Consider the following 72,089-nt stretch of genomic DNA (forward strand, 5'->3'; position numbering starts at 1 on the left):
CAGGGTCCATTCTTGCTGCAGGGTCACAAGGTCAGAGTGGCAGCAGACTTCTCTAGGACCACAGATGAGAAGCAAAAGGCGTTCCTGGCTCTCCAACCTCAACTCCGTAAACTGGACATTAAATTTGGCCTATTCGAGCCAGCTCGTATGTGGATAACACACAACGGCAAATCGAGGGACTTCTTGGAACCTATGGACCTTAGCCTGTTCTTGGATGACCTCACTCAGAGTCCTATGGACTGCACTCCAGTGTCCTTAGGTTTGGACCCCTCTCCCGGGGCTGACACTTCCTTGGCCTCCACTGCCTTCTCCCAACCTCAAGCTGTTTTGCAAAAAAGAGGAAGGGTATACAACCGCCTGCCTAAATTACAGGGTCCATGCCCTGCAAGCAGTGATTGCACATACCCATGACCAGGGCAGAGACAAATCCCACTCTCCTCTGAAGCCATCAACTACCAACCACACCCGAGGCTATTACGTCACCTCCATAGACCAGTTAGAAGCAGAACATCACAGAGGGACCCTCCGCATCGGACAGCTAAGTGCTTTGACTGCAGACCTTCCCTGTTTCTCTTTTATTGTTGTGGGAGGGCGGGTGGGGGCATACACATGCTGACACATCGGTGTCTCATTGTTACGGTTATGTTTTAGTGTTACTACTGGGATCCACTACATTTATGCACAGGATTGCCCATAAGCTGGCCACAGGGGACATATAATGCGTGAGGTTAACTTGATCTGGTATGATCCCCTGACCAGAGATAGACACCTGTGTCCAATTCACTTGAATCACTGGATTTTTACTGCCTCCAGACACTCCCAGTCCCAGTTCATCCAGGTTATTTGAATTCCCTAACACATGGTTGAAGCTAAGAGCTTGGCCATATATCTTCCCTATCTATTAGACCTCACTATCCATAGCAATGATTGCTCCACACCGTTCTTCTCATCCCCCCTCCACCTCACCATTTGGAGACTTGACTCCAACTGTTACATCTTCTCAGTGGTTTATAGACGGCCCATATGAATGAATCACATACCTCTTCTTGCCCCCCCCACTCCTCCACGCTCGCTTGGCGTGTGGACCATGCCGGCACTGACCCTCAGTTTAACAGCAGTACTGAAGGTGAGCACCTTCCTTTTCTTTCACAGACACTGCTCTGTGCTTCCCTTTTTCTCCCTTACATACCTACAGGGGCACGAGGTTTGGGTCCCTCTTCTCTCAGCTATGGCTGCAGCTTTGTCCCCTCTCTTTTCCTATATATTGCTTTCTTCTCTATCTTTCATTGTTAGTACCTGTTCTCCCATTTCCTCTTTTTTCTTTGCCCTCTACTTCCTATCGATTTGACCCTCTTCTACTCTTCGGCCGGGGACCCCATAAACTCTCCTTTCCCCTCCCTTGATTGCCCCTTATCACAGTATTCATATTCGGAGTCCCACATTACCCCCTTTAGTCCCTCCAGTTAGAATATTTCCCATTAAGAGATCTTGAATCGTCTCACAGCTGAATCACTGCTATTTCTTAATGGGTTCCACAGCACCACTGAAGATTCTTTCCTGGAACGTTCATGGTATGACACACTACATTAACCGAAAAAAAGTTCATCCTATCTCAGATCCAAAAGCCCAGATATTGCTCTATTGCAGGAAACCCACTTATCCTCATCAGAATCGGAAAAGCCGCGTAGGGGATTAGGTGGGCCGGGTGCTCTTCAGTGGAGCGCCACCAGTGAGAGATGGCATGCAGGGCACAGGATGAAGATGCAGAGTGGCGATGCTCATTTGCTGATCCTTGCAGATTAGGCTCCATAAGACATGGTGTGAATCCGATGGACGCTATGTCCTTGCCAAGTTAGTACTGGGCTCCTCCACAATATGCTTGAGATCTATTTACGCCCCTACGGGCTCCAAACGTTCCTTTCTCCTCTCTCTTAACAGACTAGTGACAGAGATCGGTGTCTCTCAATATCTTTTGGGTGGGGACTGGAACCTAGCACCGGATGCTATCTTAGACAGATCGAATGGCAGCGATGCGGGCAACAATGCAGACAGATCCCTTTTGGGGGACATCCTTTCAGACCATGGCCTGCTGGATCACTGGCGTCTCTCAAACTCCACCGACTGAGATTACACTTTTGTTTCCCCAGTTCATGGGACCCAATCCAGACTGGACTACTTTCGAATCATGCATCGGCTCTTACAAGCTATCAGAGAGTCTGAGATACTTCCAGCAGCCTTGTCAGATCATTACCCGGTTTCGCTGTCTCTAAGGCTTGGGCAAGTTTCCCCGGCAGTAAACCATGGTGCCTTAACACCTCCCGTTACTGCACCCCGAAAGGTAAAGAGCAGCTCAGATGCCATGTCACAGAGTACCTCTAAATAACAAAGGCTTGGTATCCTCACCTGAGTTCCTTTGGGCTGCGGCTAAGGCAGCGATTAGGGGGCAACTAATGAGAGATGGTGTCCTTGCCAATGCCCAAAGGCGTGAACAGCAGAAAGCCCTGGAAGATTGTATCCTACAAAGTATACATGACTATACCTGGGCCCCCTCCACACCCCTCCGTCGCCGTCTGGAACATGCTAAAATGGAACTTAACTCCCTTTACAAATCGCGTGCAGAATATGCCCTACAGAGACTAAAGGGTCGCCATTATGCAAATAGAGAGAAAGCAGGCCGCCTATTGGCTGCCCAGCTCCGCCAACATTAGGTGAAGTTGGCCATCATGGCCCTCTACAATACCCAAGGTTCACTTATTACACATCCCAAGTAAATTGCTACTGAGTTTGGTCACTACTACCGGACCCTCTATGCTCCGGAGGTGGCGGTAGATCAGGTTAAGCTGTCTGCATTTCTGGAAAAGGCGAACTTGCCACACCCATCGGAGGAAGGTAGGGCTCTACTAGAAGGAGACATCAGCAGAGGCGAGATCCGACAGGCTATTTCTAACCTGCCATATAATAAGGCACCCGGAGAAGATGGATATCTGACGGAATTCTATAAATGGGCGGGAGAAGATCTGGTGGAAAGCTTATATGAGGCCTTCCGCGGGGCCACCCAAACTGGCTCCCTTCAACCACTATCCAATAGAGCCTCTATAATAGTACTGCCCAAACCAGGTAAGGACCCCCTTATGTGTGGCAGTTGCCGTCCTATATCCCTCCTCAACGTTGATGTTAAAATCCTGGCAGGGATACTCGCGGTGTGTCTACCTTCTCTGGTCCACCACACACATGTTGGATTTGTGCCAGGCCATTCTTCCAGAAACCACCTCCGTACACTGCTCCATGCTATATGGGCGATGCGGGACTCACATGAGGAAGCTCTTGCCCTCTCTCTGGATGCCGAGAAGGCCTTCGACCGCATAGAGTGGTGGTACCTATTTGAAACACTAATGCACTTTGCCTCGGAACCAGCTTTATTAATATGGTATGCCTACAATATGATTCTCTGACCGCACAGTTCAACTGCAGTGAGTTATTCTCTAACACATTCCCGGTGCGTAGGGGAACCCGTCAGGGTTGCCCCCTGTCACCGTTGTTGTTTCTTTTGGCTGTGGAACACCTGGCAGCCACGTAACGTCGCTCCAATACCATCTCAGGGATAACTGTCCCTGGCGGGGGTTCTATCTATCTGTATGCCGATGATATTCTACTTACCCCCACTGACTTAACCAACTCCTTACTGGCTCTTTGAGCCATTCTCTCTGAGTTTGAGCTCCTGTCAGGATATAAAATTAACTGGGGTAAGAGAGAGGCATTACAGTTGTCTCCTGTAACAGTGAGCACATCAGTCCGAGATCTCTCTGTAAAATGGAAAAGGTCGTGCCTTAAATATCTTGGCATATATATCAATAGGGGACTGGAGAACATGATCACAGATAGTCTAGACCCGCTTTTAACCAGTATGAAACGTGACTTTGATAAATGGATGCACCTAGGCCTATCCATGTGGGGCAGAGCTCAGGCGGTGCGGGTAGTAACCCTACCACACTTCCTATATGTCCTGGGTATGATACTACTGCAGATTCCTCTGTCTACACTCTGGGAGGTAGACCATCGTATTCGGGCCCTTGTGTGGGGATCAATGCATCCGAGGCTACCCAAAGCAGCATTGCTCGCAAGACGTGAGTACGGGGGACTGGGGCTTCCTTCCATGGAACACTACACGCTTGCGTTACACCTCTCACAATTAGTCCATATGCTGCCGAAAGCGCAGGACCCACCCACCTGGGTGGAGAGGGAAAGGGCTATCTCTCGTCCCTCATTGGGATTACAGATACTTTATAATGCAAACTCTGCTCCCTTGCTTTCCAACAACCCCTTGATCAGAGCCAGGCACAATTCTTGGCATCAAGCTCATCGCCTACTCAAAAGTGACTCCCAGATCCATGACAGAGCACCCCTGTGGGGCAATGGTGGATTGCTCACTGGAGAGAAAACCCTCTCCTGGGAGGAGTGGCGCTCAAAGGACCTTCACCGACTGGACCAACTTATGAATAGGGGCACAATAAAATCCTTCACAGAATTAAGGGAGGAATTTGATCTCCCAAAGCATCATCTGTAGCGCTTCGTTCAGCTTAAACATTGGCTGGGGGGATGATTGGGAAAGCCCCCCTGGAACCTACCTCAGTCTCCAATACTTCACTACTTGGAGACTTCAGATCCCGAGATGTAATCTCCGGGCTCCATTCCCAGCTAAAGGGTCCCCTTGTCTCCCTACCACTCTTACTCTCCACCAAGGCAAAATGGCAGGCACTCCTCCAGATTGAATACAAATTAGAGGACTGGGCTGACATGATTGTGGCCAGAGATCGGGGGGCCAGAGAAGCTCACCTAAAATGTAGTCTCTTTAAGACAATGCATGAATGGTACGGGACCCCTCAGAAGTTGCGCTTGGGGGGGGCTGTTATCCTGCACCTCCTGCTGGAGATGTCCTCATGACCGCTGAGATCTGCCTCACATCCTACATGACTGCCCAGCTATACACGCTTTTTGACAGAAAGGAGGGCATACCCTCAGGGAGATGATACCACTACCGACCTCCCTCACTTCTTCCCTATTATTATTACATGATACCAGTGAGATAAGTGGCCTAACACGACCACAACAACATCTACTACATACTGCGCTCTCTACGGCCAAGGTTTGTATTCTCAGACACTGGCGTACAGCTGCTGTCCCTCTGCATGGGAAATGGATTGCTGCTATGTACCAGGCGGCCACGCATGAGAAGCTCATTGACAGTCTCCAAGACAAGCTAGATGTCTTCCTTCACGCGTAGGCCCCTTTCTTATCAGCGCCGGAGGATTAGCGGACGAGATAAATGCTAGGGGTCACTGTGGCACACGCTGGGAACCTACACATTCATGTACTGGGCTATCACCATATCTTTTCATTTGGTACTGGAGATACCCTATCTTGCGCTCCCGTTTGAGCTAAGCAGTGGTTGGCAGTGGATAGGATGTGCTCATCTACTAATCATCCCCAGGGCCCACATAGTCTCCAGTACCTATAACCCCCCCTTAGACTCAGTTACTTTTGCACGCCTACTCCCCCCAGAACACACCAGGCCCCTCCCTCTCACCCCCATCCACTGTATTCCCATCCCATCCCCCCTCCCCGTGGGCCGATGTTACTGTCACTGGCACTGTTCTTGTTATTGTTATTGTTTATATTATTATTCATATGATCTCTCCCTATCCTCTTCTCTACACCCTTTCCACAACTCCTTATCTATCTTTCACCTCCTCCCCTCTTTTTCTTTTCTCATGAATGTTGTGTCTTTGTTATTGTATTCTCCTCTCTGTTACTGGGTCTCCTGCCTTCTAGCTCATAACTAACCCTCGATCAGTAGCGCGTCATATCAGATGTTCAATATTCCTAGGGCTTCAAGTCTAGCTCAAACCCCTCTCACCCATTTCTCAACATGATTTAAATCGGCTCAAAATCTTAGTATGGTAAGACATCCTTGACAACTCAGCAACCCCCAGTGTGCTCTTGAAGGGACGTTCAGTGAAATTATCTCATTGCCTATCTTCCCCTTCCATATCCCTTAAGCATGCATGTGTATCCTCTTCCCCAGACCTATGCACCCAGTTTTCCTTCGTTTTACTTCAATCTCTCTCTTTTGTTAACTGTCCCTGCTTTACAGACCCTGTGACCTACACGAATCACTCATCTCCATCCATGGATCTCCCCATTAGTAACCTCCCCCACATTGTTTCCCTAGCCCCCCCCAACCCACAGCGGCAGTTGCTACAGTGGGAGGAAGTGGGAGAAAACTAATAGATGGGGGGTTGCCCAAAATTTGGACTATCTGTGAATAGTCACAGGGACACGATTGGAGCCAAGAATGTACCCTTGTACAACTATAAGGCTGCTTGTGTTGAACTACTAGTTACACTGTACTATGGAGATATGATTTTGGTATTGAAGCCATGTTTGACGTTTGTTTGTCCCTGGTCATATCTTATATTCACACACCTATAGACTCTTCTGTTTCTGTAACTGCTGGGTCTTTGTAAGAGACACTTGTCTGGTGCATGTTGACTGTGATTTGAGAAAAATGTTAATACTCTTGTTCTCGATTGTTGATTCTACAATCTTTAATAAAGAAATACAACACACACAAAAAATCAAATTAAAGTAAAAAGAAATACTGGTGCATACTCAAGCAAGCAAACAGCACCTTTGTACAATAGTTTTGAACTTATTGGTGATATCACAAAAACAAAGCCATTAAATCCAAAGGTATATCCAGGAGACCAAGAGAGTGATCCTTCCACCTTGAAACCCAAGTGAAAAGTGACTAGGAGATTGACAGAACACTGGGGGGGAGCCTGGTGGACAGGAAAAGGAAGTTAGAGTGCCTGGGGCACTTACTTTCTGTTTGAAAAGAGGCTCCTCACAGTAAAAAGCACCTTGAAGGGTATATTGGAGCAGAAAATCCTCTCAAAAACCTCTTTCTGGCTAGATTTAGATGCATCTCTAGTAGAAAATCTACTCAAGGTTTATTTGCCAACACAACTGGTTTGAATGCCGTTGCGGCCAGAAGCAACATGAGCCGGCACAGGGATTAGTCATATGCCCTTGTGTTGATCCGATATATTTCTGGATGGACACACATGTTCTGCACAAAGGGAAAATGGTTTCTCCATTTCAAATATAGTGGATGAGGGGCACCATGGGATTATTTGCAGTAGGGAACATGTGAACTACTGCAAAAGTGGATAATGTTACCTCTAGAAATCTTTACCTTATTTGTTAGGTAGGGGCCAGTGCCACACCCCATCCACAAGCTAGTGCAAGGTATAAATGTGTCACTGCAAGACAACTTCTTCAAAACATTACTGGACTTGTGGAAAAACAAAAGAAGGACTGCACTTGATGCTTGAGACCTGTGAGAGGGCCAAACTGCTTGATGTACTCTCACTTGTACCCAGGACAAAGAAGTAGACTCCACAGATCTTTTAGCTGACCTGTGTAAGCTACAAGGCCACAACAAGCTACAAGATGCCCTGTCTTGAAGACCCCAAATGCCCATTTCCAACTGTGCCTACCCTGGACCTGTTGGTTGCCTCTCCTGAAATGTGTCTTGACTCACAAATGCTGTTCCTGAAGGCCTGGGTCCGTTGGCGGTGTCTTCTTGACTTCTCCTAACATCCCTGAAAACCTGGTATTTAGAAACATTTTGGCCCATATTTATACTTTTTTAGCGCCGCATTTGAGTCGTTTTCTGACGCAATTGAAAACGACGCAAATGCGGTGCTAAAAAAGTATAAATATGGGCCTTTGTATTTGAAGACCTCCGCAGACAAACCTGCCAAGCTGATCGGCCCAAGGAATGTTGTAACTGGGCTAAAGACACATTTGTCCTTCATTCAGAACTTGTACACAGTGGAACGTCACAGAGAAATAAATTGTTTCTCTGAAACCCGCTATGGATACAACCTGCAGCCTTTCAGCAATGGGGTATTCAGAGCATCAAACAAGAGACTAATGGCCAGATGTACTGGTGATTTTGTTGATGCAAAGTGATTGATTCTCAAAATTTTACCATTTGGGATTCCAAAATGGCCTTTTACTGTGTTCAAAATTCAAATTGTGATTCGGTAAGATGTTACCAATTCACATTTTTGGTTTATGACTATATACAAAATCATTACCTGGAATTGGTGTGTTTGGGACGTCCTGTCATTCGCAAAGGGCTTCTTTCAAGTTTTGAAACCCAAATCTGGTCACAAAAAACATTATAATTTATGGACTACTAAAAGTAGGTACTAACCATTTGCAAATCGGTAGGAGTCCACAAGGGACTTCTTCACACTTTGTGAGGGTTGACAAAACATTTTCTAGGAGTAGGTAGTGGTTCAGTGAACCACTGCCTTAATATACAGAAAACGGTCTGCATTAATAAAAAAAGATTGTTTTTTTTAATGTGAATCACAGAAATGGTGGTCTGCTGATCCCAGCAGCCCACTATCCCTGTGATGGCAGTGAATCATAGAGGGTCCCAATTTGTGACCTATCACATTAATATTTATGAAGTAGGTAAAATTACAATCCACTACTATTCATTATTTTGCAAACACTTCTATTAGTACATAGGTCTGTCAGCTAAATGTCACACTGGTTTAAAAAATACTGGTCTCTAGTTGTAACCAGTATTTTGTGACCAGTGCTTACTACGTCTAGCCTTAAGTCTTGATGTAAAAATCTCGACTTGGAAAGAGGATTTCCCTGGGTACAAACTGCTTGGAGCTTTTCCCGCCAAAACCAACAGCTTAACTGGGATCTCATCCAATGCCTATTCAAGCTCCTGGATCCCTCATTGTGTAACTTAGCTCAAAATCTCTGGATAGTGTACAGGCGCATGCATCAGCTATAGCCTTCACATTTTAGAGACCTTACAGGTTCAGAGCATTGATGGTTTTCACAACTCTGCTATTCCTTTATAGGTCTGCCATACCAAGACCTTTTTGTTTTATAACAAAATGCGTATATATATATTCACACTTACAGTGGATTTCAGTCATCCATCTTCGATCATTGGTCTGCTGTACTGTCATTCACATTTTGCTTCCTCCCACCATAACATATTGCAAAGGGAAAAAGGTGAGCCTGCTTGTGAGTGATGGCATGTGGCCTTCTTCTTTCGCCCAAGCTGCTCATTTGCATAATAAGTAGTCCCCTTCAGTTTCCGGAATGCCTTGTGTGATGTATAGTGTTACATTATATATGAGCCAGCTTATACGCAGCTACATTTTGACATGCCAAGCTTTGTGAAGGTCAGTCCACTGGGAAAAAAGGTAAGGGCAAGGATGAGAAAATTAGTTATTTCCCATTTTGGCTTTGATAGGGAATAATGCTCTCATCTACACCCCATGCTCCAGGAGCAAATCTTTTTTGTAGAGGGCGGCATCAGATCACGAGGACTGAAGGATCATTGTCTAAAACTATTGTTGTGTAAATATAGAGAACCAAAACATTGTGTGGGTAAGTAAGTATAGCAAAGTTTAGATTTAATATTCTTAACTTCACACCCACAAACCTTGAAGGTATAAATCCTCAAGGCATTATTATAAAGTATAATTAACTCATACTTACCTACATATGCTTAGCTTTAATGTATTTTGGTAACTGCTTTTTCATCTAAAATATTTCTGATAGTATATCTCTCATCCAGGGTTCTGATGGATTTGCTGCTGATGACCCTGCTGTTTAGTTCCCATCACATTTATTTATACGTCTTGCTGTCATGTTACCAATACTTTAAAGAAGTGCTACAGAAAGAAAGGTCACTGGGTTAGCCCTCTAAGCCATTATCTTTCGTAAGTTTTTTATGATTGGTTGGGATGTTCTTCAAGGCCATGGCATTTTGAAGAGAGTTACTTTGAATTGTTTTCCCATTGTTTAGGGTGCTCTCTTAGTTCTTTTGTCAGACTGCAGAAGTCAGAGTTAGTGTGTGTTTTTTGATGTTTTTACTTGATTGCCATGATACATGTTAATTGGAAATTTATGGTTTTAGGCCCCTCCTTCAGACAGATTTATTTGTCTGTTGAAAGAGCTACTGTGGACACCCCCAATACTAATGGTTACAATTGGCTTTGGGTGAGCTCATTACATATCATTGGCTGGTTTTCTCACAAATTTCATGTGCTTTCTTCTTATTTGATGACTTTCCTTCCCCTACCTTTTTTGTTCCTCCCATAGAACATAGCTTTTTAAAATTTTTTGACTAGAAAGCTTACATACTTCCCCTGCTTACACTTAGAAAACGACTTTCATCTCTCTTGTGTTTAGCAATCTATGGGAGTGCATGTGTTTTCTTGCTTTTTCCCCTTCTCCCATGTGTCCTGCTGCCCCCTTCACTTCCTGACAGGCTGCTGTTCCACCCTCACCCTGTTTATTTCCTCCCCAATGCCTTCTCAGTCCACTAGGTTATTTTTTCAATATTCTCCATATGGAGCTTTTGTGCCCCATTCTGCTCACCAAGGCTGCTTGCCATCGACATTTACTTGACCTCCTCTACCTCCCCACTTCTCCTTTCCTCTCCTCCCCCCGCCTGTCTTGTTTTCATTATTTAATTTTCAGTGTTACTTTTTAGGAGGGTCTCTCATTTCTGAAAATGTCCTTGTGTGAACTAATTGTTTATTCAAAAACAATTGAGACCTTCATGATAGGCAAGTGCCATCTTAGAAAATGGCACCCTAATTATGGCCTCAATGGAGGGGTGTTGCAATGCATGTATTTGCTTTTTAAGTGACATGTGCACTTGTATACGTCATCACACTAGGGCAGACAAAGTGTCATGATGCATATGCACTCGTGTCATGACACATGCATGCTTATAACTCATTACACATTTTTTGCTGTTGCTGTTCAGAATTGTCAGTAACTGTTGCACAAACAAAAATCTCTGAAAAGCCACAAGGTCTACATTGACAAAGTCAAATGGCGAGATCTCTTGGCAATGTCAATGCTTGTTTGTTTAGGAAGTGCGTCCTGTTTGTCTCTATGGTAGGTTAAGGTTGGTCAGTAATCAACCTCGAAAGTTCATTTGTTTTACTTTGTGTAACACCATGGTGTTTTTACAGGTTTGTTTTTTACTCACAATATACAGATGTGCACACACACAGGTTTTCTCAGAGCTGCACAGAAAATACTACAGTTTTGCCAAAAATATCTACTAAGCAATATTTTGCTATTTGTGCCTTTCACATTCACCATTTGCAATGCAACCTTAATCTTCTGACTTTTTTAATAACATGCTTCTTTGAAGGTAATGTTTAAATCAACAAATGCAATCTGTTCAACAATTAGGCCCTACTTTGTTAGGTTGAGCATAGCAGTGCGCAAGCGCTGCTTTTCCCGATGTGTAGTTATCTATTTGGGCTTTCAACCACGCCCACCTCACACCCATCAGGTTCACTTGTTTGTGGCCTTGCCCTTCAAGAATCCTTTGTTATCATTGGCAAATGCTTCACGTTTGTCCCTCCTTCGGGCGGTTTGGTTACCGCCTTGGCCATCGCAATGCTGTAACAAAAGTTAATGGGGCCCCTCCTGCAAAGTACCTGTAGAGGGGCCCCTTCCCCCTGGACCCAGACAGAGGCCTGCCATCCATGCACAGTGTACGTCAAGGGGGCCCCCTGGAGTTCGGTGGCCCACTGTACCGCAGGGGTTGAGGGGTCCTTTGTTATGCCATTGAGCATAGGGTGAGGGGGCGTGGACTGTGAACTTTATAATTTCTGTGTTGTTTCTTCACCTTTAACAAATGTGTGGCACTTCCTGTGGTTTACTGAAACGGCAGTCTTTTCCCATTATTAGAAATGGGGTCTTTGGTTGGCAGTCAGGTTACCCCCTGTCAAAGCAAGGACCCTCACTCTAGTCAGGGTAAAGGAGAATCACTCTCAGCTAACTCCCACTCACCCCCTTGGTAGCTTGGCACAAGCAGGCAGACTTAACTTCAGAGTGCTAGGTGGAAAGTATTTGTACCAACACACACAGCAACTTAATGAAAACACTACAAAATGACACAAAACAGGTTTAGAAAAAAAGAAAATATTTATCTAAACAAAACAAGACCAAAACAAAAAAAATCTACCATGCAAGTCAAGTTATGAATTAAAAATCAAAAAGCGTCTTAGATCCTTTAGCAAACAGTAAAAACACTGTTAGCGTTGAAAAGTACCTGGGTAGTGGCAAAATAACATGCATGGGCGAGTGTACGGCAAAAAAGATAAGCGGTGTGTCTCGATTTTTCACCCACAAGCATGACTGGCCATCCTTTCTCCTTCTTCCGTTGGGTCAGTGTGTTGGTTTTCCTCCCCACAGGGGAGTGATGCATTGATCTGGGCAGCACTCAGGTCCGGGCAGGCATTGCGTTGTTTTTCTGCGCCCAATAAGGTTTGCGTACTGTACGGTATCAGCAAAACCGTGCAATGTGGGTTGCGACGTTAACAGCCTCCGTTAGCGGGTGTTGCGCATCGTTCTTGCATCTCCATGCGTCAATTTTCCAGCCGCGATGCCAGTGGAGTGCCGATTTCTGCTGCGAAGCCAGCGACGCGTCGTTTTTCAGCCGCGTCTCGGAAGATGCCAGCTTCACCTTCCAAGGCCCCAGGAACTGGATAGGGCACCACTTGGCAGGGCAGGAGTCTCATCAGAGAGTCCAGGTGCTGGCAGGAGAAGTCTTTGATGGCCCTGAGACTTCAACAAGAGGAGGCAAGCTCAGGACAAGCCCTTGGAGATTTCTTCATAAGCAGGAAGGCACACAAAGTCCAGTCTTTGTCCTCTTGCACAGGCAGAGGCAGCAACTATAGGATAGCTCCTCAAAGCACAGTCTCAGGCAGGACAGCACGTCTCCTCAGCTCTTCAGCTCTTCTCCAGGCAGAGGTTCCCTTTGATGTCCAGAAGTGATCTAAAGTCTGTGGTTTTGGGTGCCCTTCTTATACCCATTTTGCCTTTGAAGTAGGCTTACTTCAAAGGAAAGTCTCTCTTGTCTGTGAAATCCTGCCTTGCCTCAGCCAGGCCCCAGACACACACCAAGGGGTTAGAGACTGCACTGTGTGAGGGCAGGCACAGCCCTTTCGTGTGTAAGTGACCACTCCTTCCCTCCCTCATAGCACAGATGGTTCATCAGGAAATGCAGGCTACACCCCAGCTCCCTTTGTGTCACTGTCTAGAGAGAGGTGCAAATAGCCCAACTGTCAAACTGACCCAGACAGAGAATCCACAAACAGGCAGAGACACAGAATGGTTTCAGCAAGAAAATGCCCACTTTCAAAAAGTGGCATTTTCAAACACATAGGGGGTCATTACAACATTGGCGTTAAAAGGCGCTTATCCCCGTGCAGAAGACCGCCAATACACCGCCGCGGCTGTGGAATTCCGCCACAGCTATTATGACCCACATCTCTGAATCCGCCGAAATTCAGACACCCACACAAGTCCGCCACACCAAAGGTCAGTGATAAACTGGCGAAAACAAAACCTCCACCATCATGCCAACAGAAACACGCCCATGCAATCATGACCCACGAATCCATGCGGCGGTCTTTCAACTGCGGTATTCCATTGGCGGTACACACCGCCGCGCTCAAAATAAACACACATCTCCAAAACACGCCACATTGGACAATTTGAAATACACACACCTGATACACATACAAACACCACTCCCACACAATCAATACAGTATAAAACACACACCCACATCACCCACAAACCCCTACGACCCAAAATGTTGGCGAAGGCTAGAGAGACAGCACAGCAATAGACAACCCCACCACACAGAGGCACACAACACCATCACCCATACAACATCCACGTTCAAAACACCCACACCACCACACATCACCACACTCATCAACACATGCACCACCCCACACATCACCTACACCACCCCATGTCACGACAAAGACACCCCAGGTTTTCCGAGGAGGAGCTCAGGGTCATGGTGGGGGAAATCCTACGGGTAGAGCCACAGCTATTTGGATCACTGGTGCAGCACACCTCTATAGCAAGGAAGATGGAGCTATGGCGAAGAATCGTCGACAGGGTAAACACAGTGGGACAACACCCAAGAAATCGGGAGGACATCAGGAAGAGGTGGAACGACGTACAGGGGAAGGTGCGTTCAGTGGTCTCCAGGCACATCATCGCGATTCAGCGGACTGGCGGCGGACCCCCACCTCCTCCCCCACAACTAACAACATGGGAGGAGCAGGTCTTGACCATCATGCATCCAGAGGGCCTCGGAGGAGTCGGTGGAGGAATGGACACTGGTAAGTCAAATCTTAACTATCATATCCCCCACCCTACCTGCATGCTATCACACACCCCCACCCTCACCCACTCCCCTATCACTACAACTCCTCACTAATGTACTAATAACACAACCCACCCATCCCAACAACAAGCCCTGCATGACACAACTAAGCATGGACACCCAGCACTAAAGCATGCACACTGCACATACCCATAACATCCCCCCAACCATCAACATACAAGCCCCCACACAGGAATGTTTGCACTGGGGTACACGCACACCCACCCATTGAACACCATGACACACACACATGCAATAATCATGCTCTTATACCCCTGCAGGACCACTACGTAACGTCACCACACAGGAGGGTCCAGACATCTCCACTCCACCCACAGAAGAGGTCCACAGTGACAACAGCAGCCCTAGCCAACTGGATCAAGATGACCAGCCCGGACCATTGTGGGCCTCGGGACAGTCGGTTCCCCTTGCACAAGCACAGCCCAACACTGACCTTCCACCCTCTGGTAACACCAGCACAGCACCCACCCAGCGGGCCCATACCTCCGTACCGGGGACACGTCAATCAGCGGTGTGTCCACCACTACAGGGAACAAAGGCTAACCCACCACCCCAACAACAACAGGGACCTGGGGGCAGTGGTAGTGGGCACACGGTCCAGGGGACGGAGGCACAGGAACACAGGGGAACTGGGAGGGCTGCTGTGCGACAGGGGGCAGACATGCCAAGGGAACCCACCCTCCACGAGGCCCTCTCCTTTATCATGGGAGCCTAACACCACTCCCAGGAGACGATGGCAACAGTCCTGGCCAAGTTTCAGGAGACCCAGCGCCTGCAGGACAAACAGTATTTGGGGTTCAGGGAGGAGCTCAGAACCATGAGCTACGCCCTGGGCACCATCGTAGGGGTGCTGAAGGACATACAAAAGACCATGAGGGACACTATGGCACTCCAAGGGGCCCCTGACACTAGCCTGGATGATGAACTGCCCACCACCTCTGCCGGCGCTAGTTGACAGGACGCCCCGCCACAGGACCACCACCCCAGCACCCCACCCCCTGCAGACGGAGAACCACCCCGCAAGCTGTCCCTGAGATCCAGGAACAGGACAGAGCAAGATGGCAAGACCCCCGCTAGTAAATGAGACCACCCTGATTGTCCTCCCACTGTCCCACTTTGTTACCCTGTCCACATTGGAACTGCCCCAGCTCCACTTCCCATGCCCATATGGGCAGTGCACCTGTGAGACTAATAGACTGGACTCTGCCATTGCTCCACCATCACCCCTCACCATTTTGCCAACCCCTCCAATAATTAGCACTTCAATAAACACCCTTGAACCACAAAACAATCTGGAGTCAGTCTGTGATTTTGAAAATGTGTATTAGCAATGACAGTGACAAAATGCGTTTTCTAATGTAATGCCAACATACCTATGTCACACATCACATGTCCATGAAGGATGCAAGCAGATGACACACGTTGGTAACCACACCTGTGAAACCATAATGGAAATGTACAACTCAGTTAAAAAATACTGCTACTAATTGACAGACAGGATGGAGGTAGAAGTGTGAAAGTGAATGTAATAGTAAAAAAAAATTCTCACCTGTGTGTCACTGGAAATATTGCTGTATGACTGACTCCCTGTTGTCTATGTCTTCTTCCTCAGCTTCCTCCTCATCACTGTCCACAGGCTCCACAGGCTCCACAGCTGCCACAACACCGTCATCTGGACCAACCTCCTGCAGAAAAGGCACCTGGCGTCGCAAAGCCAAATTGTGAAGCATCGAGCAGGCGATGATGATCTGGCACACCTTCCTTGGTGAGTAGAATAGGGAACCACCTGTCATATGGAGGCACCTGAACCTGGCCTTCAGGAGGCCGAAGGTGCGTTCGATCACCCTCCTAGTCCGCCCATGGGCCTCATTGTAGCGTTCCTCTGCCCTGGTCCTGGGATTCCTTACTGGGGTCAGTATCCATGACAGGTTGGGGTAACCAGAGTCCCCTAATAGCCACACCCGGTGCCTCTGGAGTTGACCCATCACATACGGGATGCTGCTGTTCCACAGGATGTAGGCGTAATGCACTGAGCCAGGGAACATACCATTTACTTGGGAGATGTACTGGTCTGCCAAACATACCATCTGTACATTCATGGAATGATAACTCTTCCGGTTCCTGTACACCTGTTCACTCCTGTGGGGGGGACCAAAGCCACATGGGTCCCATCAATAGCACCTATGATGTTGGGGATATGTCCCAGGGCATAGAAGTCACCTTTAACTGTAGCCAAATCCTCCACCTGAGGAAAAACAATGTAGCTCCTTACGTGTTTCAGCAGGGCAGACAACACTCTGGACAACACGTTTGAAAACATAGGCTGGGACATCCCTGATGCCATGGCCACTGTTGTTTGAAAAGACCCACTTGCAAGGAAATGGAGCACTGATAGCACCTGCACTTGAGGGGGGATTCCTGTGGGATGGCAGATTGCTGACATCAGGTCTGGCTCCAACTGGGTACACAGTTCCTGGATTGTGGCACGGTCAAACCTGTAGGTGATGATCAAATGACGCTCCTCCATTGTTAACAGGTCCACCAGCGGTCGGTACACCGGAGGATTCCGCCATCTCCTCAAATGTCCCAGCTGACGGTGCCTAAGAAGGACAACAGCGACCACAGAGTCAACAAATTCCCAGGTATGTACCCACAGCTACACAGAACATGACACCAAATACAAAACTCTTCCTGTATGTGTGTTGAGTGTAGGCCTAGGTATGTGTGACGCAGTAGTAAACAAAGCCATATGGGCCCCTGAAATGGCGGCTGCCTGACCTCTAAAGTGGGAAAATGGGATGTGAGGGTAACTGCGCTGGCGTTGTACACCGTCATGGTAGGCGGTCGTAGACAGCGGCGCAATGCTGCATTGGTTAACATTGGACCTTATGGGTCGCAGGAGCCAATGTTGAAATGCGCCGGCAGTGATGATACACACTGCCGCGGACGTCACCGACGCGGACGTGACCGCTATTTTCTATCTGTTCAATCACTCGATACCTGATCTTCGACAGGAGAGGACCTACACTGCAAGTGCTGCTGTGACCTCGGTCTGGAAGAGACAATGGCACGTGCGTCTGGGGAAAGGGCCCCTGCCTTCACTGCTCAGGAGTTGGAGAAGCTCATGGACGGGGTCCTCCCCAGTACACGCTACTCTACGGTCCTCCAGACCAACAGGTAAGTACACAGGGAGCACGTTGCATGGGCTATGCTGGGTGGAGAGGGCTGGATGTCAGTAGGAAGGGGGCATATTTCAGCGACCATGAAGGACTGTGAATGCATGTGCCACATGGCAAGGGTAGGGATGGGGGCCACTCACTTCGACGGTGCAGTTGGTAATGACTTCTCTTCTTCCCCTGTACAATTCCTGTAGGTCAGCACCAACCAGAAGAAGGACATTTGGCATGCCATCCCCAAGGACGTCCGGACCCTGGGGGTCCACCAGAGACGGGGCACCCACTGCCGGAAAAGATGGGAGGACATTCGCCGCTGGAGCAAGAAGACGGCGGAGGCTCAGTTGGGGATGGCCTCCCAATGTGGGAGGGGTGCCCGTCGCACCATGACCCCCCTGATGTTCCGGATCCTGGCAGTGGACTACCCTGAGTTGGATGGGTGCTTGAGGGCATCACAGCAGACACAAGAAGGTGAGTACAACATCATTCAGCGGCCTTTGCGCGCAGTGGAGAGGTCTGGGTGGGGGAGGAAGGCTGTGGGTTTCCCTAGGCCAGGGCGAGTTACGTAGGCTAGGCCCCTCCGTAAAGCAGGCCATGTGGCACCCCACCTCTCTAGAGTGCCAAGTATAGGTATTAATACCCCTGTGTCATCTATGTGTGCAGATGTCCACCACAGACATGTAGGCCAGATCCCAGGAATTGCATCTGTAGAGGCCAAGAGCACGGCGTAGTGCAGGGGGCTGCTGTGTCTGTATTGTCCGCCAACGGTAGCGGTAAGCCATGCATTCAACCTGTCTTTCTTCTGTCGTCCCCCCCACCCTTTTTGTGCCCTCCCTGTTCTTTTGTGCATCAGCATCATTAGGCAGAGGTACAGAGGCACCGGAGCACGAGGGAGCTGCATCCCACATGGCCATGGAGGGTCACACCACAGACTCTGAATACACCAGTGGGACGGAGGGCGAGGGGAGCTTCACGTCGGTCACCGGATCAGCAAACAGCGACATGGACTCGTCCGCCGATGGGAGCTCCCTTGTGGTGGCGGCACCATCTGTGCCCCCCACTTCTACAGGTACAGCCGCCACCCCCCCTACCAGCACTGCCCTCCCAGCAGCCCCTTAGCCTTCGCCATGTGCCCGCTCACCCAGGAGGGTGGGCATCACCTTCGCCCCAGGCACCTCAGCCCCTGCCCCTGTCACCCCTGCTGCCCTCAGTGAGGAGGCCATTGACCTCCTCAGGTCACTCACTGTTGGGAAGTCTACCATTGTGAATGCCATCCAGGATGTAGAAAGGGAGTTGCAACACGGTAATGCATTCCTGGAGGGCATTCATTCTGGTCAGGCTGCCCTTCATCGAACCCTGCAATCTCTGGCCTCAGCACTGATGGCAGCCATTGTCCCTGTGTCTAGCCTCCCCCCTCCAACTTCCTCCACCCAGACCCAATCCCCTGTACCCCAGCCTATCCCAAGCACACCATCAGACAAGCATGCACACACCTCAACACCCAAAAGTAGCTCAGGCAAACATAAGCACCACACAACCCACAGGCACTCACACAAGCATCACCCACATACAGACACAGCAACATCCACTGCCCCTACTGTGTCCCCCTCCTCGTCGTCTCCCTCCTATCTCCCAGTGTCGTCTACACTCTATCCTACATGCACTACATCTACAGGCACTAGGACTCGCACCAGAACACCCAGCACCACATCCGCTCACCTGCACTCACCACCCCCACTACCATTTACACGTCCCCTGTGTCCACTCCCAGTGTGTCTGTGACGCCCCCTCCCAAAGTACACAAACGCGGGCACTCACACACCTAACATCCATCCACCTCACGACAGCCTCCAGTACCTGCACCCAAATCACCTAAAGTTACACCTCCTACAACCACCTACTCTTCCTCCACTCCCAGACCCCCTTCAGCTACCCATCCCAGTGTTCGTCAGAAATTCTTCCTCAGCAACGTTGACCTCTTTACCACCACCCCCACCCCTCCACTTCATAGGTCCCGTAGTAGCACCTCAGCCAAAATAAGTCCGGTACCAGTGGTGCGTGTCAAAGGTGTTTGGAGTGCACCGGCCACCAGGGCAGCCAGTGTGACACGGAGCCAAAGCACTGCCAGTCCACCCCCTGTAAAGCACCTTAAGTTGAAAAGTGGCCGACGGGAGAGGATGAAGACTCCTGCCGGCAAAACAGCTCACAAGGGTCACGGGGGGAGTGCCGAGTCAGCTGTGACGCCTACCAAGGTGGTGAAGGGGCAGAAGAAGTCTCCAAAGTCTGGTAAGAGCAGCACGGCGGAGAAGGCCGCCATCCTCCCCGTCGGCCGGGACGCCACCGCCAGCACTGTCGTCACTGGTCAGGAGACCACCGCCAGAGTCAGTGCCCTGGAGGGCAGCAGTACTGTCACTGGTCAGTAGACCACCACCAGAGTCAGTGGCCTGGAGGGCAGCAGTATCGTCACTGGTCAGGAGATCACCGCCAGAGTCAGTGACCTGGAGGGCAGCAGTATCGTCACTGGTCAGGAGACCACCACCAGAGTCAGTGACCTGGAGGGCAGCAGTATCATCACTGGTCAGGAGACCACCGCCAGAGGCAGTGCCCTGGAGGGCAGCAGTATCGTCACTGGTCAGGAGACCACTGCCAGAGTCAGTGACCTGGAGGGCACCGGCAGCCTCGCTGGGCACTGAGGGACCGTAATGCCACACACCGTTTAACAGGTCAGAGACAGCAAAGGCAAGCACCGCTGAACAGGGCAAAGACCGCCATGGCGAAGACCGCTGAACAGGGCAAAACACCGCTGAACAGGTCAGAGACAGCAAAGTCAAGCACCGCTGAACAGGGCAAAGACCGCCATGGTGAAGACCGCTGAACAGGGCATAGACCGCCATGGTGAAGGCCGCTGAACAGGGCAAAGCACATCTGAACAGGTCAGAGACAGCAAAGGCAAGCACCGCTGAACAGGGCAAAGACCGTCATGATGAAGACCGCTGAACAGGGCAAAGCACCGCTGAACAGGTCAGAGACAGCAAAGGCAAGCACCGCTGAACAGGGCAAAGACCGCCATGGTGAAGACCGCTGAACAGGGCGAAGACCGTCAAATCAAGTATCGTTAGCCCAGGTGCAACTGGGACAGTGACGGAACTGGGACCGTCACGGGGAGCGTGATGCACTCTGGGCACCAGTCCCCCTCCAGAACCAGTGGTGACCTGCATCCACTTGAGAGACTGTGGCTTTGCACTCCCCAGGATGGTACAGTGGGCAACCCACCCACTGTAGAGACTTGAGAGACTGTGGATTTGCACTCCCCAGGATGGTCCAGTGGGCAAACCACCCACTGTAGAGACTTGAGAGACTGTGGCTTTGCACTCCCCAGGATGGTACAGTGGGCAACCCACCCACTGTAGAGACTTGAGAGACTGTGGCTTTGCACTCCCCAGGATGGTACAGTGGGCAACCCACCCACTGTAGAGACTTGAGAGACTGTGGCTTTGCACTCCCCAGGATGGTCCAGTGGGCAACCCACCCACTGTAGAGACTTGAGAGACTGTGGCTTTGCACTCTCCAGGATACATCAATGGGCATGGAGCCCAGTCGTGGATCTGGTGTGGTGCTGTCATCTGGCTGCGGTGCCCCCACTTCCCTTCCCCCGAGGTGCCTGTTGTATTTCTATCTGATGCCCCTGCAGTGTTCTCTCCGTTTGTGGACAGGTATCTAGTGTGGGCCTCTCCCATGCATTGTGGGCCCAGTGGTCCACGGACATTGATATGTGCATACCTGCAGTACTACTCGTGATGTATGATTTATATGTATCTGTATATATTTGGTTACTCTATTTTAATACATTACAATGTTTGAACTGATTTCCTTTTGTCTTTGCATTTTTCTGGGGGGGGGTTGTGGGTTATTACTGTGCTGTTTGGAAATGCATTGGTCGGGTTAGGGGTGGGGGTGTTGCATGTGTGTCCCCCTGACTTTTGCCTCCCCCCTCCCCTATGTCGTAGGTGCAGTACTCACCGTTGTCTTCGGCGCCTACGTTAATGATGTTCGTAGAAGAGCAGATAGACAAGCGCAGGAAGTATTTGTAGTTCGGGCTCCATGGTGGCCTCCTTCCTCGTGGAGCGTGTTAAGGTGAGCGTTTTCCCATTGCAAAAGCTGTTTCCGCCGTGTTTTTATCCACGGTGAATCCGCCCCGGAAAAGGTGGCGGATTGGCGGGTTGTAATACTGTGGGCGGTACATTGTCTTCCGCCTGTCTGTTGGCGGTGACCACTGCGCTGCTTGTCTGTACCGCCGTGGCGGTCGGAGTGTTAAAGTGGCTGTCTATGTTGGCGGTTTCCGCCACGGTCATAATTCCCTTTTTTTGTCCGCTGGCCTGTTTGCGGTATTACCGCACCTTTAACACCGTCCGCCAGGGTTGTAATGACCCCATAATCTTAAAACCAACTTTACTAAAAGATGTACTTTCAAATTGTGAGCTCAGAGACCTCAAACTCCACATGTCTATCTGTTCCTAAAGGGAATCTACGCTTTAATCATTTTTAAAGGTAGCCCTCATGTTGACCTATGAGAGAGATAGGCCTTGCAACAGTGAAAAATGAATTTTGCTGTATTTCACTGTCAGGACATATAAAACACATTAGTATAAGTCCTACCTTAAACATACAATGCACCCTGCACATGGGGCTACCTATGGCCTACCTTTGGGGTGTCTTACATGTAAGAAGGGATGGTTAAGTCCTGGCAAGTGGATACACTTGCCAAGTCGAATTGGCACTTAGAAATCTGCACACACAAACACTGCAGTGGCAGGTCTGAGCTATGTTTACAGGGCTACTATGGTGGGTGGCACAACCAGTGCTGCAGCCACACTAGTAGCATTTGTTTTACAGGCACTGTACTAGAGACTTACCAGTACATCAAATATGCCAATCATGGAAATCCAATTACACATACATTTTACATAGGAGACCTTGCACTTTAGCACTAGATAGCAGTGGTAAATTGCCCAGAGTAACAAAAACAGTAAAAGCAGAGTCCAGCACATATCAACAACCTGGGAAACAGAGGCAAAAAGTTAGGGGAGACCATGCCAAGGATGAAAAGTCTAACACCCATCTATCTCTCTCTCAAGCACTATCCCGCCTCACTAATATTCCAGTACAACACACATAATTCATTACACACCACATACATCCACTACACTACAAAACAAAACACATAGGTAAAATCATTATAATTTACAATGCAGTGCACCTAAATCAATGCAGCAACACTTTACATTCAGTGTCTTTTTAAGTACTTTCATGGCTAGAACGTTTGTTTTACAGCTGAGAGTACTGTATGTTTTAAGGGTTTTGTTGGTAATATCATTGCTATAGGCATACTAGCCCTGAAAATATATAAATCACTACACCCTCTAGGGGCTTAATATATGATTACACTGCATTACTTTCACATGTTTTTTTAATGGGCTTATGTCCTATAGGGGCTAACAATATGGTTACATGACCATGTTTCTTACACATTACATTTTTGCTGTGGTGTTTTGAGCATTATAGTCTAAAGCCTAAAGTTTATTTCTGATAAAGGTTTGTATGATAATCACATTTGTTTTAATAATCTCTCCTTAATACAGTTATGACCATGGGTCAGGCCAAATAAACATTCTTATTACACTATGACTGTTTGAACACTTTTGATTTGTTTGGGTGACCCTTTTAGTTTTTATTCTCCTCTTTGGCTGTCTTTTTTTGAGGAATTGTGTGAGCCAGCCAGCATCTCTGATGGCGGGGTGGTGAAAGTGGTATTCTACTCGAATTAGCATGGCAGATTTAAATCAGGATGCTAAATAGCAACATTTTCACTTTTTGTTGCAGATACAGGAAGACGGTAAATGTGAGTGCTTTAATTATATGGAGGGCCACTGAAATTATATGGCAGGAAAAGACAAAATTATGAGGCAGGGTTGACCTATTTATGTGGCAAGAAAAGTTCAGTTATGAATTTACAACAAAAATAAATCTAACTCAAGAAAATGCGAGACCTATTGCATTGCAAAAGCTTGTTCTTTTTAGGACAGCTGTGAGCAACGGGAACAGTCATCCCACTATTGCTAAATGCTTCCCTTCAGTGTTAGTCAGATTTTGTAGTTTTGCCAGTGAATTTTAAGAAATGCGAAACGAATTGGCTTTGACAATGCGCCCTTTATTTTGTAGCTGCATTTTAAAAACGAAGGCCCGTATTTATACTCCGTTTGCGCCGAATTTGCATCGTTTTTTTCGACGCTAATTCGGCGCAAAACGAACGCCATATTTATACTTTGGCGTTAGACGCGTCTAGCGCCAAAGTATTGGCAAATAGCGTCATTTTTTTGCGTGAACGCCTTCCTTGCGTTAATGAGATGCAAGGAAGGCGTTCCCGTCTAAAAAAATGACGGCGACGCAAATGCGTCGTATTTATACTCCCGGGCAAAAATCACGCCCGGGAGTTGGCGGGTCAAAAAACCCCGCATTTGCGCCACTATTTAACGCCTGGGTCAGGGTAGGCGTTAAGGGGCCTGTGGGCTCAAAATGAGCCCACAGGTGCCCTCCCCTGCCCCCAGGGACCCCCCCTGCCACCCCTGCCCACCCCAGGAGGACACCCAAGGATGGAGGGACCCACCCCAGGGACATTCAGGTAAGTTCAGGTAAGTATTATTTTTTATATTTTTTTACTTTTTTTTGGGTGGCATAGGGGGGCCTTATTTGTGCCCCCCTACATGCCACTATGCCCAATGACCATGCCCAGGGGACACAAGTCCCCTGGGCATGGCCATTGGGCAAGGGGGCATGACTCCTGTCTTTACTAAGACAGGAGTCATGAAATGGCGTCTGGGCGTCGTAAAAAAATGGCGCAAATCGGGTTGAGGCGATTTTTTTGCCTCAACCTGACTTGCCCCATTTTAAGACGCCCTAACGTCATTTTTTCCCAACGCCGGCGCTGCCTGGTCTACGTGGTTTTTTTCCACGCAAACCAGGCAGCGCCGGTCTGCTTGCGCCGGCTAATGCCATTCAATAAATACGGCGCCCGCATGGCGCTTCAGAATGGCGTTAGACGGCGCTAAATTTTTTGACGCTAAACTGCGTTAGCGCAGTTTAGCGTCAAAAAGTATAAATATGGGCCGAAGAACCTTACACTGAGCAGTTTATTTTGTGGTGTGTGGGATTATCGAAACATGGGCATGTTAGGAGAAAGATTTATTTACAAGTAATTGGGATATGATTGGACAAAACATTGTACATTACACAGATTTCCGATTTCATTGTGTTTAGTCCAGGGTGACTGAATGTTCGGTCAAGTTCCAGAGATGTGATTGGAAACCAGCATGGTCAGCAATTTCGCTACCAAACCACACTCTCTTGCACTAGTATGAAAAGTTCACTTGCAGGAAAATATAATTTAGCTGTTTAGAGACCTACTCTTGCGAACCAATTATATTGTATTACATTTCAAAGAAATGCAAAAGCATTACATTGCGCACAACCCTTTTCTCTTTTCATATATTAATTGATTGACTGAAAAATATATACACAAATCTCTGGTGTGGTCAACTAAAACAAACTACCCTGTTAATGGGAAAACGCATTTACAATAGCCTGCTTTCACCACGTCTGTTTTGTGAGCTAATTTAATGGCCCTACATAGGAGGAATCGTTTGAATTGACCCAATAGGCCTTTTACAAATGACTGCAACCATTGTTCGGTGGCCTCAATTTCCTGGTTCAGCAGTGTGTTTTTGTGCATGGCAGCATCACAGCATCAGTCGAAAAAAAACATCAATAACTAATTTGCAAATGTTTCTAAACACGCACAACACCTTCATTCTACAATGTTGGACTGAAACCTACTCCCACACTGAAAAACGGCTAAATGGTAAAATAAATTGTGTGCACGAAGATAGTTGAATTAGTAATCTTGTTCTAAAAACCCTCCAAATACACTGCCTTGGACGGAATGACAATGTTAGAATTCACATAGGTCATAGAGTCCCATCCTTGTGTCAGGACAAAAACGCTAATCTCCCTTAAACATTGTTTTTAACTTGCAAAGGTCCTTTTCTAGACCCTCAAATACGTTTCTATCATATCACGCACTGCTGCTAGTGCTTGCTCAGCGAGAACGCAGATAGAGTGAAACGGAGCGCTGCACATGCTGAAAAGGGCAACAGTGATTGAACATTTGGAAGCGGGGTCTTTCTCATCTAGCGCCCTTTACGAGTGCCTGGTTCTGTTGATAGCATTGTCAGAGACCGCCAGGGGTAATGTGGTGTCCGTACCGCCAACAGGCTGGCGGTACGGAGGCCCTTATTATGACCGCGGCGGTAGAGCCGCGGTCGCACCGCCGGGGCCGGTGGTTTCCCGCCGTTTTAGCCCCGGCGGTGATAATCCGCCAGGGCAGCGCTGCAAGCAGCGCTGCCCTGGGGATTATGACCCCCCTACCGCCAGCCTGTTTCTGGCGGTTTGCACCGCCAGGAAGAGGCTGGCGGTAAGGGGTGTCCTGGGGCCCCTGGGGGCCACTGCACGGCCCATGCCACTGGCATGGGCCGTGCAGGGGCCCCCTAACAGGGCCCCGGCCAGCTTTTCACTGGCTGCATAGCAGACAGTGAAAAGCGCAATGGGTGCAACTGCACCCGTCGCACGGCCGCAACACCGTCGGCTCCATTAGGAGCCGGCTACCATGTTGCGGCCTCATTCCCGCCGGTCCAGCGCGAATGTCATAATGGGGGCCGCGTGAGTGCGGCCGCACGGCGGTTACCGCCTGGTGGGCGGCGGTAGCCGCCCGCCAAGGTCGTAATGACCCCCATAATGTTCCAAGTACAAGCCAAAGTCCCAACACACAAATATAATAATAAAATCATCAAAGATAATATACACTATTAAAATAACAATACAATGTAACACATTTTAAATCAAATGCATTACAAATATTTTATTTTCAACAGTAAATCTTAAAAAAGAAGAAAACCTAAAAGAGAATACAAGAGACCTTCAACAAAGAGAACAACCCAAAAAACGACAGAAATGTAAGTATATAATCTAAAGTATGTTAAAAATGTAATACCTTCTGACATTTAATCATAATGAAACTAAAATATAAGATATATTTTCATACACTTAAAACCACGGATATTTCAGAAACAGAGACATATATAATTTAACAAAAATGAGAGCCTCTGGTAAGCTACAAGGGATATATTTACTCTGTCGAATATACTAGTAATGAAAGGACACATTGGAAATGCACTAACTGATAGTCCAATAAATGCTTCAGAAGAGCCACCACAAAAGACAACATAGTATAAAGCCATTTTAGCATAAAGTGTGAGGGAACAAAAGCTCCTCCCATAGATTACAGAAGTAGTCAGAAATATGCTCCAGTTCAGGGAGGACATGGCTTGACAGATCGGGCTCGATGCTCCGACTGGAGCAGGGTCAAAACTGATTTGTGTCAAAATTATGGTGGCATGGGGTTCAAAATAACGATGGACTGGAACGCATCCCAAGCAAGTACCAGTGGCTGAGATTAATTCAAGCACGCCACACATCCCTGTTTTGTATGCAGAACGTGTTAGAAGCAAGCCCTAGTTAACAAGGCCCTGCAGGAAATATGCATAAAGATATAATTGCCCATGTTCCTGAAAAAAACTTGGTAACAAGAACCAGCACAGTAACCCCCAGAGCCATAAAAACATTCAAAGTTATACATATCCCTGATATGTTTAAACTAGCACATGTTAAAGTAACACAAATGAATCATCAATGCAACCAAAAAAACTCACATAAACTCTAAAACAGTGCCATAAGATTCAATTTAATGTAAATATAAATGAAAATTACAGGTACAAAAATATAGCTTTAGTTAGCTAAAGTATTTATCATTACATACAATAAGAATATGTAAATATGTTACTAACACAATGTCAAACTATTGTCTGGCTATGTGTAACAAAAACTGACTATTTTTAGAATTATGTACTTCTTACATATTATACAAAGTCAAATGACTTTTTTCTATGTCATATTGAATATGTAATCTTTAAATATAAATGATTAAATTAGACCTACATTATGAATAAAATGCACGTAAAACAGTTTAAATGTTAAAACCAGATTTTAATTACTGTGTTACTTTGGGTGGAGGGGGTAAAACTAACAATTCCAATTCCAACATGAATGATATCGAGGAAACTGTTGGACTTTGGCTTTGTTAAATGTACTATTCTGACTCGAAACAAAGCCACACTAGGGAACCTGTTAGACCGTGGGGTTCTCAAATTTTCTATTCCCACTCCAAATGTAGCCACATTTGGGAAAATTATGGAGCCTGATGGGTTTAGAATCACTTTTCCGTCTCCAAACCTAGTTTCATTGTGAAAAGTTTTGGCATTTTGGGAGTTGTCCTATATACTATAATCACTTGAGAAGTAGCCACATTGGAGAAAGTGTTGGACTTTGGAGGCTGGAGTGCAAAATACAATTCCATCTGCAAACCTAACAACATTACAAAAATAAATATAATGTAACCTCTACAAGCTTACTATTAATCCATATTTCATAATACAATTTAAATTATTATAAATAAGAAATCAAATATACACAAAATTAAGCTTGCAAAAATACTACAATATAAAGCAATTACATAAAATAGTCCATAAATCATATCAAACTAATTGATTTTTTTTTATATTATTAACAACCTGTATCTGACTGTATTGCTGGAATTGATGGAATAAATTGGTTTTGCAGAAGAAATCTCTGGAGTGCACGCCTTCTTCTGGACTCCTGAAGCATGACTTTGGATGGTTTGAGGCTCTCACACCTGTGTGTCCACCACTGATGGAGGATACCTACGGCCAGAGGCGGCTCCTCCATAATGACAGAAGAGCATCGAGCCCCCCGGCCAAGAGCCAGGAGATGAAAAATAAAACGATAGTTGACAATTGTTTTATTTGTCATCTGCTGGTTCAGCCAGCAGTGCAGGGAGGGGTGGGCTGAGTAATGGGAGGGAGGAGGAGGAAAGAGTTCACCTAAGTGCGCATGTGTGTTTCTGGCAAAATACACATGCGCACACAGGTTTCTCCAACCAGGCTGGGTGCACAGCCAGGGTGGAGAATCTGCACAGACCCCAGGTTGTGCCTGAGTGTCAGTCTGAGCAACTCAGACCAATCATGGCACTGCTTTCATGCTATGTTTAGCATGAAAGCAGGGCCAGGATTGCTGGGGAGCCTGTGTTGGTGACCCAGCCAATGCTGGGACACCACAAGAAGAGGAGTGACGATCGAGATGACAAGAGGCAGGGGGAACGGCAGAAAAGGTAAGTTTTAATATTACTTATTTTTCATTGCTTCCCCCTTCCCTGTCATCCCCTGCACATCCCCCAAGACATTTACGGCGGCGGCCGCTGCCTAGGTCTCTCGTGAGAAACTGTAGTTGGAGGTTGGAATATCTATCTATCTATCTATCTATCTATCTATCTATCTATCTATCTATCTATCTATCTATCTATCTATCTATCTATGTACATATGTATGTATATATATATATATATATATATGTGTGTGTGTGTGTGTGTGTGTGTATATATATATATATATATATATATATATATATGTATATATATATATAAATATATATATATAACTATATAGTCTTGCTCCAGAAAGTAAGCTTTTTAGGGTTGAGTCTGTGGCTGCATGCACTAGCACATGCATCTCGTTTGCAAGACTCTGTTGTGTACAGTAAAGGGATTGGAGCCTGCTTGTCGCTTGCCATTTGTTGGTTTGCATGGCACTCGTCTTTACAGCCTCAAAATTAATCAAGGCATGCCTGACATCATTTCCGTTCCTCTGTGTGGACCAGGAACCAAGCACTGATTGATTCTACTTAATTCAATCCCAAACAACCCTTTCCAATCTAAAACAATCCACCCCACCCCACTTCAATCCAATCCACCTTACCTCGCCCGAGTTCACCCCACTCCATCCCAATTCACCCCACTCCAATCGACCACAATCCACTAGGATCAAGTTCACCCCACAACAATCCAATCCGTCGCACACCATTCCAATCCACCCCAATCATCCCAGTCTAATCTACCCCACTCTAATCCAATACACCATAGCCAAATTCAATCCGTCCCACCCAATCCACTCCAGTCCAATCACCCCACTCCACTCTGATCCACCCACTCCAATCCAATCCACTCTACTGCAATCCAATCCAACCCATTTCAGTCACCCCACCCCACTCCAATCCAACCCACCCTACTCCAATCCCACCCACCCCACTCCAATCTAACCCACCTCACTGTAATTCAATCCAATACACTCCAATTAAGTCCACTGCTACCCTATGCACCTCACTCCAATACAATCCACTCCAATACAGTCCACTTTAATGAACCCCACTCCAGTCCAATCCAGTCCACATTAATCCACCCTACTCCAATCCAATCCACCCTATTCCATACCACCTCAGTCTACCCACTTAAATCCAGTACACCCCTGTCCAATCAATCCACCACACACCAATTCAATCCACCCCACCCCATTCCAATCCAAACCACACCACTCCAGTCCAATTCACCACAATCCAGTCCACTCCAATCCACCCCACCCACTCCAATCCACCCCAAACTAATTCATCCCATCCCACCCCACTCGAATCCAATCCACCACAATCCACTCCAATCCAATCCACCCCACCCCAATCCATCTCATCCAAACAAGTCCATCCCACCCCGTCCAATCCACCCCAATCAAATCCACCACACTCAATCTAATTCACCTCATCACACCAAACTCCAATCCACCCATTCAATTCAGTCCACCCCATTTATTCCAATCTACCTCACTCCAGTAAACTCCCCCAATACACCTTAATCCGATCCACCCCGCTGCAGTCCATCCTGAGGCAGTCCAATTCACCCCACGCCAATCCAGTCAAATCTATCCTAGTCCACCACAACCCAACCCACCCGAATACAACCCAACCCACACCACCCCAATTCACCCCACCTCATTTCAATCTACTCCACCCCCACTCCAATCAACCCCATTCTACCCCACTCCTCTCCGCCCCATCCCAATTCAGTTCACCAAACTAACAATCCAAACCATTCAGCCTGCCCCAATCCAATCCACCTCACTTCAGTCTAATCCACTCAACTCCAATCAACCCGCTCCATATCACCCCAGCCCTATCCAATTCACCCAACCCCATCCCAGTTCACCCCACCCCAATCCATCAACCACCACTCACTCCAATCCACCCACCTACATGCAATCCATCCCACTCCAATCCACCCCAATCCAATCCAACCATCCCAGTTTAGCCCACCATGCTCCAATCCATCCAGCCCACCCCACTTAAGAATGTTGTAATTTTCTGCATCCTCTTCTCTGACCGTGAAAAGTCTATCCCTCCCCTTAGCAGAGAAGAACGGCCAGAGGATAGCAGGCCACTACCTTTGAGGAACCCTCTGAACTTTACAGGCCCTCTGAAGTGCAGCAACCACTTATAAATCTCATCCCCAACCTGGTAGGGGGGATCAATTTTTTGCAGGTTTCTAGAGTCAAAAGAGTCCTCCCTGACCCTGTGCTCTCTAAAACCTGAGCTGCTGCCACTATGGGTGTTAGCCCCAACCCCAGCCTTTCCCTTTCAAATGCTAAGGCCTCCCTATTTAGGGCTAGCTGTTGCTGCTGCAGCCTCAGCCAGGCCTCTTCCAACCTCAGTTTCCTGTCTATGGTGTCTCCCTGTAGGTTGGAACAGTTGGTCCCCTCATACACTGAGGTGACATGGGAATGGGCAGAGAAGGATCTGTCCTAAGGCTTACTGACCCTTTCCACCAGCCCTCTGGGTGTAAAGGGAGCCCTACCAGTCTGGCTTCCCCTCCCACATTTTGAAGTGCTTCTAGCTAGGCTAGTGGGTCAGCTATGGACTTTGTCCCTCATTAATGACCTTGGCAGTAAATCCCACGTACGGCCATGCTGACTGCCGCCAACATACCGCCGCTGCGGCAGATATCTGTTCACCATATTATGACACACACATACCAATCCGTCACTATACAGCCACAGACACAAGTCTGCCACACCAAAGGTCAGTGATAAACTGGCAGCATCAAAACCCACACAGTTACGCCAACAGAACTACACCCATCACATTATGACCCACGAATCACCATGGTGGACATTCAACGGCGGTAAACCATTGGCGGTACATACTGCTGCGCTTAAAATACACACACTTAAACAAAACAAAACCACATTTGACAATTCAAACTACACACACCTGACACCCATACACACACCACACCCACACCACTATAAAACACACACCCACATTACCTACATCCCTTTACCATTACAAACTATTGGCACGAGACAGACACCACGACCACAGACAAGACCAGAGCCACACACCACCATCACCTATAAACCACCCACGCATGTCACAACACACACCCTAACACATCACCCTACACACCCTCACCCACACTATTCACACAACACCCATGGCACTACAACGACACCCAAGATTCTCTGAGGAGGATCTAAGGGTCAGAGTGGAGGAAATCATCCGGGTAGAGCCACAGCTATTTGGAGCACAGGTGTGGCAAATATCCATTGATAGGAAGATGGAGCTATGGCAGAGGATCGTGGACAAGGTCAACGCTGTGGGACAGTACCCCAGAACAAGGGATGACATCAAGAAGAGGTGGAACGACCTGCGGGGGAAGGTACGTTCCATTGCAGTAAGACACCAACTCGCTGTACAGAGGACTGGTGGTGGACCCTCACCTCCTCCCCCACAACTAACAACATGGGGGGAGCAAGTCTTGGCAATCACGCATCCTGAGGGCCTGGCAGGAATAGCAGGTGGACTGGACTCTGGTAAGGCAAATATGTACAACTGTATACTACTACTCCCCTACCTCCATGCCATCACATACCCCCACCCTCACTACCCACACACCCCACCATCATATCTTACTCATCCCTATGCCAAGCCCTGCATGCACCACCAATGCATGGACACCACTCACAGACCTGCATGGACACCAATCACTAAAGCATGCACACTAGAGAGAATCAGCTAGCCCACCATACACCAAGAAAGATGCCAGGGCAAAGATGCCAGGGCAAAAACAACCAGAGAGGGCAACCCATCCATGCACAATATGTCACTCACAGAAACAATAACACTGCATTTACATCCTCACAGGTATCCCAGCTAATGTCACCGAAGAAGAGGTACCAGCAGCATCCAGTCCCCCATAGATGAGGCCCACAAATGATGACAGTGACTCTGCTTGCCTGGATCTGGATGTCCAACCTGGCCCATCAAGGACCTCCGGACAGTCACACACCACCACAGAGCCTCTCCCCCAGGAAACACCACCACAGCACCCACCCAGCGTGCCCATACCTCTGTCCCAAGGACACGTCAATCAGCAGTGCATCCACAACTACATGGACCCCAGGGTACACCACAAACCCAAGACAATCAGGGACTGGGGTCAGTGGGCACATGGTTCAGGGGACAGAAGCACAGGACAACAGGGAATCTGGGAGGACTGCTGTGCGCCAGGGGGAGGACAGGCCCAGAGAACCGACTCTCCAGGAGGCACTCACAGAGATCCTGGGGGCATATCAACATTCCCAGGATACGCTGCGCCAGAACCTGGAAAAAGTGCAGGAGAACAGGCAGCTGCAGGAGGGACAATACCAGGGGATCAGGGAGGACTTGAAGGACATTAACCCCACCCTGGTCACCATTGCAGGGGTGCTAGCAGACATGGCCAACATTATGAGAGAGGCAGTGTCACACCAGCGGGCCCCTGCCACTAGCCAGGCCACTGAACAGCCCTCCACCTCTGCTGCTGCTAATGGACAGGAGGCCCCACCACAGGACCAAAAGGCCACCAGCACCCCCCTGCAGAAGGAGAACCACCCTGCAAACGTTCCCTGCAATCCAGGGATAAGCCAGAGTCTATTGCCAAGACCCCCACCAGGAAATGAGACTCTCCAGATTGTCATTCTGGTTTTCCACTTCATCCTGTCCACCTTGAATAGCCATTGCTCCCCTTCCTATGTCCCCTTGGACAGTGCACCTGTGCTACAAATAGACTGGAACTATACCCTTGACTTTCCTCCATTATCACTCCAGCCCATTGCACATCCCCCTTTTCTTCTTAGCATGGCAATAAACACAATTTGAAAAAATACAAGTATGTCAAATGATTGAAGTATGTGTTCGGTTAGCAAGGTTTAAACATTGCAATTCAACTGTACAGTAATGTTAACATAGGATAGACCTGTAGTTGGCTGCAGTGACAACACCAGGAGCGATAGTGGGGCACCAGCATCTGCAAAAAGAGTTGCCAAAGGGTACAGTGAATGGCCATAGAAGTAGGAAATCACAGCCTGCCAGTGACAATGTGAAACAAAAAACTGACAATGAAATGTGAAGTAACACTGTATTACCTGTGTGTCATTGGAAGTATTGTCTAATCACTGCAGATCTGTTGTCCTCATCCTCATCCTCTGCCTCCTAATCTTCATTGTCCACAGGGTCCTCTGCAGCCTCCTCCTCCTGCAGAAAAGGCACATGGAGTCTCAAGGCAAAGGTTATGCAACATGCAGCATGCCACGATTATCTGGCAGACCTTCTTGGGTGAGTAGCACAGGGATCCACCAGTCAGATGGAGGCACCGGAACCTGGCCTTTAGGAGGCCAAAGGTACGTTCACTAATCCTTCTTGTTCACCCATATGCCTCACTGTAACGTTCCTCAGCCCTTGTCTTGGATTCCTCACAGGGGTCAGTAGCCACGATAGGATGGGGTAACCTGAGTCACCTGCAAATATCGAGGGACAGCTGTTAGCCACACACTATCCCTTATGGCCCACACCATACCCATATATCAACATCCACTGGGTGGGAACCAGGGCTCACCTATTAGCCACACACAGTGCCTCTGTAGTTGGGCCATCACATTTGGGATGCTGCTAATCCTCAGGATAAAGGCATCATACAATAGACCCAGGATACTTTGCATTGATGTGGGAGATGTAGTGGGCCGCCAAACACACCATCTGCACATTCATCGTGTGAAATTTATTTTGATATCTGAAGCCTGTTCACTTTGCAGGGTGGGGGGGGCAATGCAATGTGTGTTCCATCAGTCGCCCCATTATGTTGGAGATATGTCCCATTGCATAGAAGTCAGCCTTCACCGTGGGCAAATCCGCCACCTGGGGAAAAACAATGTAGCTGCACATGTGTTTAATCAGGGCACCCAACACCCTTGTCAGCACTATTGAGAACATTGGCTGTGACATTCCTGCTGCCAAGCCCACTGTCACTTGGAAAGAACCAGTTGCCAAGAAATGGAGCACAGATAGCACTTGCACAAGTGGGGGGATCCCAGTGGGGTGACGGATAGCAGATATCAGGTCAGGATCCAATTGGACACACAGCTCCGTGGTAGTAGCCCTGTCAAGTCTGTAGGTGTGTATAATGTACCTGTCCTCCATTGTTGCCAAGTCAACCAGGGGTCTGTACATGGGGGGACGTCTCCATCTCATATTCATCCACAGCTGTTGCAATCTATGGGGCAAAAGGGTGAGGAGCCGGTCACAAAATGTAATAGTAGCCACTACAGTTCGATACATGATGTGTATTCTAAATGTATTACTTGCACATGTCTTGTATGTACAATTGTGATCTGTGACACAGTTATGTTCCATGCACTGCCACCCCCCCCAAAATGGCGTCCGCTTGTCCTGTGTGGAGGGAGAGGTGGAAGTGAGGTAATTCCACTGACGTTGTGTGCCTTTGTGGGAGGCTGTTGGGAACCGCCGTGCAACTCCTCATTGGTTATAATTGGGCCCTATGGGTTACAGTGGCCAATGGTGATGTACATCAGTGGTGACTGTATGCACCGCCACTGACGTCACCACCATTTTCTATCTGTTCACTCACTTGCTACCTGACCTTCAACAGGAGAGGACCTACACTGCATGTGCTGCTATGACCTGTGTCTGGAACCTACCATGGCCCGTGTGACTGGGGAAAGGGCCCCTGCCTTCACCTCAGCAGCGTTAGAGAGACTAGTGGATGGGGTCCTACCCCAGTTCAGACTGCTGTATGGGCCTCCAGACCAACAGGTGAGTACACTGTGAGCATAATGCATGGGGCATGAATGCATGGAGTGGTGTGTGTGAAGGCCTCGTGTAGGGGGGTGGTGGATGGGCCCTGGACAACGTGCAGCATGTACGCAGGGCCATGTCTGTGCAAAAGGGGATGGGGAGGGCTGTGGTGGGCCAGGAGTGTAACAGGCAGGACAGTCTAACTAATATCTTTCCATGTCTGTATTTTCTCTGCGGGTCAGTGCCCATCAAAAGAAGGGCATGTGGCATGCCTTCGCCAAGGATGTGCGGACCCTGGGGGTCTACGGCAGGCGGAGCACCCACTGTCAGAAAATGTGGGAGGACCTGAGACGCTGGGCATGGAAGATGGCGGAGGCCCAGCTGGGGATGGCCTCCCAACGAGGAAGGGGTGCCCATCAAACCTTGACCCCCCCGATGGTCCGCATTCTGGTGGTGGCCTATCTGGAGCTGGATGGGCGGTTGAGGGCATCACAGCAGCCACAAGGGGGTGAGTACTGTTTCAGATTTAGAAAATTGCACGTGTTGAGGTGTTATCTGGGTGGGGTATGTGGGTCTGTGGGTGCCCCTAGGCCAGGACGCACATTGCAGAGTAAGTCCCATGTTGGCCAGGGTTCTGATGGGTAAATCCTCCAACCTTGCTAGTAGGCATCCACTACTTGGTAGGGATGTGTGGATCCTAGGTATGCTGCAGTTGGCGGTATGTGTCCCTTTCCATGCCCTGGTGACTAGCATTCTTACTGGCAGTGCATTGCATAGTGCGTAGATCTGTTCCCTGTGTGTGATGGTGGTATGTATGCCAACGGTGGTGTTGGTCCAGCCATTGACAAAGTGTATCCTATGTCCCCCCCTTTTTGTTTTGCCACCCTACCCTTATGTGCACTAGCATCATCTGGCAGAGGAGCAGAAGGACCAGCGACAGAGGGAGATGTATCCCACAGGACCCAGGAGGCAGAGTCCACTGACGCTGAGGGCACCAGTGGGATGGAGGGCGAGGAGAGCACCATGAAGGAGACAGGAGGGGACACTTCGGACACGGATACCTCCTCCAATGGAAGCTCCCTGGTGGTTGCAGACACCTCTTTGACCACCCCAGCTACAGGTACAGACGCCACCCTTGTACCAGCACCGCCCTGCCAGCAGTCCCTCAGCGAGCTGCCTGTGCCTGCTCACCCAGGAGGGTGAGCATCTCCTTCACCCCAGGCACCTCAGGCCCTGCCCCAGTGAGACCTGCTGCCCTGAGTTAATTAGGCTATTTACCTCCTGAGATCCATCTCTGTTGGGCAGTCAACTATTGTGAATGCCATCTAGGGGCTGGCAGCCCAAATGCAACAGACCAATGCATTTCTGGAGGGCATTCACACAGGCTTGGCAGCCCAACAGAGATCAATCCAGGCTCTGGCCTCCTCTCTGATGGCAGCCATTGTCCCTGTCTCCACCCTCCCCCCTCCAACTTCCTCTGCCCAATCCCATTCCCCTCAACCCCAACCTATCCCAAGCACACAGACAGAGGAGCATGCACACAGGACAACACACAAGAGTGGACATGGCAAACACAAGCACCACACATCATCCCACAGGCACTCGCACAAACACCATCCAGATGCAGACATACCAACATCCACTGCCTCCACTGTGGCCCCCTCCTCCTCATCCTCTACCTCTCTCCGAGTTCCGTCTGCACTCACGACTGCATGCACAACACCCTCATCCAATACCTCCAACACCAGCACACCTATCAGAACACACACCTCACTGCGTCACCACCCCAACATCCATGCACACGTCCCCTGTGTTCTCTCCCACTGTGTCTGTGCCCCCCCTCCCAAGGTACACAAACGCAAGCACTCAGACACCCTATTGCCATCCACCTCACAACAGCATCCAGCCCATGCACCTGAACCCAAACACAACAGACAGACACCTCCTACAACCATTCCCTCTTCCTCCACTCTAGACCTTCTCCCTCTTCCTGCCCCAATGTCCCTAAGCAGCTTTTCCTCTCAACTATTGACCTCTTCCCTACCTCTCCCCCCGTCCTTCACATCTGGCCAGGGTGTGTAAAATCCAGGCAAGCACCTCAGCCACCCAGTCCACGGGCCCAGTAGTGTCTACAGCAACTTGTGGTGGTAAAGGATCCAGGCCACCAGCCGGCCACACGGAAAGGGTGCCTGCCCCAAGTGCTGCCAGGAAGGGCACGGTGCCCTCCCCAGCTGCTGCCATGAATGTCAAGGTGCCACCCCCAGCTGCTGCCAGGAAGGTCACGGTGCCACCCCAGCTGCTGCCAGGAAGGGCAAGGAGCAATCCCCAGCTGCTGCCAGGAAGGGCAAGGAGCCATCCCCAGCTGCTGCCAGGAAGGGCAAGAAGGAATCCCCATCTGATGCCAGGAAGGTCAAGGGGCCAGCACCAGCAAGCAGAAAGGACAAAAGGCATGGTGCTGGGACTCAGTCGGAACTCCCACCACCAACCATGGTGGTGCAGCCGTCCGAGGATGCAGGGGATGGGCTGGAGCCTCACCCCACCACCATCAGCAGCACCGCCACCACCAGCAGTGGGCAGCCATCTGAGGCTGCAGGGAATGGATTGGACCTTCCCCCCTCCACCATCAGCGGCAGCAGCACCACCACTAAGCAGCCATCACCGCCGGCGGACAGTCTGTAGTCCTGCCTCCATGGGCTGTTGTGCGGCCTGCCCCATGCAAATCTAGTGGGTATGACACCCAGGATTAGAAGCACAGGGCACAATGCCCCTCCAGAACCAGTGGGTAACCCACCCACCAACCCCAACCTCCCCAGGATCAAGATCACAGGGCAAAATGCCCCCTCCAGAACCAGTGGGTATGGCACCCTCTCACCCCATCCTCAGCAGGATCCAAAGCACAGGGCACAATGCCCCCTCCATTGCATGTGGGCAAGTCACCCACTTGAGAGACTATGGCCTTGCACTCCCCAGGACCAGGCACAAGGCATGTTGCCCCCTCCAGAGCATGTGGGCAAGTCACCCACTTGAGAGACGGAGGCCTTTAACTCCCCAGGACCAGGCACAGGGCACGATGCCCCCTCCAGGACACGTGGGCAAGTCACCCACTTGAGAGACTGTGGCCTTGCACTCCCCAGGACAAAGAGCAATGGGCATGTAGCCCCCTCCAGAGCATGTGGGGAAGACACCCACTTGAGAGACTGTGGCCTTGCACTCCCCAGGACAGTGCACAGGGCATGTTGCCCCCTCCCAGACCAGTGGTGTTGTACCATCTGCCGGCTGAGGTATCCCCCCGTTTCCCATCCCCTTGAGGTGCCTGCCTATTTTCAAACTGATGCCCCTGCAGTGTTCTCTCTGTGTTGTTGCAGGAGTCAAGTGGGGCCTTGGACTTTCTAATGTGGCCCTGTGGACCATGCAGATTGAGGACTGGGCACTGTCCCTTGTTTGTACATATGTATATACTTTTAGATTGAATTTTCTTATTTCTACTATATTAATATTATTACACTCACTTTAATGTATTCCTTTGGTCCTTGGATTATTCCTGAGGGGTACGGGGTCAATATGTTGGCTTACTGCTGCTGTATGTATGTATGGTGTTGGAGGTGGGGGTGTTGCAGGTGTGTGTCTGTCTCTTTTTCCTCCCCCCTCCCCTGTGTGCTAGGCGGCTGTACTCACCGTGGCTGTCTTCACCGTCGTTCGTGTTCGTGGTGGAGCAGGACGTAGAAAATAATTGGAAATATTTGCAGTTCTGGCTCCTTGGCGGCGTGGTTCTTCCTTGAGCCTCTAAGGGTGAGTCGTTTCCCTTCTGTGCAGTGTTTCCACCATGCTTTTGAAGTCGTTGGTACTGGCGCGGAAAAGGTGGCGGATTGGCCTGTTATAATACAGTGGGCAGAACATTGGCTTCCGCCTGGCTGTTGGTGGCTACTGCCGTGGTGCCTATCTATTCCGTCCTGGCGGTCGGTGTGGTAAAGTGGCTGTCTGTCTGGATCTTTCTGCCATGGTCATAATTTGGCGGTATTTACCACCAGCCTGTTGGTGGTATTATCGCCGCTTTATCACCGACCGCCAGGGTTGTAATGAGGGCCTTTGTGACCCTGTGAGGAATCCTGCTGATCCTCCCCCAGATCTAGAATATCCTTTTCTGCCTCTCAGGAGTTAGGATCTACTCTCTCCTCCTCCTCATGATCACCAACTTGCTCTTGGCCATCCTGAAGGGGGAAGCTTAGGAGCAGGCTCTTAATAGGATTCCACCCCATGTCTAACTTCCTTTCAGGATCAATCCCTTTCAATTCTTTGAAGGTCAGAATCCAGGTTCTCAGAGGTTTGCCCAGTTGCAGACATGGTGTGTGTTAGAGTGGTGTAGGGTGTGCCTAACCTCCCTAGCTTCTAGTCTCTCTGAAGAAGTTTGGAGCAAGGGCTATGCCTAGACTGCTAGGTTACCCAAACCCAGAGACTAGGTTCCTAACACTAGGTACTATGTGTACCTCTAGATAAAGAGTGGTCTTTCCTGTGGAAAGTACCAGGTGACAAGGTGATAAGGCAATTGCAAGTGCTTATCCCATCGATGCCACCAATGTAGGAAGCTGGCCTGGTGTATGGTGGGTAACTAAGGTATACCAGGTCCAGGAAGCCCCTATTAGTGAAATGTAGGCAATGTTTAGAAGCCAGGCTCTCTGGAGGTAGCTGTGTGGATCAGCAGCCAAGGCTTATCTAGGAGACATGCAAAGCTCATGCAATACCACTGTAGTCACACAGCACTTACACACATGAAAGAATACACTCAGTGGAACAAAATTAAAGGTACTTTAATATAGTAACACAACACCAAAATTACTATAGAGACAATACTCCCTTAGGAGGTAAGTAATACACAAGTTATATACACTAGTTGTCAGAACAGTGCAAATAGAGTAAAACACAATACAGAATAGTGGACCTGGGGGGAGTACAAACCATATACTAAAAAAATGGAATGCGAGAGTGGCACCCAGGTAAGTGGAGTGTGTGTAGAAGGTCACTGGCGGTACGAGGAAAGCACCAGGACCAGCAACCAGGAAAGCAGGAGTAAATTACTGGAATGTCCCCAAAACACCCTTGTGGAAGAAAAGAAGAGAATTGCAAAACCCAGAGATGACTGCAAGAAACCAATAGTGGATTCCTGAAGAGGAAGTGGAAAAAGGGGACCAAGACAGGAGCCCCAACCCACCAAGCTGAGGACTACAGGAGTTGGTTGACAGTGTAGAAGGAAAGTCAGCACTGCAGCCCTGGAGTTGGAGTTGAGTTCTTGGAGGCTGTAGGTGATGTCCCACGCAGGAAGGAAGATTGCAGTTGGGCTTGTGTGTCCCGATTCCACAAAAACGCCTTGGCACAGGCAAAACTCTCGGTTGGGGAAAGTGGTGCTGCTGAGAACCAGCAAGTCCTAGGAGGACTTAACCTAGGAGGGGGAACCAGAGGGGACCCTCAGAGTCACAGAGGGCCCACAGAAATACAGGCAGCACACACAGGAGTCTCACAGGACGGGAACACAAAAGGTGCAAAAGCAGCCCATGCAGCACCACAAAAAGGAGTCCCACACCGCAGGGAGCGGTGTATTGCAGGACGGAGTGCTGGGGCTGGAGCTACACAAAGGCTATAGACCCCTTGGAGGAAGTGCCAACAAGTCTTGGCAGCTGCAAAGGACGCAGTACACAGGGGTACTGTCCTTGCGTGGGAAGGCAAGAGCTTACCTCCACCCAAGTTGGAAAGCCAGTAGAGAGGAGCGTCTGCACCACTTCTGTCCACTAATTGTATTGCAGTATCCACGCAGCTCAGAAGGAGAGGGGATCCACGCAGCTGGTCATCGTTGCTGTTGGTGCCTGCGGATGCAGGGGAATGACTACTTCACTCCAAGGGAGATTGCTTCTTCTTTCCTGCGCAGACTGAAGATGGACTGTCTTCAGAGGTTGCACGACTAGGGAAATTTTGTAAAAGCTGGAAGGAGCCGGAGAAACAATGTTGCAGGCAAAGTCTTTATCTTTGTTGTACATTGTCGGGTCCTGGAAAGTCCAGATGCAGTTTCTTTGGTCAGAAGTCAAAGTAAGGGATGCAGAGGAATCCTGCTGGAATCTTGCAAGCGCAATCTGAGAAACCACCCAAATGAGAGACCCTAAATAGCCCTGAATGGGCAATTGGTCACCTAGCTGGGTGACCCCCTATCAGGAAGGGGCTCTGACGTCACCTGCCTGGTGTGACCACTCAGGTGCTCCCAGAGTTCCCTGCTAACCATGGAATCAAGATTGCAGAACTCTGGGACCCTCTGGAGGAGTTCTGGGCACCACCCTTGGGTTGGTGATGGACAGGGGAGTGGTCACTCCCCTTTCCATTGTCCAGTTGTGCACCAGAGCAGGGGCTGGAGGTCCCTGAACTGGTGTAGACTGGTTTATGCACGAAGGGCACCAAATGTGCCCTTCAAAGCATACCAATGGCTTGGGAAGGCTACTCCTCCCAAGCCATGTAACACCTATATGCACTTTAACCCTGATACATTTTATTCAGTACTGCTTTATTTTTGTAGCAATAGTCACATTTGCGGTGCTGTTTTATTTTCTTTGTCTCATTGTACTTTCGCCTAGGAAAGCATCATGTTCTTAGTGGGACTTTTATTTCACTTTGTACTTTCTCCAAGGCTACAGTCAGATAGGGTTTTCAACAAGCGTGGTATGCTATGTCTTCAACAAAACAAGCACTCATACGTGAGAACAATTTCTTAGCATGTCAGTTGTTTTATTAAAAATCACCCCTTTGTCCTAGACACATTAGAGGGAGATTCCAGCCAGATGACCACAACTGCATGCCGATTGCGGACTTCTTTGCTGCAGCTCCTTGCTTGGTAGACCAGACCCCTGATCTGTATGGAGAAGGTGTCTGTCTAGACCACAGTCTTCTTCCTCCAGGTATGAGGGATGACGTACCCCAAGGTGGGAAACTCAAAGGGTATATTAGGCTTATTATGCTGTGCTCAAGCACAGTGTAGATAGGAAAAATATATATATCCCTCCTAGTGACAGTATGGTAGGATTATTCATATGTTTACTCTGTTAGTCACCTGCTTGCTTTTCTTGTGTTTTATCATCCTAGTTATTGCAATAAATGCCTTTTTATCTTAGATGGAGTTACTTCAATAAATCCTTATTGAACTTTATTCTGCCTTGGTTATATTTGCCTGTATGAGTCTTTTTGGTAATTGAGAGAAAGGGAAGGGATCTGATCGACCACGATTCCCCTGAGGAGTCTTTATTGTCATGCGCCTGGTTGCCATAATCATCTCGGCCAGAGATGAGGCACTGCTAATTTGCCGGAGAGCCCAGATTAGGCCAACAGGCGTCATGTGGTGTGGAATCATACTTAGTAGCCACAATCCATGTGATCCTGTCTCCCAAATCCAGTAGCCTTATTAGCATAATGAGAACCTATGCGACAAAGGGGGTAACCATGCCAAGAAAGAGGGTACTTACCTACAAGGCAGGCAAGAATGGCAGTGGCAGAACTACAGCCAGACAGGGCTGTAATGAAGTAGCAGGGTTAAAGACTTGGACAATGGATGGCAAGGAGGGGAGACAGAACAATGTGAGGCCAGGCACTGGGTCGAACCTCCCCACCCACTGTGCATTGGGATAGGCATCTTACTTAAAGGTAAAAAACCCTAAATATTTGCTTAAAAACAAACGTTACAGGAACATTATAGTTTGGTAATAGAATAAAAAAAATAGAAATTCACTAAAAGACTAAAGGTTACCGGGACTTTATAGTTAGGTTCAGATTTTACACTCATAAAACAAAAGAAATTCATCTGTTAAAGTTATTTCAAGTAACTCAAACTCATGCCCTAAGGTAACTATAACTTGCTCCCTTGCCATGCATACATAATTACACCAGATATTACATCACTCATTACATCTTCTAAGACAATCATTGATAACATCACTGTAACATTTGCAGTAAATGTAAGAAAGTGCCTCTTTGACATAGTAGCCCCTACTTTTGCCTGGTATTTGATGTGGCGTCAAAGTTGTTATGGCCCAGGGCCCTTGCTAACCAGGTTCCCGGGCCAGATCTCTTTCCCAAAATTGTTGTGATGCACTGGCACAATTGGAAACAACTTAAGGTGCCCTTATAACTCCCAAGTGAATAGTACTAAGGTACCCAGGGCATGAGGTACTAAGGGGAGGCCCCTGAGGGCCGTAGCAGAGATTGTGCCACCCTCAGGTATCATGCATCCAAGTGCACCCAGCAATGTCATTGTAGTCAAAGGCCCTCATTACAACCCTGGCTGTCGGTGTTAAAGCAGTGGTAATACCGCCAACAGGCCGGCGGGAAAAAAAATGGAATCACAACCATGGCGGAAACCGCCAACATAGACAGCCACTTTAACACTCTGACCGCCACGGCGGTAGAAAAAAACACTGCAGCAGTGACAACCAACTGACAGGCGTACACAAGGTTCCGCCCACTGTATTACAACACGCCTATTCGCCACTTTTCCGGGGCGGTTCCAACGCTATCAAAAGCACAGCAGAAACAGGACTTGGAACGGAAACCACTCACTTCTCGACACCCAACGAGCAACCAGGACGCCATGGAGCCCGAACTACAGTTCCTGGCCATGTGGTCTACCTCCTCTTATATCAGGAGCAGGAAAGATGCCGGCGACGACCACGGTGAGTACTGCACCTAGCACACAGGGGAGGGGGGAGGGAAAAGAGAGTGACACACACACGCAACACACAACACCCCTTCCCCCCACCTTCACCCACAACACCATACACACAAATACATGCAGCAACATTACATATACACCCCCTGGAAGAATGCAAGGACAAAAGGAAATGATTGTAACAAGTGTAATCTATTAAATATCAGATAGGGCAAATTCAAAAATTAGTATATACAAATATGTACACCAACTGCACAAGTCCGGATATAAATTAAATCATTGTCTGTGGATCAGTGTCCCAAAATGCATCGGTGAAGCCCACACAAGATACATTACTCGAAACGGAGAGAACACTGCAGGGGCATCAGATGGAAAATAAACAGGCACCTCAGGGGGAGGGGGAGGGAGGCACCTCAGCCAGATGAAGATGACGCCACTTCTCCACGGGGGATCCATGCCCACTGCTGTATCCTGGGGAGTGCAAAGCCACAGTCTCTCAAGTCTTTCCAGTGGGTGAGTGGATGTGATTCTCTACTGGTTCTGGAGGGGGCTTTTTGCCCAGAGTGCTTCATCCTGCCAAGGACTGAGGTAGTGGATGTGATTCTCCTCTAGTTCTGGAGGGGGCTTTGTGCCCAGAGTGCTTCACATGCAGTATGGCAGGTCCCATTCCCTCACCTGGGTGTGTGTGCCATGAGATTGCCTGGGAATAGGTAGCATGATACTCCATGGAGGCAGAGACACACTCCACCCTGCTGCGACTTCGCCTGCCACCAGCAGGTACAAACAGTGCTGGGAATCATGCCTCATGTACGCTGGGCAGGGTCCAGGATGTCTCCTGCAGTCTCGGATGGCTGCCCAATGGGGATGATTGCCATGTCAGCTCTGGTGGCACTGTCTGAGCACATCGCTGGGCTGGTGGCGGGGCTAGCGGCGCTGTCTGTTGCGGAGGTGCTGGCGGTGGTGCATGTGTCTGCACCTGTTGAGGGACACAGCAGGACGTCTCCTGCAGCCTCGGACGGCTGCCCACTGGGGATGATGCTGGGGACTGTTGCTGAGGTAGCAGATGTGCAGGTGGCAGTTCTGGTGGCGGTGCTTGTGGCGGTGCAGGTGTCGGTGTCCACCGCTGAACAGGTTGATGTTGTGGTTGACAGAAGGGGTGACTCCGTGCCCTGTCCTGACCTGCTCTTCAGCTTGTGTCCCTTGGCCCACCTTTGATGTCCCTGCTGGTGCCTTGCCACTGTCCCCTTTTGGCTTGGAGGAGCCCTTGCTTGCTAGTAGGTGCGGCTTCTCCCTGCGGCATGTGGGCACCTTCTTCACCTTGGCAGGTGGTGGAATGGCCTGCTCCTTGGCCTCGCTAGGTGGCACACTGGCAGCCCTGATGGGTGGCACCCGCGATGAGACCGGAGTTGCTGGGACCACTGTGCTTGAGGATTTGGTGGCTGAGGTGCTGGGCTCGGACCGGGACACCCTGACCCTAGAGGAAAGACGGAGGGAGGTGTAGGGAAGAGGTCAAAGTTTGCGAGGATGAGTTTCTTAGACACACTGGGATGGGAAGATAGAGGGGGTTTGGGAATGGAGGAGGAGGTAGTGGTTGTAGGAGGTGTACGTTTGCTGAATTTGGGTGAAGGTGCCAGGGCTGGAGGCTGTTGTGAGGTGGATGGCTGTTGGGTGGGTGTGTGCCTACATTTGTGTAGTTTGGGAGGAGGGCTCACAGATACACTGGGAGAGGACACAGTGGATGTGTGAATGGTAGTGGGGGTGGTGATTGCTCGTGAGCGGTGTGTGGTCATGGGCGTGCTGGTGATGGAGGTAGTGGCTGAGGATGTAGTGCATGCAGATGTGAGTGGAGACGAGACAGGGAGTGTGAGAAAACAGGGCTGATTGCAGAGGCCCCCTAACTTTTTGCCCCTATTTTCCACTTTATGCTGGTGTTTTCCTGACTCTGATGGTGCCCTGGGTACTGCTAACCAGTCCCAGGGCCTGTGCTCTGTGTAAAATGGATATGCAAATTAGGCTAATTATAATTGGCTAAGTTAACCTACCTATAAGTCCCTAGTATATGGTAGGGCATGTAGGTTTAGGGACCACAGCATAGGTGGTGCACACCTAGGTGCACTGCTGAGGTGCCCAGTGTCATTTTAAAAGCAAGCCTGCCTTGCTGGCTGCTTTTAAATTAAAGTTATATGCAAATTCGACTTTGGAATTAAAGGTACTTCCAAAGTCTTAAACTACCTTATTTTTACATATAAGTCATCCCTAAGGTGTGCCCTATGTGCCCCTAGGGCTGGGTGCCATGTAACTATAAGCAGGGACTTTATAAAAATAGATTTATAAGCCCTGGTGAGGTAAAAACAGCCAAATTCGTTTTTCCCTCATTGAAGTAAATGGCCTTCATATGCTAGAATGGGCAGACTTTATTTTAAATTTTAAAGTCTCCTTAAATGTTACATACCAAGAATTTGGTATCAAATTAATTGTTGTAATAAATCCCACAACTTCCAGTTGTGGGATTTAATATAGCTTGTTCAGGTAAAAAGTTTAGACTTTACCTAAAAAGTTGCCAATTTCAGCTCTGCATTGTTTTTGCTGCTGTGCTCTGATTGGCCAGCCTGCAGCAGCTTCTGCCAGGCTGCCTTGATGAGGTGTGAAGTGGCCTGGCTTCACACAAAGGAATGTGCTTGGGGGAGAGAATCTCCCCTCAGCAGATGGTGAGGCAGGAAGGGGGAGGGCTGCCAAACTGGTCTTAAAAGGCAGAGAAGGACATCTGGAGCACCCAGCAACACCCCTACATCCTGCAACCCCAGACAACTAGGTGCCCCCTTGATTAGATTAGGAGAGGGCAGGAGAGGGGTGTGTTTATGATTTTTAGCCACACCAGTGGGTGGGCTCAGCCAGATGTAACCTCCAAAAATCAGATTCAGCCATGTTGGATTTTTAGAGACTGTTGCCTTTTGGGATGGATTTTTGCCACACTTCCCAGGAAGTGGTCATCACAGGGGGACGACCCTGTACCTGATTGGAGGACCAGGACCCCCCTGCTTTTCACCCAGGAGCAAGGATAAAACTGGCAGACCTGCCCCCACACCTCAGATCCCCGCCAACTTTCAAGAAGAAGGAACTTAAGGAGAAGAAGGACTGCCCTGCTGGACCCCTGGCCTGCACCTTGAACCTGCACTCAGAAGGACTGCACCAGCTGCACACTTGGGCTTCACCACAAGAAGGACTTTGCCTGGCTTCAACTGGTTCAAGGAGGGACTCCCTATTTGCTACAGGTGAAAAATTGCTATCCAGAGTCCCCCTGCACCAACTCCTGAAAAGTGACCAGCTGACCACTGTCCAGTGGCCAAAAAGGAGTTTGCGCCAGGTGCATTCTGGGAGTTGAAGTCCGCACCCCCCAAGGACCATCACAGAACTTCTGGACCCTTGGGGTGAGCTGTGGACCCCAAAAGAACCTTAAAAGAACATCTGGGTGAAGCCCCAGAAGTTTGGAGAAGATTTGAAAAATTTTGTAAAAAAGCTCCAGAGAGGGACCGACCTGCCGCGGAAATTCTAGCCGGCTTGCCTCAACCGCGACCCGGCCTGACTTCGTGGTTCGTCCCGGTAAAGAAAAACATCCGAAAAAGAGACTAAGTCCGAACGTAAAAAGTTGACCGGGACCTCCCAGCCATCGTATCCGAGAAGGGCTCCACGGACGTCGAATCAAGATCCAGGTTTACCCCGGTCGAAGGATTTTCATCTCGAAAAAACGACTAAGTCCGAAGGTAGAAATCACCACCGAGGAAACCCACATCGCGTATCCGGACAAGGGCTCCAGGAGGTCGGATTCAACTGGCAAGTTCGTCCCGGTGAAGAAAAACTTCAAAATAAAGACTGTCAGAAGGTAACTTTTTAACCGAGGCCTCCCGCGACTTGTAGCCGAGCAGGGCCCCATCGCGGTCGGCCTGAAACTTTGACTTTGCCCCGGTCCTGGTGCAACCAGATGACCCGATTGGCGGTTTTTGTTTCTAAGCGCTAGAAAAATAATAATTCTTTAAAAATTCATATCTCCGGTTCCCCTGAACCGATTTTAATCGTTTTTGTGTCATTTTAAAGATAAAAATATAAACTATTTTTATAAATTGGTTTTGGATTTTTAAACTGTTTCCTGTGTTTTATTTGATTACTGTTTTGTGATATTTGAATGCTTTACACTTTGTCTCCTAAGTTAAGCCTTGACGCTCGTTGCCAAGCTACCAAGGGTTGAGCTGGGATTAATTTACTAAGACCTAACTGTACCTAGGTGGAGGTTAGTGGCTTGTTGCTAGGTGTAGGTACCTACCTGCCCTACCAATAACCCATTTTCCAACATTTTTGGAAGCAGCGACGGGATCCTGTACTTGTGTTCAACATCGCGTTACAGTTTTAAGTAAAACAAATTAAAAATCCTTTAAATTGTCCTAGTGCAAAAATTGTTTTAAAAAAAAAAAAAATGTTTAATTTGGATTAATTTCAATTATGGAATTTTTGTAATTTTTCTAAATTCTTGTTTCCAATTTTTGCAAAACGTTGTTGTTGACACAAAACTAGGGAACCATGGAGCTTGATCTGGCTAGCCTACCCACACTGACAGTAGTCCAGCTTAGGGGGTTGTGTATTGAAAGAGGGTTGCCTGCAACCACTGATCTCAGGAAGCAAATCCTGATCAAATCCCTGACAGCATGGGCTGAGGCCCAAGAGGTAGACTCGGAGGAAGCTCCAGAGGAGGGAGAAAAAGGGGAGGATGCTGGCTCTAACCACTCAGGGGAGGGAAGGCATCTGACCCTAAGTGAGGACGAGGAAGAACGGTCCTCAGTAAATACAGTCACTAGGGGCAGACCCAAAGCTAGTGGTGGGAAGGGGGTCCTTTCAGGAGGAGAGAACCCATCCATCAGAGAAAGAGAGCTGGAGGCCCAGCTAGCATACATAGCTTTGGAAGCAGACAAGCTGGCCCTAGAAAAGAAAAAGTGGGCATACAAAGAGAAAAGAGATGGAGGCAGCGATAAAGAAGCTGAGGTGTCCATGGGTGGGGGAGTTTGCCCCAGATTACCCAAGGGGGTGGTTCCGGCCTATGTAGAGGGGTATGACATAGATAAGTGGCTGGGGGCCTTTGAGAGGGCCCTCCAGATGAGGAGAGTCAAGCCTCAGTACTGGGGTTCACTTCTTTGGGAGTTAGTTCCCAACTCAGGGAGGGATAGGCTTCTGACCTTAGGGGGGGAGGAGGCAGATTCATACCCTAGTATGAAGAGGTGCTTAGCCAAGAAGTTTGGTCTGACCCCAGAACAATATAGAATGAAGTTCAGGGACACCCAGAAGGTCAGTACCCAGTCTTGGGTTGCCTTTGTGGACATTTCACTAAAGGCACTAGAGGGCTGGATTATTGGTAACAAAGTAGATACTTATGAGGGGTTATACAATCTGATCATGAGAGAGCACATCTTGACCAATTGTACCCAAGAAAGGTTACGCCAGCATCTAGTGGACTCTAAGCATACCAACCCTAGAGAGGTAGGGGAGGCAGCTGATGAGTGGTTGAGAACCAGGGTGGTTGTCAAGTCCCAGGGGGGAGACTCCAAGAAGGGGGGGGCAGGTCCCCAAAAACCTAAGGAGGGAGGTGGTAAGCCCACCACAGAGACTCCCTCTGTACCCCAGAACCCTAAGAAGGAGGAGAGTAAATCCCACTCCCACTCTGACAATCAGAGACAGGGAGACCCAGGGTTAAAAAAGCTCTTGGACAGTAGGGCTTGCTTTGACTGTCAGCGGACAGGTCACTTCAGAGGAGATGCAGCCTGTCCAAAGAAGGTGGTTAGCACTGGGCTGTCCAGTGTAGCCATAGAGGAGGACTCCTCAGATGATGAAGTCCTCCTAGCAATGAGCTGGGAGACAGGACCAGATGGTAAGCTGGTGATCCCTGAGGGTGGAAGTAGGCACTTCCACCCCATTCAGGTGAATGGGATCCCTACCACTGGCCTGAGAGACACCTGTGCCAGTCACACTATAGTGAGTGACCGGTTAGTGACCCCAGACATGTATGTCCCAGGAGAGACAAGGAAAGTCAGGATAGCCACAGGGGAGTTCACCTCCAAACCTGTAGCCATTGTGCCCCTAGAGAGGGAGGGTATCCTTGACTGGATTAGGGTGGTAGTCAGTGCTGACCTCCCCCTAGATTGTATCCTGGGCAATGACCTCCCAGAGGTGAGTCTGGTCCCAGATGGGGCAGTCGCCCAGGGCGCCCCCCCAAACCAAAGTCCTGGGGAGTCAGTCCCCACAGTTAGGAGACAGGGGTCCCCAAGAAAAGGAAAGAAGAAAAGGAAGGGTAGGCCACTCTTAAAGAGAATTCCAGGGAGCCAAAGGCCTTCTGCCCCAGTAGGAGGGGAGCCCAGAGTTGGCACTGGTGAGGCCTCCCCTGACCCCAAGGAAGTCCTGAGTAGACAGGCAGCTGTCCAGATGCAGGGTGTTGCCCCTGCACTGACAGAAGGGAGAGTGGAAGGAGGGTGTCTGCCACAGGAAGTGGTAGCCCCCCACTCTAGACAGCAAGAGGGGTGCCAGGACCTCACAATTGCCCCTAAAGCAGCTCAGCCACCTGTCAGTGGAGAGCTTAGGGTGTGGTTCTGGGTACTGACAGCTGTCAGTAGCCTCTGCTGGGTGCTAGCCTTCCTGACAGCACTGTACCTAACCTGGGAGGCAGACCCCAGGGCCAATAACAAAGTAGGCCCCCTGACCCTATTGGTCATGGTGGGGTTGCTCAAGTGTTGGGTGACCTCTTTGGGTAAGCTAGGTGTTGCCCTAGCAAAGTTTGGAGTAGGGGAGGTGGGCACCTCACTACCCAAGTTGGCAGAGAGAGGAGGAAGACCCCCCTGGAGGGAAGTTTCAGTTTGAGATGGGTCCTTTCATTGTTGGGGTGGGATCACTAACCAGAGGGAGTGACCCTGACAGGAGGATGTAAGGCAGAGTAGGCCCTGCAAAGGGACAGCCAGTTTTCTTCACTGTCTTCCTCGCCTAACAAGCCAGGAAGACTCTCCCAGGGTTGGGCTGAGTCTCCTGGGCGTGTGGGCTGGGGGGGGGGGGCTGTGTGAGAAAACAGGGCTGATTGCAGAGGCCCCCTAACTTTTTGCCCCCATTTTCCACTTTATGCTGGTGTTTTCTTGACTCTGATGGTGCCCTGGGTACTGCTAACCAGTCCCAGGGCCTGTGCTCTGTGTAAAATGGATATGCAAATTAGGCTAATTATAATTGGCTAAGTTAACCTACCTATAAGTCCCTAGTATATGGTAGGGCATGTAGGTTTAGGGACCACAGCATAGGTGGTGCACACCTAGGTGCACTGCTGAGGTGCCCAGTGTCATTTTAAAAGCAAGCCTGCCTTGCTGGCTGCTTTTAAATTAAAGTTATATGCAAATTCGACTTTGGAATTAAAGGTACTTCCAAAGTCTTAAACTACCTTATTTTTACATATAAGTCACCCCTAAGGTGTGCCCTATGTGCCCCTAGGGCTGGGTGCCATGTAACTATAAGCAGGGACTTTATAAAAATAGATTTATAAGCCCTGTTGAGGTAAAAACAGCCAAATTTGTTTTTCCCTCATTGAAGTAAATGGCCTTCATAGGCTAGAATGGGCAGACTTTATTTTAAATTTTAAAGTCTCCTTAAATGTTTCATACCAAGAATTTGGTATCAAATTAATTGTTGTAATAAATCCCACAACTTCCAGTTGTGGGATTTAATATAACTTGTTCAGGTAAAAAGTTTAGACTTTACCTAAAAAGTTGCCAATTTCAGCTCTGCATTGTTTTTGCTGCTGTGCTCTGATTGGCCAGCCTGCAGCAGCTTCTGCCAGGCTGCCTTGATGAGGTGTGAAGTGGCCTGGCTTCACACAAAGGAATGTGCTTGGGGGAGAGAATCTCCCCTCAGCAGATGGTGAGGCAGGAAGGGGGAGGGCTGCCAAACTGGTCTCCAAAGGCAGAGAAGGACATCTGGAGCACCCAGCAACACCCCCACATCCTACAACCCCAGACAACTAGGTGCCCCCTTGATTAGATTAGGAGAGGGCAGGAGAGGGGTGTGTTTATGATTTTTAGCCACACCAGTGGGTGGGCTCAGCCAGATGTAACCTCCAAAAATCAGATTCAGCCATGTTGGATTTTTAGAGACTGTTGCCTTTTGGGATGGATTTTTGCCACACTTCCCAGGAAGTGGTCATCACAGGGGGATGACCCTGTACCTGATTGGAGGACCAGGACCCCCCTGCTTTTCACCCAGGAGCAAGGATAAAACTGGCAGACCTGCCCCCACACCTCAGATCCCCGCCAACTTTCAAGAAGAAGGAACTTAAGGAGAAGAAGGACTGCCCTGCTGGACCCCTGGCCTGCACCTGGAACCTGCACTCAGAAGGACTGCACCAGCTGCACACTTGGGCTTCACCACAAGAAGGACTTTGCCTGGCTTCAACTGGTTCAAGGAGGGACTCCCTGTTTGCTACAGGTGAAAAATTGCTATCCAGAGTCCCCCTGCACCAACTCCTGAAAAGTGACCAGCTGACCACTGTCCAGTGGCCAAAAAGGAGTTTGCGCCAGGTGCATTCTGGGAGTTGAAGTCCGCACCCCCCAAGGACCATCACAGAACTTCTGGACCCTTGGGGTGAGCTGTGGACCCCAAAAGAACCTTAAATGAACATCTGGGTGAAGCCCCAGAAGTTTGGAGAAGATTTGAAAAATTTTGTAAAAAAGCTCCAGAGAGGGACCGACCCGCCGCGGAAATTCTAGCCGGCTTGCCTCAACCGCGACCCGGCCTGACTTCGTGGTTCGTCCCGGTAAAGAAAAACATCCGAAAAAGAGACTAAGTCCGAACGTAAAAAGTTGACCGGGACCTCCCAGCCATCGTATCCGAGAAGGGCTCCACGGACGTCGGATCAAGATCCAGGTTTACCCCGGTCGAAGGATTTTCATCTCGAAAAAACAACTAAGTCCAAAGGTAGAAATCATCACCGAGGAAACCCACATCGCGTATCCGGACAAGGGCTCCAGGAGGTCGGATTCAACTGGCAGGTTCGTCCCGGTGAAGAAAAACTTCAAAATAAAGACTAAGGTGGTCATTCTGACCCTGGCGGTCTTTGACCGCCAGGGCGGAGGACCGCGGGAGCACCGCCGACAGGCCGGCGGTGCTCCAATGGGGATTCCGACCGCGGCGGTAAAGCCGCGGTCGGACCGGCACCACTGGCGGGGTCCCGCCAGTGTACCGCGGCCCCATTGAATCCTCCGCGGCGGCGCAGCTTGCTGCACCGCCGCGGGGATTCCGACCCCCCCTACCGCCATCCAGATCCCGGCGGTCGGACCGCCGAGATCCGGATGGCGGTAGGGGGGGTCGCGGGGCCCCTGGGGGCCCCTGCAGTGCCCATGCCACTGGCATGGGCATTGCAGGGGCCCCCGTAAGAGGGCCCCTACATGTATTTCACTGTCTGCTGCGCAGACAGTGAAATACGCGACGGGTGCAACTGCACCCGTCGCACAGCTTCCACTCCGCCGGCTCGATTCCGAGCCGGCTTCATCGTGGAAGCCTCTTTCCCGCTGGGCTGGCTGGCGGTCTGAAGGCGACCGCCCGCCAGCCCAGCGGGAAAGTCAGAATTACCGCCGCGGTCTTTCGACCGCGGAACGGTAACCTGACGGCGGGACTTTGGCGGGCGGCCTCCGCCGCCCGCCAAGGTCAGAATGAGGGCCTAAGTCAGAAGGTAACTTTTTAACCGAGGCCTCCCGCGACTTGTAGCCGAGCAGGGCCCCATCGCGGTCGGCCTGAAACTTTGACTTTGCCCCGGTCCTGGTGCAACCAGATGACCCGATTGGCGCTTTTTGTTTCTAAGCGCTAGAAAAATAATAATTCTTTAAAAATTCATATCTCCGGTTCCCCTGAACCGATTTTAATCGTTTTTGTGTCATTTTAAAGATAAAAATATAAACTATTTTTATAAATTGGTTTTGGATTTTTAAACTGTTTCCTGTGTTTTATTTGATTACTGTTTTGTGATATTTGAATGCTTTACACTTTGTCTCCTAAGTTAAGCCTTGACGCTCGTTGCCAAGCTACCAAGGGTTGAGCTGGGATTAATTTACTGAGACCTAACTGTACCTAGGTGGAGGTTAGTGGCTTGTTGCTAGGTGTAGGTACCTAACTGCCCTACCAATAACCCATTTTCCAACAGGGAGGGAGGAGGAGGTCATGGAGGAGGGGGACACAGTGGAGGCAGTGGATGTTGGTGTGTCTGCATGAAGATTGTGCTTGTGTGAGTGCTGGTGGGATGTGTGTTGCTGATGTTTGCCATGTCCACTCTTGTGTGTTGATGAGTGTGCATGCTGGTCTGATGGTGTGCTTGGGATAGACTGAGGTAAAAGGGATTGGGTCTGGGTGGAGGAAGTTGGAGGGGGGAGGCTGGACACAGGGGCAATGGCTGCCATCAGTGCTGAGGCCAGAGCCTGAAATGCTCTCTGTTGGGCCGCCTGGCCAGAATGAATGCCCTCCAGGTATGCATTTGTTTGCTGCAAATGCCTCTCAACACCCTGGATGGCATTAAAAATGGTAGATTGCCCAACAGTGAGGCATCTCAGGAGGTCATTAGCCTCCTCACTGAGGGCAGCAGGGCTGACTGGGGCAGGGCCTGAGGTGCCTGTTGCGAAGGAGATGCCCAACCTCCTGGGTGAGCGGGCACCGTAAAACACACTTAGTGGCTGCTGGGAGGGCAATGCTGGTAGGGGGGGTGGCGGCTGTACCTGTACAGAGGTGCCCGCCACCGCAAGGGAGATCCCATCAGAGGAGGAGACGCTGTCACTGGTGTATGCTCCTCTCCCCGTCGTGGAGCTCCCCACGCCCTCCATCCCACTGGTGCCTTCAGACTCCGTTACTTCACCTTCCAGGGCCATGTGGGATACAGCTCCCTCCTGCTCCGGTGCCGCCGCCCCTCTTCCGCCAGAACATGCATCCAAGAACAGGTTGACAAAACGATAAGGGGGGAGACAAAAGAGACACGTGGTCAATGCATGCAACACCACAAACATTGGTGGACACAACACACAGGGAGCAGCCCTATGCACTAAGCCATGCACTAACAGTGCAGGAGAAAAGCACATGCCCAAGAGGGACTCTGTCTAGACCCATTTCATGCACAGCTGGAACCTATGGGAGCCTGACTAGTTGTAGAGGGCAAATACCACCTTTGGGGTTGCAGTGGGAATGAGCCTGCAAATCAATGGATCTACCTTTGAGCATCTGACCTGTCCTAGGGAAACCCACAGCCCACCACCCCCACCCAGACACCTGGTCAAGCGCGCACAGTCAGCTGAATGAGAGTGTACTCACCCCCTTGTGGCTGCTGTGATGCCCTCAAGCACCCATCCAACTCCAGATATGCCACCGCCAGTATCCGGTACATCAGGGGGGTCATGGTGCGACGGGCACCCCTTCCACGTTGGGAGGCCATCCCCAGCTGGGACTTCACCGTCTTCTTGCTCCAGCGGCGCAGGTCCTCCCATCTTTTCCGGCAGTGGGTGCTCCGTCTATGGTAGACCCCCAGGGTCCGCACTCCTTTGGCGATGGCGCGCCAAATACCGTTCTTCTGCTGACCTAGAGGAAAAGTGAAGTTAGAATGGATGTTACTCCCCCCGTACAGTTCTTCTCACACATTGGCCACAAACCTCCCACCCTGGCCCAGACATACACACACACACCATCCTCACATGCTGGCCTGTCCCCCCCTTCCATCCACGACACTCCATACAATCATGTGCCATCCACCATGCTCACCGTGTACTCACCTGTTTGTCTGGACGACCGTACAGTTGCATGTACTGGGGGAGGACCCCATCCACCAGTTTCTCCCACTCCTCTGAAGTGAAGGCAGGGAACCTTTCCCCAGACACTGTAGCCATTGTTGCTTCCAGACACAGGTCACAGCAGCAATTGCAGTGTAGGTCCTCTCCTGTTGAAGGCCAGGTATCAAGTAAGAAAACTGATAGAAAATGGCGGTCACATCCGCGTACATCCTCATTGGCTCCTGGAACCCATAGGGTCCAATGTTAACCAATGCAGGATTGCGCCGCAGTTTTCGATAGCCTACCACGACGGTGTACAACGTCAGCGCAGTTACCTCACATCCCATTGTCCCACTTTACAGGTCAGGCAGCCGCCATTTCAGGGGCCCACATGGCTTAATTTTCAACTGCGTCACACATACCTAGGCCTAGACTCAACACACATACAGGCCACCTTTTGTGTATGAATGGTGTTCTGTGTAAACTGTGGGCACGTACCTCTGAGTTGTTTGATTCTGTGCTCGCTGTTGTCCTTCATAGGCACCGTCCGCTGGGACATGTGAGGAGATTGCGGCATCCTCCGGTGTACCGACCGTTGGTGGACCTGTCGACAATGGAGGAGCGACATTTGATTATCACATACAGGCTTGACCGTGCCACAATCCAGGAACTGTGTACCCAGTTGGAGCCAGACCTGATGTCAGCAATCCGCCATCCCACAGGAATCCCCCCTCAAGTGCAGGTGCTGTCAGTACTCCATTTCCTTGCAAGTGGGTCATTTCAAACTACAGTGGCCATGGCATCAGGGATGTCCCAGCCAATGTTCTCTAACGTGTTGTCCAGAGTGTTGTCTGCCCTGCTGAAACACATGCGCAGCTACATCGTTTTCCCTCAGGTGGAGGATTTGCCCACAGTGAGAGGTGACTTCTATGCTCTGGGACATATTCCCAACATCATTGGTGCCATTGATGGTACACATGTGGCATTTGTCCACCCCGGAGGAATGAACAGGTGTACAGAAACCGGAAAAGCTACCAATCTATGAATGTGCAGATGGTGTGTTTGGCAGACCAGCACATCTCCCATGTGAATGCCAAGTATCCTGGCTCAGTGCGTGACACTTACATTTTGAGGAATAGCAGCATCCTTTATGGGATGGGGCAACTCCAGAGGCACCGTGTGTGGCTAATATGTGAGCCTAAAGTCCACAGACAGTTTCATTTGCTGCCTGGGTGTTGGAGATTCCCTAATGTTTGGAGGATGTCTATCAGTTGTCCCTCAATATTTGCAGGTGACTCTGGTTACCCCAACCTGTCATGGCTACTGACCCCAGTGAGGAATCCCAGGACAAGCGTAGAGGAACGCTACAATGAGGCATATGGGCGAACTAGGAGGATAATAGAGCTCACCTTCGGCCTCCTGAAGGCCAGATTCAGGTGCCTCCATTTGACAGGTGGCTCCCTATACTACTCACTGAACAAGGTGTGCCAGATCATTGTGGCCTGCTGTATGTTGCACAACCTGGCTTTGCGACAGCAGGTGCCTTCTCTGCTGGAGGATGGGCCTGATGCTGGTCTTGTGGCAGCCGTGGAGCCTGTGGACAGTGAAGAAGAGGAGGCAGAAGAAGAAGATGTAGACAACCGAAACAACATCATAATTCAATACTTCCAGTGAGACACAGTTAAGAAGATGGAACTGCTTCCCACATCTCATACTATTGTAGGACCTAGCATACGTCTGCCTTTTTACCTTTGTGTATGGACCCTGACTTGTCACTTTGGCTTTCCATTTCACAGATCTGGGTCACAATTTGTGCCCTCTGCTATGTTTACTCCTGGCCTTCAGCTGGGTAACATTGGTATGTGAACAGGTACATTGACATTGCTATATTTCAGAGATTTTGCAATTACACATTTGTGAAAGCACAGACTGACTCCAGATTTTTTGGTGATTCAAGGGTGTTTATTTTTGTGCTAATAAGTGGAGGGGGTTGTGAAATGGGCTGGGGTGATGGTGGGATAATGTCCATGGCAGAGTCCAGTCTCTTGGTCTCACAGGTGCATTGTCCAATGGGGCATAGGAAGGGGACCAATGGTTTAAGGTGGACAGGGTGACAAAGTGGGGCAGAAGGGTGACATTCAGGAGGGTCTTATTTCCGGGCGAGGGTCTTGGCAATGTTCTCTGCCTTGTTCCTGGATCTCAGGGACCGTTTGCGGAGTGGTTCTCCTTCTGCAGGGGGTGGGGTCCTGGTGGCCTGTTGGTCCTGTGGCGGTGCCTCCTGTCCACTAGCGCCGGCAGAGGTGGAGGGCTGTTCACCGTCCAGGCTAGTGTCAGGGGCCCTTTGGTGTGCCACTGTGTCCCTCATGGTGTTGACAAGGTCTGTCAGCACCCCTGCAATGGTGACCAGGGTGGTGTTAATGGACTTCAAGTCCTCCCTGATCCCCAGGTAGTGTTCCTCCTGCAGCCACTGGGTCTCCTGAAACTTGGCCGGTACTGTGCCCAAGGTCTCCTGGGAATGGTGGTAAGCTCCCATGATGTTGGAGAGGGCCTCGTGGAGTGTCAGTTCCCTGTGCCTGTCCTCACCCTGTTGCACAGCAGTCCTCCCAGCTTCCCTGTTATCCTGTGCCTCTGTCCCCTGAACCGTGTACCCACTGCCACTGATGCCAGAACCCTGTTTTTCTTGAGTTGGTGGGTTTGCCTGGGTTCCCTGTAGTGGTGGACACACTGCTGATTGACCTGTCCTGGAGACAGAGGGATGGGTCCGCTGTGGCGGTGTTGCCTGAGGGGGAGGTTCTGTGGTGGTTTGGGACTGTGTCAGGGGAACCGACTGTCCCGAGGTCCCTGATGGGCCGGGCTAGTCATCTTGATTCAGGTGCACAGAACTGCTGTCATCACTGTGGGCCTCTTCAGTGGGGGGACTGGATATGTCTGGTACCTCCTGTCCGGTGACGTTGGGTAAGGGTCCTGTTGGGGTGTAAATGCATAGTTTTAATATCTGTGTGTGCCATCTTGTGCATTGGGTGAGGTACCCTCTACTCCTGTGCTTGCATCATTGTGTTTGCCCTTTTGTGATAGTTGGTTTGGGGTCTGTGTGGGTATCTATACTGGACATGCTTTGGTGACGGTTGTCCATGCATAGATGTTGCATGCAGGGCCTTGGTACTGAGATGTGTGGGTTGTGATAGTGGGACATATGTGAGATGATGGATTGATGGGAGTGAGGGTAAGTGTGGGGGTATGTGATGGCATGCAGGTGGGGTGTAGGGGAAATGGTAGTAAAGATTTGACTTACCAGAGTCCAGTCCTCCTGCTACTCCAGCGAGGCCCTCAGGATGCAGTATTGCCATGACTTGCTCCTCTCATGTTGTTAGTTATGAGGAAGGAGGTGGGGGTCCACCGCCAGTCCTCTGTACAGCAATCTGGTGTCTTGAAACCACAGAACGCACCTTCCCCCGTAGGTCGTTCCACCTCTTCCTGATGTCATCCCATGTTCTTGGATGCTGTCCCACTGCATTGACCCTGTCGACGATTCTCCGCCATAGCTCCATCTTCCTCGCAACGGAGGTGTGCAGCACCTGTGATCCGAAAAGCTGTGGCTCTACCAGGATGGTTTCCTCCACCATGACCCTGAGCTCATCCTCTGAAAACCTGGGGTGTTATTGAGGTGCCATGATGTGTTGTGGGTGATGTGTGAGGTGCTATCTGTTGTGATGTGTGGGGGGATGTGTTGGTGTGTGTTGTTTGAGGTGTGTGGATGTTGTATAAGTGAAGGTGTGTGTCTGTGAATGCTGGTGTTGTGTTTGCTAATCTCTCTCTCTGGCCTTCTTACAAATTTTACATTATAAGTGTTTGTGGGTAATATGGGTGTGTGTTTTATAGTGGTGTGAGTGTGTGGGTGTGGTGTGTGTATGTGTATCAGATGTTTGTATTTCGCATTGTCCAATGTAGTTGTGTTTTGTGAGTGTGTGTGTATATTGAGCGCGGCGGTGTGTACCGCCAATGGATTACCGCAGTTGAAAGACCGCTGCGTTGATTCGTGGGTCGTGATAGTGTTGGCGTGACGATGTAGGTTTTGGTATCGCCAGTTTATCAATGACCTTTGGTGTGGCAGAATTGTGTGTCTGTATTGTGACGGATTCCAACATGGGGGTCGTAATACCTGTAGCGGAATTCCGCCACCGCAACAGTATGTTGGCAGTCTTCAGCACGGAGGAAAGCGGGATTTACTGCCAGGGTTGTAATGAGGGCCTAAGTGTCCTGGTACAATCTTAAATTGCAAAACTGACACAGCACACAGCCTGTGTGCCCTATCCATTATACACTGCACGAAATATAGTTAAATCATCCCTCTGTCAGGCCTTCCAGCCCTAAGGCAGGGTGCACTATACTGCATGTGTGGGCATAGATGCATCAACAATATGCCCCTACTGTGCCCCTGCCAAACCCGGGGCATATTAAGTGAATAGAGCAGCCATTTTACATGAAGTGCTGGACACTGGTCAGTTGGACGTTCATATCTACATGATGGCCACTCTGCACCCTGGGTTGTTTGGTATCAAATAACTCAGGATGATAAATTAAAACTGGTGCCAGTATTGGATTTATTGCAAAATGTACCCAGGGATCACCTTAAAGGTGCCCATCCAAGAACTAACTCCCTTGGCATGGTTACTGGCTCGTCACAACTAGCCTACCACCACCAGACTGGACTCTGGAACACTGGGGTGACAGCCATATCCACTCTGGGTCCAGAGAACAAAGCCCTTCCTGGGCAGAGGTGTCACACCGCTTCCCACAGGAATATGCACAGCCCTGTTTATGAGCTTCAAAGGGCTTATCCCCCAGCACTGCTGCTAGCAGAAGACGGCCAACCCCATTGCAAACACCCACTTTTGTTAGGAGCGACGGCGGGAAAATGCACAAAGTCCTGGAGACAGCCCTAAGGTGTTGCAAGTGAGGGGACCCCTCTATTTCAGTTTCCTCCATCTTGCATGGTAGGAAAATAGCCTATTAGGGATGGGGAAGTGACTGCTGCCCACAGGAAGAAGTCACATAGTAGATGTAGCCACCGTAAGGTAGATGACCCATTGGTCACTACTAGGTACTCCCCTAAACGCCCGCTAAATGCAATGCATTTAGTAGGCACCGCTAGACCTGCAGATTAGATTCCAAGGACACAAGAAGACTAGCAACAAAGAAAGCACAAGAGTGGCATTACTGCTGCACAAAGAAAAAAGAACCAATTAATGCCTGCTACACCCAAGACTCGACAATCGCTGCTGAGGAGTTGCTCGGACATCAGACACTCTAAAAATCCCTGGGGGACCTCCACTCTTCTGAAATACACTGAAGCTCTCCCTCCAGATTGAAGGCATCACTCTTCTACAACAAAGGGCAAAAGACCAGTGAAGTCCAGTTCACTGACGGGCTGCTGAGCAATGAACCGGATGCTACAGCTAGACCAAATTTCACCCAAAAGACCATGAGTTCAAAACCTGTAAATGTGCCAAGTTCGCACTAAAATCTCCTGTGACTGAGCCATGCAATAGCCTCAGGTACTGGTCACTCAGCATCAGCGACCTGGAAAATCCATTCTGGACTCCAAAAGGACCAGGAAGAAACCTCAGTCAAGGGACTTTAGAAACCACCAGAACCACCTAACAGACTGGCCCTGATGACCTGCAAAAAACCCTCAAATCGACCTAGCTCCTACTTCCAATGCACCCTTGTATACAGCTGTTGGCTCATCTATCTGCTCTGCATTCCCTGGGCCCTGCACTGGAAAACCAGCTGTGTTATAGGGGGCCCCCTTCCCTTGCTACCTCTAGACTCCAAGGTGACCTGCCGTACTTACCTTGACGTCCACCTGTGCATTGCTTTTCCAAGTGGTCCCCCTAGGAGGTCCTGCACCAGCTCCAAGGACTTTTCAGCAGCTCTTCACACCAAAACCGGGAACCACCCGAACTGCTCAGGCTGGCCGTATGGTTGTATGACCTCTACCTGTATGCAAAAGCAGACATTAGTAAACTCACTGCCTGATTTTATAAATTTTCTCCAATTGATTCTATAGTGCCTTATTATGCATAAAAAGACTATGGTTGTCATTATAACCCTGGCGGTCGGTGTTAAAGCGGCGCTAAAACCACCAACAGGCTGGCGGTAAAAAAAAAATAATTACAACCGTGGCGGAAACCGCCAACATAGACAGCCCCTTTAACACTCCGACCGCCACGGCGGTACAAACAAACACCGCAGCGGTAACTGCCAACAGACAGGCGGAAGACAATGTACCGCCCACAGAATTACAAGCCACCAATCCGCCACCTTTTCCGGGGCAGATTCACTGCAAACAAAAACACAGCGGAAACAGGACTTGGAAGGGAAAATGCTCACCTCTACCCACCCCACCAGGACACCATGGAACCGGAACTTCAGATACTCCCAGCCTTTATCTTCCTGCTCCTCTACCAGGAGCACGAACGCCGGCGGCAAAGACCATGGTGAGTACTGCACCTACAACACAGGGGAGGGGGGAGAGAAAAATCAGTGACACACACACGCAATATACAACACCCCCACCCTCACCCACGACAACACACACACCGATACATATTGATACACCACAGTTACACCCCCCAATACCCCCTGGAAGTATGCAAGGACAAAAGGAAAAGAGTTGAATGATTGTAATATATTCAAATACATGAATCAAAAATATTTACATATATACACATTTACACTATGAACAATTATATACACCAAGAACACAAGTCCAAGGGATTCCACTATCATAGTCCGTGGACCCCTGGGCCCAAAAGGCATGGGCGAGGCCCACACTCAATACCCGAACAAGATGGAGAGAACACAGCAGGGGCAGCAGATAGAAATTAAACAGGCACCTCAGGGGGAAGGGAAGGGGAGGGCACCTCAGCCGGATGAGTGCACGATGCCAGCTCCACGAGTGGGCTCCATGCCCATTGATGTATCCTGGGGAGTGCAAAGCCACAGTCTCTCAAGTCTCTCCAGTGGGTGGGTTGCCCACTGTTCAATCCTGGGGAGTGCAAAGCCACAGTCTCTCAAGTCTCTCCTGTGGGTGGGTTGCCCACTGTTCAATAATGGGAAGTGCAAAGCCACAGTCTCTCAAGTCTCTAAAGTGGGTAGTTTGCCCACTGTTCAATCCTGGGGAGTGCAAAGCCACAGTCTCTCAAGTTGATGCCTTTCTCTACTGGTTCTGGAGGGGCTTGGTGCCCAGAGTGCTTCATCCTGCCAAGGACTGAGTTAGTGGATGTAACTCTTCACTAGTTCTGGAGGGGGCTTGGTGCCCAGAGTGCTTCATCCTGCCAAGGACTGAGGTAGTGGATGTAACTGTCCACTGCTTCTGGAGGGAGCTTGGTACCCAGAGTGATTCATCCTGACAAGGACTGAGGTAGTGGATGCCTTTCTTCACTGGTTCTGGAGGGGGCTTGGTGCCCAGAGTGCTTCATCCTGCCAAGGACTGAGGTAGTGGATGCCTTTCTCCACTGGTTCTGGAGGGGGCTTGGTGCCCAGAGTGCTTCAACCTGCCCGTGGCGGCCTCAGTAGCGTAGTAATCATTGGCGCTCACTGTCCTGTGGTGGTGCTGGCGGTCTTGTCCTGGTCAGCGGAGCTGCTGCTGGCGGTCCTCTCTTGGGCAGCGGGGCTGCTGGCCGTCTTGTCCTGGGCAGCGAGGCTGCTGCTGGCAGTCCTGTCTTGGGCAGCGGGGCTGCTGGCGGTCTTGTCCTGGGCAGCGGGGCTGTTGCTGGTGGTCCTGTCTTGGGCAGCGGGGCTGCTGGCGGTCTTGTCCGCTGTGCTGATCTTCCCAGACTTGCCGGTTTTAATGTGCCCCTTCCCCAGCTTGGATGGTGTTGCAGCTGTCTTCACACTCCCAACTGTACCCCTGGGAGCGGCTTTGGTGGCTGATTTCTTTCCCCTCTCCCGCTGGGCACTGACCAACTTTTTATGCTTGACAGGTGGGGGACTGTCCGTACTCTGGCTCCTTGCCACACTGGCTGCCCTGCTGCCTCGTGCACTCCATAATCCAGTGACTACTGGCACCACTGGTCCCGCCGATGTTGTGGCTGAGGTGCTAGGTAGGGACCTGGAGAGTCGGGCCCTAGGAGACTGAAGGGGTGGGGGAGGTGAGGGAAAGAGGTCAAGGTTGGCCAGGAAAAGTTTCTTCAGAACACAGGGATGGGTAGCTGGAGGGGGTTTGGGAGTGGAGGAAGAGGTAGTGCTTGTAGGAGGTGTACATTTGCTGACTTTGGGTGAAGGTGCATGGGCAGGAGGCTGTCGTGAGGTGGATGGCTGTTGGGTGAGTGTGTGGCTGCGTTTGTGTACCTTGGGAGGTGGCCTGACAGACACACTGGGAGAGGATACAGGGGATGCGTAAATGGTAGTGGGGGTGGTAACTGCACGTGAGCGGGATGTGGTGGTGGGTGTGCTGGTGAAGGACATAGTGGCTGAGGATGTAGTGCATGCAGGTGTGAGTGGAGACGAGACAGGGAGGGAGAAGGGAGACGAGGGGGACACAGTGGAGGCAGTGGATGTTGGTGTGTCTGCATGGGTCTGATGCTTGCGTGAGTGCCTGTGGGATGTGTGGTGCTTATGTTTGTCTGAGCTTCCCTTGTGTGTTGAAGTGCATGCATGCTGGTCTGATGGCGTGCTTGGGATAGGCTGAGGTACAGGGGTGTGGGTCTGGGAGAAGGAAGTTGGAGGGGGGAGGCTAGAGACAGGGACAATGGATGCCATCAGTGCTGATGCCAGAGTCTGAAATGTTCGCTGACGGGCTGCCTGACCAGAGTGAATGCCCTCCAGGTATGCATTGGTTTGTTGCAACTGCCTCTCTACACCCTGGATGGCATTCAAAATGGTAGACTGCCCAATAGTGAGGGACTTGAGGAGGTCAATGGCCTCCTCACTGAGGTCAGCAGGGGTGACTGGGGCAGGGCCTGAGGTACCTGGGGCGAAGGTGATGCCCACCCTCCTGGGTGAGCAGGCACGGGGCAAAAGCTGAGGGGCTGCTGGGAGGGCGGTGCTGGTGGGGGGGTGGCAGCTGTACCTGTAGATGCAGGGGGCACAGATGGGCCCGCTACAGCAAAGGGAGCTCCCATCAGAGGAGGAGTCCGTATCGCTGGTGTCAGCTCCAGTCCCCACCGAGGAGCTCCCCTCACCTTCCGTCCCACTGGTGAATACAGACTCTGTAGTTTCGCCCTCCAGGGCCATGTGGGATGCAGCTCCCTCCTGCTCTGGTGCCACTGCTCCTCCGCCTGATGATGCGAATGCACACAAGAACAGGGAGACCACAAAAAGGTAGGGGAAGACAGAAGAAAGACATGTTGAGTGCATGCATTACCGCTACCGTTGGTGGACACGACACAGAAGGCCCCTGCACTATGCCGCACACTTGGAGTCCACTATTCACTACCAGGGACATGGGTTACAAGGCTATGGCCGATTTCTGCACACATGGATGTCACAGGAGCCTGACTAGGTGTAGTTGCCACTGTACACAGGTGGGGTGTGGTGCCACAGGGCCTGCCCTAATTAGGGAACTTGCCTACTAAACTCGCCCTGGCCTAGGGGAACCCACAGCCCACCTCCCCCACCCAGACACCTACAATGCACACTGAATCAGCAGAATGAGAGTGTACTCACCCCACTCGTTGCTGCTGTGATGCCCTCAAGCGCCCATCCAACTCTGGGTACGCCACCGCCAGGATCCTGAACATCAAGGGAGTCATGGTGCGATGGGCACCCCTCCCACGTTGGGAGGCCATCCTCAGCTGGGCCTCTGCTGTCTTCTTGCTCCAGCGGCGAATGTCCTCCCATCTTTTCCGGCAGTGGGTGCTCCGTCTGTGGTAGACCCCCAGGGTCCGGACTTCCTTGGAGATGGCATGCCAAATGTCCTTCTTCTGGTGGGCGCTGACCTACAGGAATAGTACCGGGGAAAAGGAGAAGATATTACTGCCCGCACCCCTACCCTTGCCATGATGCACATGCACTCACCGTCTTTTCATGCATGCCTCATTCTCACCCCCCCATCCTTCATCCGCCCCACTCCACACAGGCATTGCCCATACAGCATGCTCACAGTGTACTTACCTGTTTGTCTGGAGGACCGTAGAGTAGCGTGTACTGGGGGAGGACCTCATCCACGAGTTTCTCCAACTCCTCCGTGCTGAAGGCAGGGGCCATTTCCCCAGACACACGAGCCATTGTCTCTTCCAGACTGCGGTCACATTAGCACTTGCAGTGTAGGTCCTCTCTTGTCGAAGATCATGTATCAAGTGATTAAACAGAGAGAAAATGGCGGTCACGTCCGTGACAGTGCGTACTGTCACCTCCGGCATACATCATCATTGGCTCCTGGGACCCATGGGGTCCAATGTTAACCAATGCAGGATTGCGCCGCGGTCTTCGACTGCCTACCGCAACGGTGTACAGCGCCAGCGCAGTTACCTCATATCCCCTTGTCCCACTCTACAGGTCAGGCAGCAGCCATTTCATGGGCCCACATGGCATTATTTTTGACTGCGTCACACATATGCAGGCCTTGCCTAAACACTCATACAGGCTAATTTCGAATTGCTAATATTTTCAGAGTAAGCTGTGTTTACGTACCTCAGAGTTGGTTGACTCTGCTCGCTGTTCTCCTCCATAGGCACCGTCCGCTGGGGCATATGAAGAGATGGCGGCATCCTCCGGTGTACAGACCGCTGGTGGACCTGTCAACAATGGAGGAGCGACATGTGATCATCACCTACAGGCTTGATCGTGCCACAATCCAGGAACTGTGTGCCCAGTTGGAGCCAGACCTGATGTATTGCTATCTGCCATCCCACAGGAATCCCCCCTCAAGTGCAGGTGCTGTCAGTACTCTATTTCCTAGCAAGTGGGTTGTTTCAAACTACAGTGGCCATAGCATCAGGGATGTCCCAGCCTATGTTTTCCAACGTTTTGCCCAGAGTGTTGTCTGCCCTGCTGAAACACATGCAGAGCTACATCGTTTTCCCTCAGGTGGAGGATTTGCCTACAGTGAAAGGTGATTTCTATGCCCTGGGACATATCCCCAACATCATAGGTGCCATTGATGGGACACATGTGGCCTTGGTACCCCCTGCAGGAGTGAACAGGTGTACAGAAACCGGAAGAGTTGATTTCTATGCCCTGGGACATATCCCCAACATCATTGGTGCCATTGATGGTACACATGTGGCATTTGCCCCCCGCAGGAATGAACAGGTATACAGAAACCAGAAAAGCTACCATTCAATGAATGTGCAGATGTGTGTTTGGCAGACCAGTACATCTCCCATGTGAATGCCAAATTCCCTGGCTCAGTGCATGACGCTTACATCCTGCGGAATAGCAGCATCCCTTATGTGATAGGGCAACTCCAGAAGCACCGGGTGTGGCTATTAGGTGAGGAGATGGACCCTATACAGTGTGACTAGGTGTCTGGGTCTGAAGATGTCCCTAAGAGTTAGTGTGTGTCTAACAGTTGTCCCTCGCCATTTGCAGGTGACTCTGGTTACCCCAACCTGTCATGGCTACTGACCCCAGTGAGGAATCCCAGGACAAGGGCAGAGGAACGCTACAATGAGGCCCATGGGCGGACTAGGAGGATTATAGAGCGGACCTTCGGCCTCCTGAAGGCCAGGTTTCGGTGCCTCCATATGACAGATGGCTCCCTATTCTACTCACCAAAGAAGGTATGCCAGATCATCGTGGCCTGCTGTATGCTTCACAACTTGGCTTTGCAACAACAGGTGCCTTTTCTGCAGGAGGATGGTCCGGATGGAGGTGTTGTGGCAGCTGTGGAGCCTGTGGACAGTGAAGAAGAGGAAGCAGAAGAAGAGGACATCGACAACAGGAACACGGTGATCCTGCAATACTTCCAGTGAGACACAGGTAAGAAGACAACACTGCCTGCTACATCTGATTTAGATGTACTTCATCTCTACTGTCTGTCATTTTCACCCAGTTTATGGTCACTGAGTTGTTACTTTCCCTTACGGTTTCACAGATGTGGGTCCCACTGTGTGACATCTGCTTTGTTTCCTCATGGACTATAGCTGTGTGACATAGGTATGTTGACATTACATTTGAATGAGCATTTTGCCACTGTAATTGCTAATACACTATTTCAAAATCACAGACAGACTCCTGATTGTTTTGTGCTTTAAGGGTGTTTATTTAAGTGCTCAATATTGGAGGGGGTTGTAAAATGGTGTGGGGTGATGGTGGAGGAATGTCCATGGCAGAGTCCAGTCTATTAGTCTCAAAGGTGCATTGTCCAAAGGGGCATAGGAAGTGGAGCTGGGGCAGTTTAAAAATGGACAGGGTGACAAGGAGGGACAAAAGGATGACAATCAGGGTGGTCTCATTTCTTGGCAGGGGTCTTGGCATCGTTCTCTGTCTTTGTCCTGGATCTCAGGGACCATTTGCGGGCTGGTTCTCCCTCTGCAGCGGGTGGGGTGCTGGTGTGGTGGTCCTGTGGCGGTGCCTCCTGTCCACTAGCGCCGGCGGAGGTGGTGGGCAGTTCATCGTCCAAGTTAGTGTCAGGGGCCCCTTGTTGTGCCACAGTGTCCCTCCTGGTGTTGACAAGTTCCTTCAGCACCCCTACAATGGTGCCCAGGGTGGATGTGATGGATTTGAGTTCCTCCCTGAAGCCCAAATACTGTTCCTCCTGCAGCCGCTGGGTCTCCTGAATTTTGGCCAGTACCGTTGCCATCGTCTACTGGGAATGGTGTAGACTCCCATGATGTTGGAGAGGGCCTAGTGGAGAGTGGGTTGCCTGGGGCTGTCCTCCCCTTGTCGCACAGCAGCCCTCCCAGTTCCCCTGTGTTCCTGGGCCTCTGTCCCCTGAACCATGTGCCCACTGTCCCCAGGTCCTTGGTGTTGTTGGGGTGGTTGGTTAGCCTGGGTTCCCTGTAGTGGTGGACACACTGCTGCTTGACATGTTTTGGGGACAGAGGTATGGGCCCGCTGGGTGGGTGCTGTGCTGGTGTTTCCAGAGGGGGGAAGGTCTGTAGTGGCTTGTGCCAGTGTGAGGGGAACCGACTGTCCTGAGATCCCAGATAGGCTGGGCTGGTCATCTAGATCCAGTTGGAGAGAGCTGTTGTCATCACTGTGGGCCTCTTCTGTGGGTGGAGTGGACATATCTGGACCTTCCTGTCCAGTGACGTTGGGTAGGGGTCCTGCAGGGGTGTAAAAGCATGATTATTGCATCTGTGTGTGCCATGGTGTGCAATGGGTGGGTTACCCTGTATCCCAGTGCGTGCATTCCTGTGTAGGACCTTGTGTGATAACGGTTTAGGGGGGTGTATGGGTATGTGCAGTGGCCATGCTTTTGTGATGGGTGTCCGTGCTTTGGTGTTGCATGCAGGGCTTGGGTTTGGGATGTGTGGTTTGTGATATTGGGACATGTGTGAGGAGTTGAAGTGATGGGGGTGAGGGCAAGGGTGGGGGTATGTGATGGCATGCAGGTAGTGTGGGGGATGAAGTAGTAAAGATTTGTCTTACCAGAGTCCATTCCTCCAGCTACTCCTGCGAGACCCTCAGGATGCAGTATAGTCAAGACCTGCTCCTCCCATGCTGTTAGTTGTGGGGGAGGAGATGGTGGTCCGCCGCCAGTCCTCTGTACCGCGATGTGGTGTCTTGAGACCACGGAACGCTCCTTCCCCCGTAGGTCGTTCCACCTCTTCCTGATGTCATCCCTAGTTCTTGGGTGCTGTCCCACTGCGTTGACCCTGTCCACGATTCTTCACCATAGCTCCATCTTCCTAGCTATGGAGTTGTGCTGCACCCGTGATCCGAATAGCTGTGGCTCTACCCCGATGATTTCCTCCACCATGACCCTGAGCTCCTCCTCAGTGAACCTGGGGTGTATTTGCAGTGCCATGGGGTGGTGTGGGTGATGTGTGGGTTGGTGTGTGTTGTGATGAGTGGGGTGATATTTAGAGGTGTGTTGTGTGAGGTGCGTGGATGTTATGTGGGTGATGGTGTTGAGTGCCTGTGGATGCAAGTTTGTAGATGGTGGTGTCTCTCTCTGGCCTTCTGTCGCAATTGTGGTCGTAGGGGATTGTCGCAATTGTGGTCATAGGGGATTGTGGGTGATGTGGGTGTGTGTTTTATATTGTATTGGGTGTGTGGGAGTGGTGTGCGTATGTGTATCAGGTGTGTATATTTCGAATTCTCCAATGTGGTAGTGTTTTGTAAGTGTGTGTGTATTTTGAGAGCGGCGGTGTGTACCACCAATGGATTACCGCAGTTGAAAGACCGCTGCATGGATTCGTGGGTCGTGATAGTGTGGGCGTATTCCTGTTGGCGTGACGGTGTCGGTTTTGTTATCAACAGTTTATCACTGACCTTTGGTGTGGCGGACTTGTGTGGGTGTCTAGATTTTGGCGGATTCTGGGCTTTGGGTCATAATGACCGTGGCGGAATTCTGCGCCCGCGGCGGTGTGTTGGCGGTCTTCTGTATGGCGGTAAGCGGCTTTTACCGCCAATGTTGTAATGACCCCCTATTTTTGTTAGATTTTGAAAAATCATGACTTAAAAATTATATACCCGATTTTGATGATCTTGGTCTAAAAAATTTCATAAAAATCTGAAGTATTCTTTTAAATTGGTCTTGAGTTATTCCTTTGAGTGTGTGTCTTGCTTTATTGAAACAGTGAGTACAACAAATGTTTAGCACTTCTCAAAGATTTGCTACTTGCTGGACAAAGCTACCATTAAAATTAGAGCATTAGGTGGTCAGATTTTTACCTCTGTAAACCAATGTGTGGTTGACGAATTCTCTGTACAGTGTGCCCGGTTTTGCACACTACATAGAGAGTGAGACTCCTACACTAAAACTATTGATGAGAAAATAGTTCATGGTGATGGTGTGTGTTATAATTACCTTAGGGCATGAGTTATAGTTACTTGAAATAACTCTTACTATAATAGCTGGATTTTTATGGCTTCGCACATGTAACATCTAAACCTAACTGTAACAGGCTTATAACCTTTCTATGAATATATATATATATTTATATATGTGTGTATATATATATATATATATATATATATATATATCCTCCAACTCTCCTCCAAATAACAGGAGACCCAGGACACCTCCAAGGTGCAAATCAATTTATTTCAGCACACAAATCCAACGCGTTTCGGCAACAGCCTTACTCATGGATACATCATTGTTACAGTGCCCCAAGTTAAAAACCATGCAATCCTAGACATAAAAAACAGACAACATCTCAAATCCCCACCAAAAGACACAAAATGTGGCGGCCATCTTAAAGTGCATCTATAAATAAGTTTCACAGTAGTTTATACCATAGTCCTATCAAAATACAACTCAAATTATTGTTCAAATCCATCAGAATCTTTAAATTAATGTGATATCATAATTCGCATAATAAATAGAGTAGAATTCAATTGCCAAAATACAAAAATTGTAAATAGAATAATTCATTGCATTATAAAAGTTTGTTAACTATAAATGTTTTCAAAATTTTAAAATTCAATATATCACTTAAATCCTGAACATTATTAACTATGCTTGAATTAATTACATATCATCCTATACCATCCAAATAGACCTGTACACCTACACAAAACTTTTGGGGGATCTCATATTTTTGGGGAATCTCATATTGGTATATGGAGCTTCTCTACCCAAGTGGGTAGACAAACAAATTCTTCTATTGTAGAAACCTTATAGACCCCAACACCTGTACCCTTCTACTAAGAATCAAATAGGATTCAAAAAAAGGGGTAATGTAGTCATTCAAGATACCACCAAATATGTGTCAGAGGGAATGAAACAGCTAAGCAATACTCTGTGTTAT

Source organism: Pleurodeles waltl, chromosome 5 (assembly GCF_031143425.1).
Source record: "Pleurodeles waltl isolate 20211129_DDA chromosome 5, aPleWal1.hap1.20221129, whole genome shotgun sequence".
In the NCBI taxonomy this organism is placed as follows: domain Eukaryota; kingdom Metazoa; phylum Chordata; class Amphibia; order Caudata; family Salamandridae; genus Pleurodeles; species Pleurodeles waltl.